We start from the raw sequence: 60,685 nt of genomic DNA, 5'->3' as shown, positions 1-60,685 counted from the left end.
AAACCGAGCACTGAAGGTGTTCCTTGGTAAAGATTGCCACTCCCCCAACTTTGGAAGATCTGTTCTCCCAAAAAGGCTATAAACAGAAAGGTTAACATCAGTATTCAAAACACTCTTTTTTAACCACATCTCAGTAATGACCAACACATCTGGATTGGAGCTGTGAACCCACACTTTCAATTGATCCATTTTAGATAATAAGCTTCTAGTGTTAACGTGCAGAAAACCCAGGCTGTTACGAGAGCAGAAATCAGATGATGAAGATATCAGAGCACAAGTCAGAATTGGGGCTAGCAACTGTAGATGTCATCAACAGTAATACAATCAAGGCACGGCATAGGACAGGGAGAGCTCTGCAGTGCTGATTTATGACATCTTTAAGACAATTTTTTTAAATATATAATGACTTGTAAGTTCAGAGTCATTCGCCCCTACAGTGCCTGTGTGCTGGGAAAAAAAAGTTACCAGACAGGGGGAGACAACATGGCAGACGGGGAACAGATCACCAGGTGGAATCCAAGCAGCAGTGCAGCAGGCAACGGGAGTAGGTGTCACACCCGCTTGGGAGAAGCTTTTATTTCTCTTATTTTTATTTTCAAGGCCTCTGGTTTGGGTGGGGTAGCCTTTCGAAGCCTTTGAGACATTTGATTGGCTCAAAGGCTCAGACACATCTCGCTTCACACGTCACTGATAATTGAAGTTTCTCTTTGTCCTAGCAAGCTTGGTAGCTTTCAGTCCTTATAAAGTAAAATATATAATTAAATGTATTTGTCTTCTTGGCTTTTGAAAGTAAAAATAGCTTCAGAGAGAATTACTCACTGAGTTCCAGGTTGGATGGTATTTTCAGGGTTTCTGTTTGTTTCCCAGAGCATTTGCTGTATAGTTTGGTAATAATAATCCTTTGGTGTAGGAAGCATTCCAGGTAATTCTGTCCAAAATCAGGTTGTAGGGTTGGAGTTTTGATTTGGAGTGAAGGTTATGTTGTTTAGGGTAGCATCCTGTAACTGTCCCTGCCAACATACTGAAAACGTGGGAGCTCAGCTGCCTATGACCCCTCTCTCTCTCTCTCTCTCTCTCTCTCTCTCTCTCTCTCTTTACATGGTTATTAAAATGTCACGCCTGGGTAAGCCTCCACGAAACACAGCCCATTTTAAGTGTTTCTAAAATTTCCTATGAGAAAAATGAATGGAGGAAAAAATTATTGGAACCATTTCCCTGTTTGACAGCTAGGTTTTATGGGTATTATGACACCTCCACTGTGGGGCTCTATTGGTTCCTTAAAACTTATTTGGGATAGGGGGCAGTATTTTCACGTTCGGATGAAAAGCGTGCCCAAAGTAAACTGCCTGTTTCTCAGGCCCAGAAGCTAGAATATGCATATAATTGGTAGATTTAGATAGAAAACACTCTAAAGTTTGTGAGTATAACAGAATTGATATGACAGGCAAAACCCAGAGGACCCCCCAAAAAAAAACATTCAGCTTACCACTATTTTCAATGGCTAGTACTATAATTATAAGCCCAAGTCCTCCCAAATTGCAGTTCCTAGGGTTTCCACTAGATGTCAACAGTCTTTAGAAAGAGTTTCAGGCTAGTTTTTGGAAAAATGATCCAGAAATGGTCGTTTTTTCTAGGTGGATCCCATTTTGTCTGTAGTGTTTCCAAGCGCGTGGAAGAAAGCGCGTTCTTTCTTATTTATCTCCGGTAATGAACATACTATACTCCTTCTTAAATTGTATAGTTTATTTGCGTATTAGGATACCTATGGTTTGATTATAAACGTTGTTTGACTTGTTTTGTAAAAGTTTATTAGTAACGTTTGGGATTCATTTTGTATGCATTTTGATGGAGGGAAACTGGATGTATTATTGACTGAAGCGTGCCAGCTAAACTGAGTTTTTATGGATATAAAGAAGGACATTATCGAACAAAAGGACCATTTGTGATGTAACTGGGACCTTTTGGAGTGCATACAGAAGAAGATCATCAAAGGTCAGGCATATTTCTGACTTTCATGTCGCACCTGCCTGGTTGAAATGTTTTTCATGTGTTGGTATGCGGGGCGCTGTCCTCAGATAATCGCATGGTTTGCTTTCGCCATAAAGCCTTTTTGAAATCTGACACGGCGGCTGGATTAACAACAAGTTAAGCTTTATTTTGATGTAATTACACTTGTGATTTTATGAAAGTTAAATATTTATAGTCATTTAATTTGAATTTGGTGCTCTGCAATTTCACCGGATGTTGTCGAGGTGTCCCGTTAGTGGCACGCCTTTCCCAAACTTAATGATGCTTGGTCATCTGTGATCATTATCTCTGAGATAGATGAACCAGAAGAGAGAGAGTTTTGATAAACACAATGTCACTTTGAGAGTTATATTACTGTTGTCTGGGCCTGACACACACACACGCACGCACACACGCACGCGCACGCACACACACACACACACACACACAGAGATGTTGCTCTGGAACCACTCACTCGCTATCACAACTGTTTTATTAACATATTAGTCCTGCGTTGGACCTGACAGCATATGTTTTGCTACGATATATACTAGACACCATCTGATGTTCGTCATGTTTAATGAACCAGTAAATTGGAAAATTAATTGTTATGCCCCCTTTTCAAAAGAAAAACACTATATTATTGTAGCTTTTTACTCCTGTAATAAAACATCAAACGTATGCATGTGTACAAAAATGAAGTATTGTTATAGCTAGGCATCGATCTAGTATCTCAGGGAAATGAGCTGATTGCTGTAGCATCTATCCAAGTTCTTTGTGTAAATACAGACATGAAAAATGATGAAGGTTTAGAAACGTGTGATTTTATGAGATTTGACAGATTGATAAATCTAGTCTACGATTCTCGTCAGTTGTTCGGTTTCACAGAGAAAGAGAGTGTTTTGTTTATCATATACTGTCTATAATATATTAAATGCGTATTAATTATTGAGATATGTAAAGTTGACTTTAACAATTGAATAGGAGTTAAACAATTTATTTGAATAGTTGTAAATACATCACATCAACTTTATATCTGAGTATCCCGTGAGATATCTAAATGATGTTGTTAATCTCAGCGGTGCTCCACGGACATAAAGCAAACCAACAAGCTAAAAATGTTTTTTTTGGAGAGTGAGAGAGAGTGAGAGAGAGAGTTGAGGCATAGGTCTGAAGACTGAGGCTGGGATTGTGGCTGGGGCAGAGGTTGGGGCTGAGGATGGGGCTGGGGTGTAGCGTGCAAAGCGCAGGAGAGTAGGTTGTTTTCAGTCCCGGGGGAGCATGCCTAATCTGCCTCCCATATGTGGCGTGGCATGAAGCTGTGGTTTAGTAATGGCCACCCAGAGAAGAGACAGGAGGGCCTGCCTGTATACATTCAGTACATCCAGAGACCAACCTAACCGCAGACTGATTAACCACTAAGACCTTCCTGTTAGATTTATGAAAATGATCACTAAGAAGAGGAGAGGAACGCTTGACTGGGATTGGCTATTAGGTCTCTATGGTCTCATACCTACTATCTGTCCTGACTGGGACTCTCTGATAGGTCCACTGTGATGGTCCTCGTCATGTGATTATTACACCATTATATATATTTAGATACTGTGGTAGGCTCTTATATCAGTACTGTGATTGATAGGTATATATTGTGGGTATTGATATATTTGACAGTCTTCTGTAGTATTTAGATATTTGTCCTGTGATTGTTGGGTTTATAGGTGCAGTATGTCCTCTGTGATTGTTGGGTTTATAGGTACAGTATGTCCTCTGTGATTGGTGGGTTTATAGGTGCAGTATGTCCTCTGTGATTGTTGGGTTTATAGGTACAGTATGTCCTCTGTGATTGGTGGGTTTATAGGTGCAGTATGTCCTCTGTGATTGTTGGGTTTATAGGTGCAGTATGTCCTCTGTGATTGTTGGGTTTATAGGTACAGTATGTCCTCTGTGATTGGTGGGTTTATAGGTGCAGTATGTCCTCTGTGATTGTTGGGTTTATAGGTGCAGTATGTCCTCTGTGATTGTTGGGTTTATAGGTGCAGTATGTCCTCTGTGATTGGTGGGTTTATAGGTGCAGTATGTCCTCTGTGATTGGTGGGTTTATAGGTGCAGTATGTCCTCTTTGATTGGTGGGTTTATAGGTGCAGTATGTCCTCTGTGATTGTTGCTCAAAGGGTATATACAGTCCCTAGGGAAAGTCTACACACCAAAAATCCCTTTTTAGATTTAATTTTAAGGCAGCAAAATCTGAAAACTGTGCAAGGAGTGTGTAGACTTTCACTCAGCACTGTATACTATATACACTGCTCAAAAAATAAAGGGAACACTAAAATAACACATCCTAGATCTGAATGAATGAAATATTCTTATTAAATACTTTTTTCTTTAAATAGTTGAATGTGCTGACAACGAAATCACACAAAAATTATCAATGGTAATGAAATGTATCAACCCATGGAGGTCTGGATTTGGAGTCACACTCAAAATTATAGTGGAAAACCACACTACAGGCTGATCCAACTTTGATGTAATGTCCTTAAAACAAGTCCAAATGAGGCTCAGTAGTGTGTGTGGCCTCCACCTGCCTGTATGACCTCCCTACAACACCTGGGCATGCTCCTGATGAGGTGGCGGATGGTCTCCTGAGGGATCTCCTCCCAGACCTGGACTAAAGCATCCACCAACTCCTGGACAGTCTGTGGTGCAACGTGGCGTTGGTGGATGGAGCGAGACATGATGTCCCAGATGTGCTCAATTGGATTCAGGTCTGGGGAACGGGCGGGCCAGTCCATAGAATCAATGCCTTCCTCTTGCAGGAACTGCTGACACACTCCAGCTACATGAGGTCTAGCATTGTCTTGCATTAGGAGGAACCCAGGGCCAACCGCACCAGCATATGGTCTCACAAGGGGTCTGAGGATCTCATCTCGGTACCTAATGGCAGTCAGGCTACCTCTGGCGAGCACATGGAGGGCTGTGCGGCCCCCCAAAGAAATGCCACCCCACACCATGACTGACCCACCGCCAAACCGGTCATGCTGGAGGATGTTGCAGGCAGCAGAACGTTCTCCACGGCGTCTCCAGACTCTGTCACGTCTGTCACATGTGCTCAGTGTGAACCTGCTTTCATCTGTGAAGAGCACAGGGCGCCAGTGGTGAATTTGCCAATCTTGGTGTTCTCTGGCAAATGCCAAACGTCCTGCACGGTGTTGGGCTGTAAGCACAACCCCCACCTGTGGACGTCGGGCCCTCATACCACCCTCATGGAGTCTGTTTCTGACCGTTTGAGCAGACACATGCACATTTGTGGCCTGCTGGAGGTCATTTTGCAGGGCTCTGGCAGTGCTCCTCCTGCTCCTCCTTGCACAAAGGCGGAGGTAGCGGTCCTGCTGCTGGGTTGTTGCCCTCCTACGGCCTCCTCCACGTCTCCTGATGTACTGGCCAGTCTCCTGGTACCGCCTCCATGCTCTGGACACTAGGCTGACAGACACAGCAAACCTTCTTGCCACAGCTCGCATTGATGTGCCATCCTGGATGAGCTGCACTGCCTGAGCCACTTGTGTGGTTGTAGACTCCGTCTCATGCTACCACTAGAGTGATAGCACCGCCAGCATTCAAAAGTGACCAAAACATCAGCCAGGAAGCATAGGAACTGAGAAGTGTTCTGTGGTCACCACCTGCAGAACCACTCCTTTATTGGGGGTGTCTTGCTAATTGCCTATAATTTCCACCTGTTGTCTATTCCATTTGCACAACAGCATGTGAAATTTATTGTCAATCAGTGTTGCTTCCTAAGTGGAAAGTTTGATTTCACAGAAGTGTGATTGACTTGGAGTTACATTTTGTTGTTTAAGTGTTCCCTTTATTTTTTAGAGCAGTGTATATATATCTGCCCTCTGTCTCCTATAGGTATCCTGGAGGTCCGTACGGTGTCCGAGGGAGGAGTGTTAGCTATCAAAGGAGTGAAGAGTCAGTACTATATCTCCATGAACAGGACTGGCCTGCTGCAAGGCAAGGTAATTAACTAAACTACCTTCTCTCTGCTGGACAGGGTTGGAATGCACTGTACTGTACAGTGCCTTGTGTTTTAGGTTATTGTCCTGCTGAAAGATTAATTAATCTCCCAGTGTCTGGTGGAAATCAGACCGAATCAGGTTTTCTTTTATGATTTTGCCCGTTCTTAGCTCCATTCCATTTATTTTTTATCTTGAAAAACTCCCCAGCCCTTAACAATTACAAGCATACCCATAACATGATGCATATATAAATAGAAGAAACATAAGCAAGTAAAAAAAAAAAAAAATGTTTATAACCCTCCTCACGCCTAATATCGTCCCATTTTGTGTCCTTATTTATTTACAGAAAATCTACAATGAGAACTGCAACTTCAAGGAGATTTTCCTAGAAAACTACTTCAACGCTTACTCGTCTGTTAAGTCGAGTAGAGACGGCAAGGAGATGTTCATTGCTCTGTCTCAAAAGGGCAGACCGCTGAGAGGGAAGAAGACCAGGAGGGAACACATCGCCTCCCACTTCATTCCCATGAAATGCAGAGAGGAGGAGAGGACTGGCGTCTGAGAGAAGGAGACTGAAAAAGGAAGAGGTGACTGGAGCCTGAGAGGAAGAGAGGACTGAAAGAGGAGAGGAGGAGAGGACTGAAAGAGGAGAGGAGGAGAGGACTGAAAAAGGAGAGGAGAGGACTGAAAGAGGAAAGGACTGAAAAAGGAGAGGAGAGGACTGAAAGAGGAGAGGAGAGGACTGAAAGAGGAGAGGAGAGGACTGAAAGAGGAGAGGAGAGGACTGAAAGAAGAGAGGAGAGGACTGAAAGAGGAGAGGAGAGGACTGAAAGAGGAGAGGAGAGGTCTGAAAGAGGAGAGGACTGAAAGAGGAGAGGAGAGGACTGAAAGAGGAGAGGACTGAAAGAGGATAGGAGAGGTCTGAAAGAGGAGAGGAGAGGACTGAAAGAAGAGAGGAGAGGACTGAAAGAGGAGAGGAGAGGACTGAAAGAGGAGAGGAGAGGACTAGAAGAAGAGAGGAGAGGACTGACAAAGGAGAGGAGAGTTCTGAAAGTGGAGGAGAGGTCTGAAAGAGGAGAGGACTGAAAGAAGAGAGGACTGAAAGAGCAGAGGAGAATAGGACTGAAAGAGGAGGAGAAGACTGAAAGAGGAGAGGAGAATAGAACTGAAAGAGGAGGAGAGCAGGAGAGGACTGAAAGAGGAGAGGAGAGGACTGAAAGAAGAGAGGACTGAAAGAGGAGAGGAGAATAGGACTAAAAGAGGAGAAGACTGAAAGAGGAGAGGACTGAAAGAAGAGAGGACTGAAAGAGGAGAGGAGAATAGAGCTGAAAGAGGAGGAGAGCAGGAGAGGACTGAAAGAGGAGAAGGGAGGATTGGCCTGAGAGCTGAGAGGACTGAGAGAGCAGAAAAGACAGAACAGAAAGGACTGAAGCTGTGACGTCTGGATAAAGAGACCCATGTTGGGATTCTTGGACGTTGTGACGGCTGAGCTGCAGATCTTTGTTGTATAATTTAATATAATCTACCACTTCAGTCACGTCATACTGGCTGTGAAACACAGAGAAAATACAACTACTCATCATGATCAACAACGCCACTCTCCTGGGCGGTACAATGTAAATAAGTTCTGTAGTTACTTATCCTTTCATGTGCCAAGGTTTTTAGTGTAAAACTGATGCACGGTCCTCCTCAGTAGTGCAAATGTTAAAGGTCCAATGCAGCTGTTCTGAGTAACAATTAAGTACCTTACTGTGATTGATTTCAATAAAAATTGTGAAAAAGAAACAACACTTGCTTCTTAGCAAAGTGCAAGTTTCTCAAGCAAGAATTTAGCTAGGACAGTATGTGAGTGGTCTGAGTGGGGAGGGGAAAACTGAAAACTAGCTGTTTGGCAGAGAGATTTGAAACCCCTCTTTCTTATTGGTGATGTCAACAGGCAGGCCAAAACTCCATCCCACCAAAACAGGCTGAAATGTCATGCAGTTTTCTCAAACAGCTCTTACACTAAAAGGGAATTATCATCATTTTCACAATTTCACAGTATTATTCCAACCTCACTATGTGGAAATATATATAAAACAACAGGTAGTGGTCAATAATACTAACAATATCCTTGATTTGGATGAAGTCAAGCACTCTGTTTCAGCATGCATACTGGTTGTTCTGGGATAAATGCAATACAGGGAAAGGAATAAGAAAAGGGATGTTTGAGAACATTTATAATAAAACTGTTCCTACTGACTGAATTCTCCAGGCAATATCAAAATGTAATGTCAAACAAAGCAAGCTGATCAGTCACTTACTTTACTCAAGAAAAGTATTATTATTAATAATGGTTGTACTATTATACTAGTTTGACTTCCCTTATTATAATGGCTAATAGTGTAATGAATATAGGAGAAGTAATAAAATACAGTTGGTATTTACCTGGGATTTGCAAAAACAAACAGCTGGTTATAATTTGTATTATTATGGGTGGTTCGAGCCCTGAATGCTGATTGTCTGAGAAACGTGGTATATCACCGGTATGACAAAACATGTCTTTTTACTGCTCTAATTTCATTGGTTACCAGATCATAATAGCAATAAGGCACCTCAGGGGTTTATGGTATATGGCCAATATACCACGGTGTTGCTTCATGCATAACAGCCCTTAGCCGTGGTCATATACCACACCCCCTCGGGACTTATTGCTTCATTATAGACTACTTAATCAATCAAGAAAATTGTAAACGGTGTGATATCAAATGGCACCTATTGTAGTGCTCCATGTTTAATTTCATCCCAAACATTCTAAGAGCTAGTTACTGAGTAATAATTATATGTTTCCATGTTGTCTAAGAGCTATTTACTGAGTAATGAAAATTTGTTTCCATGTTATGTTTAAGAGCTAGTAACTGAGTAATAATTATATGTTTCCATGTTGTTTAAGAGCTAGTAACTGAGTAATGATAATTTGTTTCCATGTAATGTAAGTAAATTGTAGGTAGAAAGCAGACGGTAAAATAAAGTGTAACTAAATGTAGTACAATAAGCAGACAGTTCCATATACATATTAACAGGTATGAACTGTGAGCAGAGAACAACCAAAGCAAAAACTCAGTTGGCTTGACGTTGGATCAATGTAAAGACAGACAGCAAGCTGGACTTGTCTTTTCACTGTACAAGTGTTCAAAGCATACTATATATATACACATACATACACAATATATACAGTATATTGATAAATATATATGTACGAACTAAAATACATATGTAATTACATGTGACAGCTGCTCATTGACTCCCAATTCATTTACTAAGGTTTGATAATGACTGTGTACCAAATGGCACTGTATTTCCTACATATATAAAATAATGCACTTTGTGGGATAAATAAAGTATTTTTTATGTAATAAAAAGTAGTGCACTATTTAGGGAATAGGGTGCCATGTGGGACGCAGTTTTAACAATGCACGAGTGTAACGCTGATGATGCTGATGAAGTTAGCAAGGATATCTGGATTAAAGTACAGAGAGACCAGAACACACAGCGTGTTAAATGTGTATGTATTACCGTATGCCTTGATCTTCCTCCACTATAATGAATGATTATATCAATTGTTAGCGTTGATCTCTGTTATGCACCTGACGTGTTAAATGGGTTTTTTTTAAACTTTGACATGAGGGTTGTATCCCAACTATTAGCACCCTATTCTATATATAGTGCACTACTTTTGACTGGAGCTTATGGACCCTGGTTAAAAGTAGTGCACTACTCAGACAATAGGGTGCCATTTGGGATGTATACAGGCTTTTTTTTCTGTTGAGACATTCCATGTTCTGCCAGATACCATAATGCTTTACTACGGTATTGTTGGTCTCACTAAGGAACTGAAGTTAACTGCAGCAACATACCAGAGGCTTCCTTTAACCACTTCATTCCTTTAATCTCTTCTGTTTTGGGATGTTCCTGAAGCACATCACATATACCGTGTTCGTCATCTCACGACCTACAGAAAGACCTTTTAAATAACGTTTTAACAACCTTTTAAAGACGTTCACTCTGTCTGCACAGTTACAACTAAACTGCAAAATCTCCATACTGGCCTATAACTTTTGTGTTATTATCCATTGTTGTAAGTTATTATTTGTGTTATTTATATAAAAACCAAAGATGAGTTATTATGGGGTGTTTGGAGTGTAAATTATTTATTTTTTAAGATATGTTTTTCTGCAGCATCTTTGGGGACATAAACCATGCTCTCATTCTGCCACACCCATAATCCTCGCTGGCCAGGAGTGTGAGCAGAGGATTCGGTTTGAACCAGAAAAACAACAACCTATCACCTGCCAACAACACATTTGAGGAACAGCAAAATACAAGACATTCAGAGAATAACTGAACGTCAAAATACAAGACATTCAGAGAATAATTGAACGTCAAAATACAAGACATTCAGAGAATAACTGAACGTCAAAATACAAGACATTCAGAGAATAACTGAACGTCAAAATACAAGACATTCTAGGAATAACTGAACGTCAAAATACAAGACATTCAGAGAATAACTGAACGTCAAAATACAAGACATTCAGAGAATAACTGAACAGCAAAATACAAGACATTCAGAGAATAACTGAACGGCAAAATACAAGACATTCAGAGAAAAACTGAACGGCAAAATACAAGACATTCAGAGAAAAACTGAACGGCAAAATACAAGACATTCAGAGAATAACTGAACGGCAAAATACAAGACATTCAGAGAATAACTGAACGGCAAAATACAAGACATTCAGAGAATAACTGAACCGCAAAATACAAGACATTCAGAGAATAACTGAACGTCAAAATACAAGACATTCTAGGAATAACTGAACGGCAAAATACAAGACATTCTAGGAATAACTGAGCAGCAAAATACAAGACATTCTAGGAATAACTGAACGTCAAAATACAAGACATTCTAGGAATAACTGAACGGCAAAATACAAGATATTCTAGGAATAACTGAGCAGCAAAATACAAGACATTCTAGGAATAACTGAATGGCAAAATACAAGACATTCTAGGAATAACTGAACGGCAAAATACAAGACATTCTAGGAATAACTTGTCAGGAATATCAAAAGGATCGGCTGTGCTGATGTCATATGGATAATAAACCAGCATATATCTGACAACTGAAGTGTTTTTGATTTTAAACACAGACACTGATATACAGAATGGCATAGGGTTCCACCATCATACTATGTTCTATAACCGCGATGCTAATGACCCTGTTAAAATCTGGAATATGGTTCTCGGTAAAGATGGAACAGATCATGACGAGAGGTGGGGAGTGTGTTTATGTACCTCCATTGAAATTGATTTGCAAAATTGGATCAAAATTGGTGTCATACTGCCTCAGATGTGATGGTAGGAAGATGATTTTAAAATTGAGCATTAATCAATGCCTCATGTACCATAACAATGTTTAAAACCTTATATCATATATCATATAACAACAGCATACAGTATTATTGGATTGTGGATTTACCTGTTAAACCCTGACAAGAGACAAGTATCATTGCCTGGTGATCCTCTAAGATATTGTAGGATCTTACAGCATCTTCTAGGATCTCGAAAGATATTTTCAGGATGTGAGCTTGGCTGGGATCTCAAAAACATATTCAGAGATGGTGAGTCAAGCCCCCTACAGATCAATATATCATTCTAACAACATCTTCCTTTAGTCTCTTAATACTGACGACCTAAAAATAACAACCTGCAGTTTATCACAGTTTAAAGGTCTGCTGCAGGCCAGGGTCCTTCAGACTGCAGACATTAATAAAACACTCTGTCTCACTGTGTTGGAGTTCTCTCCAGAGATGTTAACCAGACTAGTTCCCATCTTATATGACTAAAGGACTAGATAATCAAATCTGCTGTCCTTTGTCCCAACCATATTAAATACACACTGGGAAGATACATATGGGAAAAGTTTAATTTAGATAAGGGTCCAGCAGGGAGATGCATGAGACACATGAATGACGTGATCCCTTGTCTGATAAGGTCAGGATAACAGTCCTGGATACATCTCTTCATTTGATGCAGCAGTGGATAAAAATATGTCAACAGACGGAACATGTTATAGTAACTCATAAATGTATATTGTATTGAGTGAAATCTGAGAGCTTTCAGATTGAGGGGAGTGTATTGGCAGGCGCCCACACACACACACACACACACACACACACACACACACACACACACACACACACACACACACACACACACACAGGCAGATAGATGAGAGCTTTACCTTCTGTTGGGGTTAACATCTGGCTCTGAGCAGTTCTGACAGATAAAGAGTCAAGTTGAGAGAGCAAACCCCAGAATAAGGTTGACCCAAACAAAGTCTGAGCAAGGTGAAGGCTTCTGCCAAGTCACGCAAAGTTAGTCTTAGCAGATCATCTGTAACATGTTCAAAATGTAAACACATTTCTAACTCAAGGCTGTGGATTCCCAACAGGCTGTGGAGGAGACTGCAGCCAACAGGAGCTAACTGGGTTGTAGAGGAGAGAGCTGGGTCTGCTAAGAACATAGAGGAAAGAGCTGGCTAGGCCTGCTAGGAGCATAGAGGAGAGAGCTGGCTAGGCCTGCTAGGAGCATAGAGGAGAGAGCTGGCTAGGCCTGCTAGGAGCATAGAGGAGAGAGCTGGCTAGGCCTGCTAGGAACATAGAGGAGAGAGCTGGCTAGGCCTGCTAGGAACATAGAGGAGAGGGCTGGCTAGGCCTGCTAGGAGCATAGAGGAAAGAGGAGAGAGCTGGCTAGGCCTGCTAGGAACATAGAGGAAAGAGGAGAGAGCTGGCTAGGCCTGCTAGGAACATAGAGGAGAGAGCTGGCTAGGCCTGCTAGGAGCATAGAGGAGAGAGGAGAGAGCTGGCTAGGCCTGCTAGGAGCATAGAGGAAAGAGGAGAGAGCTGGCTAGGCCTGCTAGGAGCATAGAGGAAAGAGGAGAGAGCTGGCTAGGCCTGCTAGGAACATAGAGAAAAGAGGAGAGAGCTGGCTAGGCCTGCTAGGAGCATAGAGGAAAGAGGAGAGAGCTGGCTAGGCCTGCTAGGAGCATAGAGGAAAGAGGAGAGAGCTGGCTAGGCCTGCTAGGAACATAGAGGAAAGAGGAGAGAGCTGGCTAGGCCTGCTAGAAGCATAGAGGAAAGAGGAGAGAGCTGGCTAGGCCTGCTAGGAGCATAGAGGAGAGAGCTGGCCAGGCCTGCTAGGAGCATAGAGGAAAGAGGAGAGAGCTGGCTAGGCCTGCTAGGAGCATAGAGGAGAGAGCTGGCTAGGCCTGCTAGGAGCATAGAGGAAAGAGGAGAGAGCTGGCTAGGCCTGCTAGGAGCATAGAGGAGAGAGCTGGCTAGGCCTGCTAGGAACATAGAGGAAAGAGGAGAGAGCTGGCTAGGCCTGCTAGGAGCATAGAGGAGAGAGCTGGCTAGGCCTGCTAGGAGCATAGAGGAAAGAGGAGAGAGCTGGCTAGGCCTGCTAGGAGCATAGAGGAGAGAGCTGGCTAGGCCTGCTAGGAGCATAGAGGAAAGAGGAAAGAGCTGGCTAGGCCTGCTAGGAACATAGAGGAGAGAGCTGGCTAGGCCTGCTAGGAACATAGAGGAGAGAGCTGGCTAGGCCTGATAGGAACATAGAGGAGAGAGGAGAGAGCTGGCTAGGCCTGCTAGGAACATAGAGGAAAGAGGAGAGAGCTGGCTAGGCCTGCTAGGAACATAGAGGAGAGAGCTGGCTAGGCCTGCTAGGAGCATAGAGGAGAGAGCTGGCTAGGCCTGCTAGGAGCATAGAGGAGAGAGGAGAGAGCTGGCTAGGCCTGCTAGGAGCATAGAGGAAAGAGGAGAGAGCAGGCTAGGCCTGCTAGGAGCATAGAGGAAAGAGGAGAGAGCTGGCTAGGCCTGCTAGGAACATAGAGGAAAGAGGAGAGAGCTGGCTAGGCCTGCTAGGAGCATAGAGGAAAGAGGAGAGAGCTGGCTAGGCCTGCTAGGAGCATAGAGGAAAGAGGAGAGAGCTGGCTAGGCCTGCTAGGAACATAGAGGAAAGAGGAGAGAGCTGGCTAGGCCTGCTAGAAGCATAGAGGAAAGAGGAGAGAGCTGGCTAGGCCTGCTAGGAGCATAGAGGAGAGAGCTGGCCAGGCCTGCTAGGAGCATAGAGGAAAGAGGAGAGAGCTGGCTAGGCCTGCTAGGAGCATAGAGGAGAGAGCTGGCTAGGCCTGCTAGGAGCATAGAGGAAAGAGGAGAGAGCTGGCTAGGCCTGCTAGGAGCATAGAGGAGAGAGCTGGCTAGGCCTGCTAGGAACATAGAGGAAAGAGGAGAGAGCTGGCTAGGCCTGCTAGGAGCATAGAGGAGAGAGCTGGCTAGGCCTGCTAGGAGCATAGAGGAGAGAGCTGGCTAGGCCTGCTAGGAACATAGAGGAAAGAGGAGAGAGCTGGCTAGGCCTGCTAGGAACATAGAGGAGAGAGCTGGCTAGGCCTGCTAGGAGCATAGAGGAAAGAGGAGAGAGCTGGCTAGGCCTGCTAGGAACATAGAGGAGAGAGCTGGCTAGGCCTGATAGGAACATAGAGGAGAGAGGAGAGAGCTGGCTAGGCCTGATAGGAACATAGAGGAAAGAGGAGAGAGCTGGCTAGGCCTGCTAGGAACATAAAGGAAAGAGCTGGCTAGGCCTGCTAGGAGCATAGAGGAAAGAGGAGAGAGCTGGCTAGGCCTGATAGGAGCATAGAGGAAAGAGGAGAGAGCTGGCTAGGCCTGCTAGGAACATAGAGGAGAGAGCTGGCTAGGCCTGCTAGGAGCATAGAGGAAAGAGGAGAGAGCTGGCTAGGCCTGCTAGGAACATAGAGGAGAGAGCTGGCTAGGCCTGCTAGGAGCATAGAGGAAAGAGGAGAGAGCTGGCTAGGCCTGATAGGAGCATAGAGGAAAGAGGAGAGAGCTGGCTAGGCCTGCTAGGAGCATAGAGGAAAGAGGAGAGAGCTGGCTAGGCCTGATAGGAACATAGAGGAGAGAGGAGAGAGCTGGCTAGGTCTGATAGGAACATAGAGGAAAGAGGAGAGAGCTGGCTAGGCCTGCTAGGAACATAGAGGAAAGAGGAGAGAGCTGGCTAGGCCTGCTAGGAACATAGAGGAGAGAGCTGGCTAGGCCTGCTAGGAGCATAGAGGAGAGAGCTGGCTAGGCCTGCTAGGAGCATAGAGGAAAGAGGAGAGAGCTGGCTAGGCCTGCTAGGAACATAGAGGAGAGAGCCGGCTAGGCCTGCTACGAGCATAGAGGAAAGAGGAGAGAGCTGGCTAGGCCTGATAGGAACATAGAGGAGAGAGGAGAGAGCTGGCTAGGCCTGATAGGAACATAGAGGAAAGAGGAGAGAGCTGGCTAGGCCTGCTAGGAGCATAGAGGAGAGAGCTGGCTAGGCCTGCTAGGAGCATAGAGGAAAGAGGAGAGAGCTGGCTAGGCCTGCTAGGAACATAGAGGAAAGAGGAGAGAGCTGGCTAGGCCTGCTAGGAACATAGAGGAGAGAGCTGGCTAGGCCCGCTAGGAACATAGAGGAGAGAGCTGGCTAGGCCTGCTAGGAGCATAGAGGAAAGAGGAGAGAGCTGGCTAGGCCTGCTAGGAGCATAGAGGAAAGAGGAGAGAGCTGGCTAGGCCTGCTAGGAGCATAGAGGAGAGAGCTGGCTAGGCCTGCTAGGAACATAGAGGAAAGAGGAGAGAGCTGGCTAGGCCTGATAGGAACATAGAGGAAAGAGGAGAGAGCTGGCTAGGCCTGCTAGGAACATAGAGGAGAGAGCTGGCTAGGCCTGCTAGGAGCATAGAGGAAAGAGGAGAGAGCTGGCTAGGCCTGCTAGGAACATAGAGGAGAGAGCTGGCTAGGCCTGCTAGGAACATAGAGGAGAGAGCTGGCTAGGCCTGCTAGGAGCATAGAGGAAAGAGGAGAGAGCTGGCTAGGCCTGCTAGGAGCATAGAGGAAAGAGGAGAGAGCTGGCTAGGCCTGCTAGGAGCATAGAGGAAAGAGGAGAGAGCTGGCTAGGCCTGCTAGGAACATAGAGGAAAGAGGAGAGAGCTGGCTAGGCCTGCTAGGAGCATAGAGGAAAGAGGAGAGAGCTGGCTAGGCCTGCTAGGAGCATAGAGGAGAGAACTGGCTAGGCCTGCTATGAACATAGAGGAAAGAGGAGAGAGCTGGCTAGGCCTGCTAGGAACATAGAGGAAAGAGGAGAGAGCTGGCTAGGCCTGCTAGGAGCATAGAGGAAAGAGGAGAGAGCTGGCTAGGCCTGCTAGGAACATAGAGGAGAGAGCTGGCTAGGCCTGATAGGAACATAGAGGAGAGAGGAGAGAGCTGGCTAGGCCTGATAGGAACATAGAGGAAAGAGGAGAGAGCTGGCTAGGCCTGCTAGGAACATAGAGGAAAGAGCTGGCTAGGCCTGCTAGGAGCATAGAGGAAAGAGGAGAGAGCTGGCTAGGCCTGATAGGAGCATAGAGGAAAGAGGAGAGAGCTGGCTAGGCCTGCTAGGAACATAGAGGAGAGAGCTGGCTAGGCCTGCTAGGAGCATAGAGGAAAGAGGAGAGAGCTGGCTAGGCCTGCAAGGAACATAGAGGAGAGAGCTGGCTAGGCCTGCTAGGAGCATAGAGGAAAGAGGAGAGAGCTGGCTAGGCCTGATAGGAGCATAGAGGAAAGAGGAGAGAGCTGGCTAGGCCTGCTAGGAGCATAGAGGAAAGAGGAGAGAGCTGGCTAGGCCTGATAGGAACATAGAGGAGAGAGGAGAGAGCTGGCTAGGCCTGATAGGAACATAGAGGAAAGAGGAGAGAGCTGGCTAGGCCTGCTAGGAACATAGAGGAAAGAGGAGAGAGCTGGCTAGGCCTGCTAGGAACATAGAGGAGAGAGCTGGCTAGGCCTGCTAGGAGCATAGAGGAGAGAGCTGGCTAGGCCTGCTAGGAGCATAGAGGAGAGAGGAGAGAGCTGGCTAGGCCTGCTAGGAGCATAGAGGAAAGAGGAGAGAGCTGGCTATGCCTGCTAGGAGCATAGAGGAAAGAGGAGAGAGCTGGCTAGGCCTGCTAGGAACATAGAGGAAAGAGGAGAGAGCTGGCTAGGCCTGCTAGGAGCATAGAGGAAAGAGGAGAGAGCTGGCTAGGCCTGCTAGGAGCATAGAGGAAAGAGGAGAGAGCTGGCTAGGCCTGCTAGGAACATAGAGGAAAGAGGAGAGAGCTGGCTAGGCCTGCTAGAAGCATAGAGGAAAGAGGAGAGAGCTGGCTAGGCCTGCTAGGAGCATAGAGGAGAGAGCTGGCTAGGCCTGCTAGGAGTATAGAGGAAAGAGGAGAGAGCTGGCTAGGCCTGCTAGGAACATAGAGGAGAGAGCTGGCTAGGCCTGCTAGGAACATAGAGGAGAGAGCTGGCTAGGCCTGCTAGGAGTATAGAGGAAAGAGGAGAGAGCTGGCTAGGCCTGCTAGGAACATAGAGGAGAGAGCTGGCTAGGCCTGCTAGGAGCATAGTGGAAAGAGGAGAGAGCTGGCTAGGCCTGCTAGGAACATAGAGGAGAGAGGAGAGAGCTGGCTAGGCCTGCTAGGAGCATAGAGGAAAGAGGAGAGAGCTGGCTAGGCCTGATAGGAACATAGAGGAGAGAGGAGAGAGCTGGCTAGGCCTGATAGGAATATAGAGGAAAGAGGAGAGAGCTGGCTAGGCCTGCTAGGAACATAGAGGAAAGAGGAGAGAGCTGGCTAGGCCTGCTAGGAACATAGAGGAGAGAGCTGGCTAGGCCTGCTAGGAGCATAGAGGAAAGAGGAGAGAGCTGGCTAGGCCTGCTAGGAGCATAGAGGACAGAGGAGAGAGCTGGCTAGGCCTGCTAGGAGCATAGAGGAGAGAGCTGGCTAGGCCTGCTAGGAGCATAGAGGAAAGAGGAGAGAGCTGGCTAGGCCTGATAGGAACATAGAGGAAAGAGGAGAGAGCTGGCTAGGCCTGCTAGGAGCATAGAGGAAAGAGGAGAGAGCTGGCTAGGCCTGCTATGAACATAGAGGAGAGAGCCGGCTAGGCCTGCTAGGAGCATAGAGGAAAGAGGAGAGAGCTGGCTAGGCCTGATAGGAACATAGAGGAGAGAGGAGAGAGCTGGCTAGGCCTGATAGGAACATAGAGGAAAGAGGAGAGAGCTGGCTAGGCCTGCTAGGAACATAGAGGAAAGAGGAGAGAGCTGGCTAGGCCTGCTAGGAGCATAGAGGAGAGAGCTGGCTAGGCCTGCTAGGAGCATAGAGGAAAGAGGAGAGAGCTGGCTAGGCCTGCTAGGAACATAGAGGAAAGAGGAGAGAGCTGGCTAGGCCTGCTAGGAACATAGAGGAGAGAGCTGGCTAGGCCCGCTAGGAACATAGAGGAGAGAGCTGGCTAGGCCTGCTAGGAGCATAGAGGAAAGAGGAGAGAGCTGGCTAGGCCTGCTAGGAGCATAGAGGAAAGAGGAGAGAGCTGGCTAGGCCTGCTAGGAGCATAGAGGAGAGAGCTGGCTAGGCCTGCTAGGAACATAGAGGAAAGAGGAGAGAGCTGGCTAGGCCTGATAGGAACATAGAGGAAAGAGGAGAGAGCTGGCTAGGCCTGCTAGGAACATAGAGGAGAGAGCTGGCTAGGCCTGCTAGGAGCATAGAGGAAAGGGGAGAGAGCTGGCTAGGCCTGCTAGGAACATAGAGGAGAGAGCTGGCTAGGCCTGCTAGGAACATAGAGGAGAGAGCTGGCTAGGCCTGCTAGGAGCATAGAGGAAAGAGGAGAGAGCTGGCTAGGCCTGCTAGGAGCATAGAGGAAAGAGGAGAGAGCTGGCTAGGCCTGCTAGGAGCATAGAGGAAAGAGGAGAGAGCTGGCTAGGCCTGCTAGGAGCATAGAGGAAAGAGGAGAGAGCTGGCTAGGCCTGATAGGAACATAGAGGAGAGAGGAGAGAGCTGGCTAGGCCTGATAGGAACATAGAGGAAAGAGGAGAGAGCTGGCTAGGCCTGCTAGGAACATAGAGGAAAGAGGAGAGAGCTGGCTAGGCCTGCTAGGAGCATAGAGGAGAGAGCTGGCTAGGCCTGCTAGGAGCATAGAGGAAAGAGGAGAGAGCTGGCTAGGCCTGCTAGGAACATAGAGGAAAGAGGAGAGAGCTGGCTAGGCCTGCTAGGAACATAGAGGAGAGAGCTGGCTAGGCCCGCTAGGAACATAGAGGAGAGAGCTGGCTAGGCCTGCTAGGAGCATAGAGGAAAGAGGAGAGAGCTGGCTAGGCCTGCTAGGAGCATAGAGGAAAGAGGAGAGAGCTGGCTAGGCCTGCTAGGAGCATAGAGGAGAGAGCTGGCTAGGCCTGCTAGGAACATAGAGGAAAGAGGAGAGAGCTGGCTAGGCCTGATAGGAACATAGAGGAAAGAGGAGAGAGCTGGCTAGGCCTGCTAGGAACATAGAGGAGAGAGCTGGCTAGGCCTGCTAGGAGCATAGAGGAAAGGGGAGAGAGCTGGCTAGGCCTGCTAGGAACATAGAGGAGAGAGCTGGCTAGGCCTGCTAGGAACATAGAGGAGAGAGCTGGCTAGGCCTGCTAGGAGCATAGAGGAAAGAGGAGAGAGCTGGCTAGGCCTGCTAGGAGCATAGAGGAAAGAGGAGAGAGCTGGCTAGGCCTGCTAGGAGCATAGAGGAAAGAGGAGAGAGCTGGCTAGGCCTGCTAGGAACATAGAGGAAAGAGGAGAGAGCTGGCTAGGCCTGCTAGGAGCATAGAGGAAAGAGGAGAGAGCTGGCTAGGCCTGCTAGGAGCATAGAGGAGAGAACTGGCTAGGCCTGCTATGAACATAGAGGAGAGAGGAAAGAGCTGGCTAGGCCTGCTAGGAACATAGAGGAAAGAGCTGGCTAGGCCTGCTAGGAACATAGAGGAAAGAGGAGAGAGCTGGCTAGGCCTGCTAGGAGCATAGAGGAGAGAGCTGGCTAGGCCTGCTAGGAGCATAGAGGAAAGAGGAGAGAGCTGGCTAGGCCTGCTAGGAACATAGAGGAAAGAGGAGAGAGCTGGCTAGGCCTGCTAGGAACATAGAGGAGAGAGCTGGCTAGGCCCGCTAGGAACATAGAGGAGAGAGCTGGCTAGGCCTGCTAGGAGCATAGAGGAAAGAGGAGAGAGCTGGCTAGGCCTGCTAGGAGCATAGAGGAAAGAGGAGAGAGCTGGCTAGGCCTGCTAGGAGCATAGAGGAGAGAGCTGGCTAGGCCTGCTAGGAACATAGAGGAAAGAGGAGAGAGCTGGCTAGGCCTGATAGGAACATAGAGGAAAGAGGAGAGAGCTGGCTAGGCCTGCTAGGAACATAGAGGAGAGAGCTGGCTAGGCCTGCTAGGAGCATAGAGGAAAGGGGAGAGAGCTGGCTAGGCCTGCTAGGAACATAGAGGAGAGAGCTGGCTAGGCCTGCTAGGAACATAGAGGAGAGAGCTGGCTAGGCCTGCTAGGAGCATAGAGGAAAGAGGAGAGAGCTGGCTAGGCCTGCTAGGAGCATAGAGGAAAGAGGAGAGAGCTGGCTAGGCCTGCTAGGAGCATAGAGGAAAGAGGAGAGAGCTGGCTAGGCCTGCTAGGAACATAGAGGAAAGAGGAGAGAGCTGGCTAGGCCTGCTAGGTGCATAGAGGAAAGAGGAGAGAGCTGGCTAGGCCTGCTAGGAGCATAGAGGAGAGAACTGGCTAGGCCTGCTATGAACATAGAGGAGAGAGGAAAGAGCTGGCTAGGCCTGCTAGGAACATAGAGCCAAACTGGCATACAACCGGTGTAGAGCCTAACTAGCATACAACAGGTGTAGAGCCTAACTAGCATATAACCGGTGTAGAGCCTAACTAGCATACAACCGGTGTAGAGCCTAACTAGCATACAACCGGTGTAGAGCCTAACTAGCATACAACCGGTGTAGAGCCTAACTAGCATACAACCGGTGTAGAGCCTAACTAGCATACAACCGGTGTAGAGCCAAACTGGCATACAACCGGTGTAGAGCCTAACTGGCATACAACCGGTGTAGAGCCTAACTAGCATATAACCGGTGTAGAGCCTAACTAGCATACAACCGGTGTAGAGCCTAACTGGCATACAACCGGTGTAGAGCCTAACTGGCATACAACCGGTGTAGAGCCTAACTGGCATACAACCGGTGTAGAGCCTAACTGGCATACAACCGGTGTAGAGCCTAACTGGCATACAACCGGTGTAGAGCCTAACTAGCATGCAACCGGTGTAGAGCCTAACTGGCATACAACCGGTGTAGAGCCTAACTGGCATACAACCGGTGTAGAGCCTAACTGGCATACAACCGGTGTAGAGCCTAACTAGCATACAACCGGTGTAGAGCCTAACTGGCATACATAGGCGGCATACATCTGTCGGGAGTCAAACATGTATCCCAAACATTCCAAGACGATCACCTCTCCTGCCCTTTTGCTTGGCTGTATAAATAGAAACCATACAAATATGAGGGGTAGTCCAGTCTCTTTTATTCCAGTTTGTTGTATATTATGTTTGTCCTGTGGTCTGCAACCAAAAGGCCTAAAGAGCATCACCAAAACAAGATGGAACCTGAGACAGGCAGAACAGTAGCCTGAGTGGTCTCAATACTATATGTATGGTCCACTATTATTCAACAATACTGTGAATGTGGATAATGAAAAGGATAACCCTCAGTCAATCTGAAACAACAGGTCGGGTAGACTTAGCCTAAACCCTCAGTCAATCTGAAACAACAGGTCAGTAAATTTAGCCTAAACCCTCAGTCAATCTGAAACAACAGGTCAGTAAATTTTGCCTAAACCCTCAGTCAATCTGAAACAACAGGTCAGTAGACTTAGCCTAAACCCTCAGTCAATCTGAAACAACAGGTCAGTAGACTTAGCCTAAACCCTCAGTCAATCTGAAACAACAGGTCAGTAGGTTTAGTCTAATCCCAAACGGCACCAAATTCCCCATATAGTGCACTACTTTTGACCAAGGAGAATAGGATGCCATTTGGGATGCAGACCGAGTCAGAGTGGCATGAACGCTGGTGATGAGTGGAATCAGCTACAGTAACATCAGCAACAGCAGTGTTGCACAGCAGCAAACGCTCCACTTGTTAAAGTAATGTGAGGAACGATCTACTACAATCCAGAGACACACTTTAAGCACAGCGGACGGCAGTAGGCCCTGCATGCATTTGTGGCGAAGCAGGAACAAATGAAACATGTGTGCTTAATGCCAACAGCATGTGTGGAGGGAAGGGTAGGGGTGAGAGGGGAAACAAGGGGAGACAAGGGAAAGGCAGGAGGGTGTAGGGGGTTCCAGGGGAGAGGAGGGGGAGGTAGAGGAGGGGGAGACCCAGGGAGGCCCTGGCAGCAGCTGAACTTGATACATTTGAACCTTGTTTCCCCCGGAGAGTCTGGAGTGTTTGGAAGCTTAGCACGGAACCCCCAGAACACCACAACACTTTCAAACAGCACTAACATTACACACTCTCCTGTCTAGTGACAAATCTAAACCACAGAGAGCAATAATCAGTTACAGACACACACACACACACACACACACACACACACACGCACAGTATAAATCCATGTCTGAGAGTTATGAGCGCAAGCTACAAACTAAGATCAACACAATATTGTGAGAATAAAAGTGAATGAATTTCAAATCCTACTTTCTGGTAAGTATTAAGTTCTGTCCCTCCTCTAAAGCTGTCCAGTGCATTGATGGTTTGTTGTGTGCCAACACTCAGCGAGACCACGGCACCTCGGTCAGGATGACTGGACAGTTTAACATCTAACTATCAAGTCATGCCTTTACTACATCACAGCGTTATGTGACAGAATAGATTCAGCCTAAACCCTCAGTCAGTCTGAAACAATAGGTCAGTAGATGTGAATCTGAAACAACAGGTCAGTAGATGTAAACCCTCAGTAAATCTGAAACAACAGGTCAGTAGATGTAAACCCTCAGTCAATCTGAAACAACAGGTCAGTAGATGTGAATCTGAAACAACAGGTCAGTAGATGTAAACCCTCAGTAAATCTGAAACAACAGGTCAGTAGATGTAAACCCTCAGTGAATCTGAAACAACAGGTCAGTAGATGTAAACCCTCAGTAAATCTGAAATAACAGGTCAGTAGATGTGAATCTGAAACAACAGGTCAGTAGATTTAAACCCTAAGTAAATCTGAAACAACAGGTCAGTAGATGTAAATCTGAAACAACAGGTCAGTAGATGTAAATCTGAAACAACAGGTCAGTAGATGTAAACCCTCAGTAAATCTGAAACAACAGGTCAGTAGAAGTATACCCTCAGTAAATCTGAAACAACAGGTCAGTAGATGTAAACCCTCAGTAAATCTGAAACAACAGGTCAGTAGATGTAAACCCTCAGTAAATCTGAAACAACAGGTCAGTAGAAGTATACCCTCAGTAAATCTGAAACAACAGGTCAGTAGACGTAAACCCTCAGTAAATCTGAAACAACAGGTCAGTAGACGTATACCCTCAGTAAATCTGAAACAACAGGTCAGTAGACGTAAACCCTCAGTAAATCTGAAACAATAGGTCAGTAGATGTAAACCCTCAGTAAATCTGAAACAACAGGTCAGTAGATGTAAACCCTCAGTGAATCTGAAACAACAGGTCAGTAGATGTAAACCCTCAGTAAATCTGAAACAACAGGTCAGTAGATGTAAACCCTCAGTAAATCTGAAACAACAGGTCAGTAGACGTAAACCCTCAGTGAATCTGAAACAGGTCAGTAGATGTAAACACTCAGTAAATCTGAAACAACAGGTCAGTAGATGTAAACCCTCAGTGAATCTGAAACAACAGGTCAGTAGATGTAAACCCTCAGTAAATCTGAAACAACAGGTCAATAGATGTAAACCCTCCGTGAATCTGAAACAACAGGTCAGTAGATGTAAATCTGAAATAACAGCTCAGTAGATGTAAACCCTCCGTGAATCTGAAACAACAGGTCAGTAGATGTGAATCTGAAACAACAGGTCAGTAGATGTGAATCTGAAACAACAGGTCAGTAGATGTAAACCCTCCGTGAATCTGAAACAACAGGTCAGTAGATGTAAACCCTCCGTGAATCTGAAACAACAGGTCGGTAGATGTAAATCTGAAACAACAGCTCAGTAGATGTAAACCCTCCGTGAATCTGAAACAACAGGTCAGTAGATGTGAATCTGAAACAACAGGTCAGTAGATGTGAATCTGAAACAACAGGTCAGTAGATGTAAACCCTCCATGAATCTGAAACAACAGGTCAGTAGATGTAAATCTGAAATAACAGCTCAGTAGATGTAAACCCTCAGTAAATCTGAAACAACAGGTCAGTAGATGTAAACCCTCAGTAAATCTGAAACAACAGGTCAGTAGACGTAAACCCTCAGTGAATCTGAAACAACAGGTCAGTAGATGTAAACCCTCAGTGAATCTGAAACAACAGGTCAGTAGATGTAAACCCTCAGTAAATCTGAAACAACAGGTCAGTAGATGTAAACACTCAGTAAATCTGAAACAACAGGTCAGTAGATGTAAACCCTCAGTGAATCTGAAACAACAGGTCAGTAGATGTAAACCCTCAGTAAATCTGAAACAACAGGTCAATAGATGTAAACCCTCCGTGAATCTGAAACAACAGGTCAGTAGATGTAAATCTGAAATAACAGCTCAGTAGATGTAAACCCTCCGTGAATCTGAAACAACAGGTCAGTAGATGTGAATCTGAAACAACAGGTCAGTAGATGTGAATCTGAAACAACAGGTCAGTAGATGTAAACCCTCCGTGAATCTGAAACAACAGGTCAGTAGATGTAAACCCTCCGTGAATCTGAAACAACAGGTCAGTAGATGTAAATCTGAAACAACAGCTCAGTAGATGTAAACCCTCCGTGAATCTGAAACAACAGGTCAGTAGATGTGAATCTGAAACAACAGGTCAGTAGATGTGAATCTGAAACAACAGGTCAGTAGATGTAAACCCTCCGTGAATCTGAAACAACAGGTCAGTAGATGTAAATCTGAAACAACAGGTCAGTAGATCAGGTCTTACCACATGTTGACTCTCCATGGCTATTCCCGGATGTGTCTACAGGATCCAGCCAGCCCAGGTTCCAGCTCTGCCATGACAACAGGGTGGGCTTCACATCTAACAGAGACACATAGGAGACAGACAAACTATTTTTAAACACTAAATGTATGTTGTTCTTATCAAAGGGGCGGCAGGGTAGCCTAGTGGTTAGAGCGTTGGACTAGTAACAGGAAGGTTGCAAGTTCAAATCCCCAAGCTGACAAGGTACAAATCTGTCTACCCTGAACAGGCAGTTAACCCACTGTTCCTAGGCCGTCATTGTAAATAAGAATATGTTCTTAACTGACTTGCCTAGTTAAATAAAAGGTGAAAAAAAAAAAAAGAAGGACAGCCCAAAAACTGTCAGACTCCAGCCACCCAAGACATAGACTGGTGTCTCTGCTACTGAATGGCAAGCAATACCGGTGCTGGTCTGGAACCAACAACACCCTGAACAGCTTCTACCCCCAAGCCATAAGACTGCTAAATAGATAACAACATAGCTGTCTGCGTTCACCCTTTTTGCACTAACTCTTTTGACTCATCACACTGCTGCTACTGTTTATTATCTATCCTGTTGCGTAGTCACTTTACCACTACCTATATGTACATATCTACCTAAATTACATTGTACACAGACTCAGTACGGGTACCCCGTGTATATAGCCAAGTTATCATTACTCACTGTGTATTTATTCCTCTCTGCATTGTTGAGAAGGGCCCGTAAGTAAGCATTTCACTGTTAGTCTACACCTGTTGTTTACCAAGCATGTGACAAATATATTTTGATTTGATCTTTGTTGTTCTTTGTCATTTACAGTTTGTCATTTTGTTGTTTAGAAAGTCTGTAATGCATTTAGATGTTAAACTGCTCTCTAAATACAGCGTGATGTGGTTGCATGCCGTGATCACCAGACCCAAACAATAACACTAACCTGACACCCAGAGGGAGATGAGGTCAGCTAAGTCTGTCTTGAAGTCATGGCCTAGACGTTCCATGGACTCAGGGAACGCTCCGTAGAACGCTGCGTAGACCGCCTGGGCCAGGCAGTCTGCATACACCTGGAACACACACACAGTCTTTACTGTAACTGGTGCACCTGTCTTGTCTTGCACAAACACTGATACTTGTCTTTTCTTCAAGTAAGTTAGAAGCAGTGATTTTGATAATTACAGACAGCAGCTGTTTTTGAAGAAGGTTCTACTTGCAATGACTGTGACAGCTGAATGCTCTGAATGTAAGTCTCTCTAGATAACAGTGTTTGTTAAATATACATACGTACCTTAAAGAGCTTGTCCTTCAGGTCCATCTGAACGGTCATCAGCAGAGAGACAAAGGCTCCAGAGATCCGATCAAACAACTGGCTCTCCTCCTCTACATTAGGCTGGGAGGATATTGACACACAATTCCACACTGTAAGGTACTGCAGGCTACCTAACCTGACAGCATCAACAACTGTCAGAACATATTCTAAAATAAATGTACGCACAGAGCCATACATTTCATCATTTACTCAACTCTATCAGGAACTATTACGTACAATATGTAGATATTTCAATAGTTCTATTGTGCATACGTGTGTAAGACTGCCTCTGCTTAATACTGAGTATATCATAACTTAGTTGTGGAATCTGGCAGAAACCTTCAGATAAGATCATTTTCACTGCACGCATTTCCTCTAAATCACATTCATCTATAAATACTATATTACCAGTGATGGATGTACTGTACAGGCTGGAGTAAAAGACCTCCCCCATCATCTGCCTCATAATAATATATGTATCAAAGTTACATGTCTTGGTTGCATTGTCCGTTGATATAGTGCATCACAAAGGTTGGAGTGAAGTCACCTTAAATCTGTGGAGGAAAAACCACCAGAATGTGTCTTTGAGAACAGCCACGGACAGATCACACAGAAAGAACGGCCTCCAGATCTTCAGGAAGCCTGGCTGCAGTAAAGAATCATACACACACATACTGCAGGATTAATGATGATTAGCCTAACCCCAATGAGACGGAATTGTTCTGTTATGTACACAGCAATTAAACGGTAATTGCAAAGTGGTAATTACATAATAATTGCTCAATAATTATTCTTTAGTATTTTGATAACTCAGTGAAACAGCCACCATGACCTTACTGTCGGTAGGTAGTTCCCAATTGTGTCGGTAAATACCAGCTGACACAGGAGTGTTAAATAAAGCATTACAGATAACTAGCTAATCTCTAATCTACTTTTCAATGAATACCAATCCACCCTGCTGTTAAAGACTGCCACACAGCAGCATAGCTACAGTACATATGTGAGAGATGAATCATGTGTGCTTGGAATGCAGTCGAATCCGACCGCATGCTCCGAGAGCGGGAGAGGGCCACATTCAATACACATGTGCTTGACATGCATGCGAAGTTTGCATGCGATCCCTTTCTCTTTTTCCTAAAAGCTGTGACAGCTCAGGTATCTGTGAGACCTGACATAACATAACAAGTCTGCTCTCCATCACCCGGACCGGCCACATCTGGCTTTCAGCGCAATGGATGGATATTAGTGTTTGTGGTCATAAATAAGAACTAGCCCAGAGCTGGTTTACTCTGCCTTTCATTTGTCTCTCTGTTTCTGTATACTGCACTACTTTTGACCAGAGCCCTATGGGAAACTCTATGGGCCCTGGTTAAAAGTAGTGCACTATATAGGGAATAGGGTACCATTTAGGATGCAGGCTGGGACTGTTAATACTACAGGACTTTAATAGGAGCCTGGCTGCTCCTTAGATTAACGTGATTGGTTGCAGAGCTGCCACAGTATTCCCCTTTGATGAGGGAGAGCAGAACTCTGGTCTGGTACTCTCACACTCTCACACACTCTCTCTCTCACTCACACACACACACACACACAATATTTGAGTTTGCAGGTACGTACATTAAAGCCTTGGGCCTCTGATACTCTGTCCAAATGCTGTAAGGCATCAGGATGTCCTGGGATGTCAGTGTCCTCGACTGCAACAAACCCTGGGTAGTCATAGTCCTGGAGAAACACAACTCATTAGTTTAACTAATTAAACACCAGAGAGATATGTCCCTCATGGTGTAAAGAGCCATAAACAGACAAGACAACAGACTCACCTTGATGTCCAAGCTCCGCGACACTGCCTCACTCTGGAATTAAACAGTCAATGTTGTTGTAAATCAGAATCATCCTATATAAATGATAAAATCTAATACAAATAATTATAACTGCAACTCATTACCTGCTCTTTCATGATTCGATGTGCTCTTTGCACATACATTTTATCTGAGAAAGAAACATTGAGATAATGGCAACGGTATCACCACTTCACAGCAGCCCTATGTTTCAATGACCTGGGCTAGAAATATACAATTTGGCCTGATGGTGAATTTGAGAGCTGTGGGTAGTGTAGCTACTTACATTTATTCATGTCATCAAACACTGACTCCGCATTCTTGTTTTTGCTCTGTTCTTGTGACATTATGGATGCATGTAGTTTTATCTTGGAATATAGCTCCTCTATGCTCTTGGAGAAGGACATGGTGATGTCCACTGGGAATGGCACGTTTACTTTAAAGTAGTCATATATCTGTCTGGGATGACTGTAATGTTTGAAGTGGGATGATATCTCTATATTCTCCTCAAACGCCACGGGCCAGTCAACCTACAGAAAATGTTGAGAGACCGTTTCAGTATCATGATGTAGGCCTATTTGTTATATGTGAGTATTTATGTTGATTATTATCATGTTGTGATCCAACTCAAATACCTACACTACCGGTCAAAAGTTTTAGAACACCAATACTCATTCAAGGGTTTTTCTTCATTTTTTACTATTTTCTACATTTTAGAATATTATTGAAGACATAAAAACTAAGAAATAACACATGGACTCATGTAGTAACCAAAAAGTGTAAAACAAATCAAAATATATTTTATATTTGAGATTCTTCAAATAGCCACCCTTTGCCTTGATGCAGCGTTGCACACTCTTGGCATTCTCTAAAACATCTTCATGAGGTAGTCACCTGGAATGCATTTCTTAAAAGTTCATTTGTGGAATTTCTTTCCTTCTTAATGCGTTTGAGCCAATCAGTTGTGTTGTGACAAAGGTAGGGGTGGTATTCAGAAGATAGCCCTATTTTGGTAATTGACCAAGTCCATATTATGAACTGCAGAAATATGCAAAGAGAAACAACAGACCATCATAACTTTAAGACATGAAGGTCAGTCAATACGGAAAATTTCAAGAACTTTGAAAGTTTCTTCAAGTGCAGTCGCAAAAACCATCAAGTGCTATGATGAAACTGGCTCTCATGAGGACCGCCACAGGAAAGGAAGAACCAGAGTTACCTCTGCTGCAGATGATAAGTTCATTAGTTACCAGCCTCAGAAATTGCAGCCCAAATAAATGCTTCACAGAGTTCAAGTAACAGATATCAACTGTTCAGCTGTGTGAATCAGGCCTTCAGGGTCGAATTGCTGCAAAGAAACCACGACTAAAGGACACCAATAAGAAGAAGAGACTTGCTTGGGCCAAGAAACATGAGCAATGGACATTAAACCAGTGGAAATTTGTCATTTGGTCTGGAGTCCAAATTTGAGATTTTTGGTTCCAACCGCCACGTGAGACGTGATGTGGGTGAACAGATGATCTCCGCATGTGTATTTCCCACCGTAAAGCATGGAGGAGGAGGTGTGATGGTGCTTCGCTGGTATTTAGAATTCAAGGCACACTTAACCAGCATGGCTACCACAGCATTCTGCAGCGATATGCCATCCCATCTGGTTTGGGCTTAGCGGGACTATCATTTGTTTTTCAACAGAACAATGACCCAACACACTTCCAGGCTGTGTAAGGGCCATTTTTACCAAGATGACGAGTGGTGGAGTGCTGCATCAGATGACCTGGCCTACACAATCACCCAACCTCAACCCAAATGAGATGGTTTGGGGTGAGTCGGACCGCAGAGTGAAGGAAAAGCAGCCAACAAGTGCTCAGCATATGTGGGAACTCCTTCAAATAGGGTGGCTATTTGAAGAATCTCAACCATAAAATATATTTTGATTTGTTTAACACTTTTTGGGTTACTACATGATTCCATATGAGTTATTTCATAGTTATGATGTCTTAACTATTATTCTACAATGTAGAAAATAGTAAAAAATTAAGAAAAACCCTTGAATGAGTAGGTGTTGTAAAACTTTTGACCGGTAGTGTACACAATTAGCAAGTGAATTCTTACAGCTTAACACATGGTAGAAAACAAAATTGCCTACACTATGTAATCTTGCCTGGACTGTGCTAGGAACTACTTGTTAACGTTAGCTAACGTCAAATTAACACATTGGCAGCAGTCTCTAATAAATAACCATTGTTTATAAGGCTTTTCTTACCAGTCCCTGATTCCGAACAAACTTTTCAAACGTGCTCAGGATTTCTTCATCGTCCTCTGGGTCTTGTTGTTTAGCCATGTTTTGTCTCTGACTCTCCAAAGATGCTCAGCCCTGAGTGTCAAAATATTACGCATGTGTTCCGTTGCTAGGTAACAGCTGTCATTAACATTAGCGCCGCAAACTTCTTCCGGTTGACACTTCCGGTGTAGAGCGAGTCCATGCTTGCTCCGCTTCAGAGTACATATACAATTGCTCTAAATCAATTGGATCAAGTCTAATTTTAAACAGGTAACGTTAATGAATTGTGAAATGGTATTTATGTCTTCCGCTGTTAGATAAAAACATTCCTTGTATCGCTATATGAACGTGTTTATAGCCTCAAGCTAATTTAGCTAGCTATCATTATCTGCAACAAGATTCTAGCTAACTAAGTTAGCACAATGGGTTAGTTATAAAACTCTTTGCTTACACACTGCAGTGCTGACATTACCGTTCTCCTAGCAACAGGATATTATGCCCAGCATTCCCCCTGCAAAGACATGCTAAACTTTGATAATATTTTTTTAGCACTCTAGTGCAGTACAACTAAATAGTTTTATAACTAAATGAAGGTAGACCACAGCCTGTCGTTTCCAATCGGCACAAATTAGTCATAGTGGGCAGAGCCAAGCACGAGCTAGCCAGATTATATTAGCCCGTTCTAGCAATAATATTCTCCCACTGGGCTTCCTCTTACTGTGGAAACGCCAAGCAGAAGTTTCACATTTATACATCCGGTGAAATATATGTCTCATTGTTCTGTGGTACAACTTTTTTTCACAGCATTGCAACCACCTCTGAATAAATGTATGGATAATTTAAATATTGTATTATTTATACCGCATTTATTTGTATAAATCTACACAGATACTGGTATGTTAAGCTATTGTGTAGGCTATATTTAAATAAATACACTTAACAAAATACAAATAATGTTATTGAAATTATTCAATAGATTCTGCAAAACTTAAATGGGTCTCTTGTGCTGGGCAACGGGTTTAATACAGAGTACTGGTGACTCCTTACTTCAACCACTCCTATCTCTGCAATGCAATACACTGTATGTGGGATACTTATTGGCTTGTAGAGAGAACTTTAGTACCTGTTCATAGCGGGTGGGGGGGGGGCGCCTGTTGATGGCTATATGGGTCCACTAATACAGCACTATTAAAGGCCCACTTTTGTGGAACCCCCCCAAAAAGGTTATATATTTTTTTGCGACACAGCACCCCTACTTCCCGCTGCTATACCTGTCTCAGCTAAACTGGGGTGGGAAATACTCAGTAGGGTCTCTACTAGTTTTGGTGGGGGGCTGTGTCGCACAGCCTGCTGCTGGCTTTACACTCCACCCAATCTGCCTAGTTAAATAAAAAAATCTATAATCCCCAAAGCAATACACATTGGCGTGTAGAGAGAACTTTTTGACCAGTCCCAGCTAAAGTGGGTTGGGAAATACTCAGTAGTCATTGTCATTTGTTTGGAGTGCTCCATGTGAGCAATGAGCATGGGCCTTGTTTCTGTCTTGTTAATGTTGAGGGAACACACGCGCCTGAGCATAGAAGTAGCGTACCTGGCCTGTTGCGCGCAAATGTAAGAAAATGCCCATTTAGGGATGTTCGACCACTAATAAGCTGAGCTTTAGTAATTATTTCCTCGCAGTCAGTCAAAAAATTATTTTTTTATTACTTCCATTGCAAATGATTGCCTAATAGTTCCTCACAGTAGGCCTATTTGAAAACTATTTCCAATCTCCCCCTCGATAATCACCAAGCCTCAGTGGGAAAGAGCAAAATATCATAATCTGATGATCCCATATATCCAGTCATAAAATAAGTTTCCCTTGCGCAAAAATCTCTGAGGAAACTCTGAGGGCCCGGAATAGACTAGTTGATCGTTGCAAGTTCACTAGAGACAGCTTTGGGTCAGATCCAGTTGATTGATTTGATACAATGTTGCGCTTCACTAGTGATAGCTCAAGCCAAGGGAGGCAGACAGACAAGTTGAGTTGAGAGATGAATGTGAAAGAATCCGAATTTATCAGTATATTGTCTACTGTTTTTATTTGTCGGCTTTATGTATTTTAACTTAGTTGATAATGGAAGTTCTAGGCCAACGGCTGCATTGGCCATCTCTGAGCTCCATCCGATCATTTAAGCTATTTAACCGCCAATGATCAGTGTATAAATGTGTCCATATGTCAGAGACTGGTGCTGATTAACATTAAGAATGTTTTGATGAACCACAAGACAATGATTGAGAAACAAAAATGTTATTGTTGAAATTAAACTATTCCATGAAAATGTGCATATGAAGCCTGTCTACCATTGTGAAGTGGTGGGTGATGCACTGATAGCCTGTCTACCATTGTGAAGTGGTGGGTGATGCACTGATAGCCTGTCTACCATTGTGAAGTGGTGGGTGATGCACTGATAGCCTGTCTACCATTGTGAAGTGGTGGGTGATGCACTGATAGCCTGTCTACCATTGTGAAGTGGTGGGTGATGCACTGATAGCCAGCTAATGGAAACCCTGGTAGAGACCCTACTGAGTATTTCCCAGCCCACGTTAGCTGAGACAACTTTTATACCTTTCTACAAGCCAATATGTATCCCATGTACTGTCTATTACAGTATATTGCATTGGGCGTTAGAGGGGACGGAGAACGTCGTGCTGCTGGGTATGTATGACACAGTCCCACTCCAAAACTAACCATACTAACTACTGAGTATTTCCCAGCCCACTTTAGCTGAGATGGGTAGAAAAGTTCTCTATAGACCAATAATCAACATACTTGTGTCAACATTGTATTTTTTTCATTATTGGTATTAATGTATTTAAAACCATATATATTTTTAGAAATTACTCATTGCATTTTCTTGTGAACATTGATTTAAAATTCTATATCTTTTGAATGAGTTATATCCATATTGCAATGTTTTGAAATGCGGGCTTTTGACTTATTTGTTGTGCCTTGCTGTCACGCCCTGGTCAAAGTATTTTGTGTTTTTCTTCATGTATTGGGTCAGGCCAGGGTGTGGCATGGGGTTTTTGTATTATGGTGTGTTTTGTCTGGGAGTTTTGGTGTGTATATATTTGGGATTGTAGCTAGTGGGGTTATCTAGCAAGGTCTATGGCTGTCTGGAGTGATTCTCAATCAGAGGCAGGTGCTTATCGTTGTCTCTGATTGGGAACCATATTTAGGCAGCCATATTCTTTGAGTTTGTCGTGGGTGATTGTCCTTAGTGTCGTTGTTCCTGTCGCATTGTTAGTTGACACAAGTATAGGCTGTTTCGGTTTTCATTACGTTTATTGTTTTGTAGTGTTTAGTGTTTATTCATTGTTACGTTTGTTTGAATAAATATGGATCGCAATCGACACGCTGCAGTTTGGTCCGACTCTCCTTCATCACAACTAGAAAGCCGTAACACTTGCTTAGTAGCGAGCCAACTACCTAGCTAACTGGTATAACTACGTCCCTGGCTGTGCACCTGATTCTCCAGTTTGATGTTTTTTGTTTTCAGCCACCTCCATTCAGTCAGTAGGATGTCCAGTTCGGACGTGCTAGCCAGTCCCAGTGGTGTGGACGTGTCCTCCTCTCCCAAATCACCACTGGCTGAAACCCAGCAACCTGACAAGGACTCCAAACCAGTAACCAAACAGAACCCTGTCCCTGCCTCCCCTCCCCTCCATGGTCTGAAGCTGGCTCCCCACAGGGAGCTGGAGCAGGCACAGCAGAGGGGCAGGCTGAAGTGTTCTAGCTGCGGAGGCTCCCGGATGTTCTTCTGCTACACCTGCTGCTCTTTAGTGGGCGTCAGCCAGCAGGAAATCCCCTCTGTCAAGGTCAGGGAAAGATCTGGAGCTCTGTTCTCCTTATTGGCCTTATTAAACATAACACACACAGGCTTGTAGTGGCCAGTCTGATTGGTTTTATTAAAGCACACAGGCTTGTAGAGGCCAGTCTGATTGGTTTTATTGAAGCACACAGGCTTGTAGAGGCCAGTCTGATTGGTTTTATTGAAGCACACAGGCTTGTAGTGGCCAGTCTGATTGGTTTTATTGAAGCACACAGGCTTGTAGTGGCCAGTCTGATTGGTTTTATTAAAGCACACAGGCTTGTAGTGGCCAGTCTGATTGGTTTTATTAAAGCACACAGGCTTGTAGTGGCCAGTCTGATTGGTTTTATTAAAGCACACAGGCTTGTAGAGGCCAGTCTGATTGGTTTTATTAAAGCACACAGGCTTGTAGTGGCCAGTCTGATTGGTTTTATTAAAGCACACAGGCTTGTAGAGGCCAGTCTGATTGTTTTATTAAAGCACACAGGCTTGTAGTGGCCAGTCTGATGGTTTTATTAAAGCACACAGGCTTGTAGAGGCCAGTCTGATGGTTTTATTAAAGCACACAGGCTTGTAGAGGCCAGTCTGATTGGTTTTATTAAAGCACACAGGCTTGTAGAGGCCAGTCTGATTGGTTTTATTAAAGCACACAGGCTTGTAGTGGCCAGTCTGATTGGTTTTATTAAAGCACACAGGCTTGTAGTGGCCAGTCTGATTGGTTTTATTAAAGCACACAGGCTTGTAGTGGCCAGTCTGATTGGTTTTATTAAAGCACACAGGCTTGTAGAGGCCAGTCTGATTGGTTTTATTAAAGCACACAGGCTTGTAGTGGCCAGTCTGATTGGTTTTATTAAAGCACACAGGCTTGTAGAGGCCAGTCTGATTGTTTTATTAAAGCACACAGGCTTGTAGTGGCCAGTCTGATGGTTTTATTAAAGCACACAGGCTTGTAGAGGCCAGTCTGATGGTTTTATTAAAGCACACAGGCTTGTAGAGGCCAGTCTGATTGGTTTTATTAAAGCACACAGGCTTGTAGAGGCCAGTCTGATTGGTTTTATTAAAGCACACAGGCTTGTAGAGGCCAGTCTGATTGGTTTTATTAAAGCACACAGGCTTGTAGTGGCCAGTCTGATTGGTTTTATTAAAGCACACAGGCTTGTAGAGGCCAGTCTGATTGGTTTTATTAAAGCACACAGGCTTGTAGAGGCCAGTCTGATTGGTTTTATTAAAGCACACAGGCTTGTAGAGGCCAGTCTGATTGGTTTTATTAAAGCACACAGGCTTGTAGAGGCCAGTCTGATGGTTTTATTAAAGCACACAGGCTTGTAGAGGCCAGTCTGATTGGTTTTATTAAAGCACACAGGCTTGTAGAGGCCAGTCTGATTGGTTTTATTAAAGCACACAGGCTTGTAGTGGCCAGTCTGATTGGTTTATTAAAGCACACAGGCTTGTAGAGGCCAGTCTGATGGTTTTATTAAAGCACACAGGCTTGTAGAGGCCAGTCTGATGGTTTTATTAAAGCACACAGGCTTGTAGAGGCCAGTCTGATGGTTTTATTAAAGCACACAGGCTTGTAGAGGCCAGTCTGATGGTTTTATTAAAGCACACAGGCTTGTAGAGGCCAGTCTGATTGGTTTTATTAAAGCACACAGGCTTGTAGAGGCCAGCCTGATTTGTTTTATTAAAGCACACAGGCTTGTAGAGGCCAGTCTGATGGTTTTATTAAAGCACACAGGCTTGTAGAGGCCAGTCTGATTGGTTTTATTAAAGCACACAGGCTTGTAGAGGCCAGTCTGATTGGTTTATTAAAGCACTAGCCTGCAGACATGGGCTGTCAGAGATAGTGGTTCTACTTACGGTGCCTCACACATTAAATTGAAGTGTACTTCGGTTCTGGTGCAGATGCAGGCTTTTGTTACAGCCCAGCATGAAAGAACACACCTGATTCAACTAATTTAATTAATCAAGCTTATGGTGTAGGTATAGATACAAGTTTGAGACAATTCACAGTACCTGTGTTGACTGTTTGTATTGGTAATACCTGACCTGTGATGGATGAACATGGTTGGTCACACTGTAAACTTCCACAAACTTGTATTTGCAGCTCCCTATAAAGATTGACATCATCAAGCATCCCAGTGAGGTTGATGGGAAGAGCACAGCCATACACGCCAAGATCCTCGCCCCCGATGATGTCACCATCTACACCTACCCCTGCATACCTGAGTATGAAGATGACACAGACAAAGTTAGTCAGCTTTTCCTCATCTTCATATGAACAAATATTCAGAGAACAATGTGAGCCTGATTAACTAATAAACAGTTTGTTTACCACATCATATACATAAAAATGTGTCATTCTAACGTAATCTGATTAGATAATATTAATACCATTTGTATTATGTTGACTTGAAATGACTGTGACAAGTATTGGGTGTGTGTGCATGCATGTTTAGGTAGTGCTGGTGTTCCCTGGTCCTGGATCAGTCTCAGTGGAGGAGATGACATGGAGATTACAGAACCTGGCTGTCATGAAGTCAGCTGCCTCCCCAGATGAGGAACCGTCCCCAAAGAGGCCCAGAGCCGAGGAGACGCCAGGGGCCACACAGCAGGCTGAGGGACACACATCAGGAGCCACACACACAGAAGAGAGGGGAGGGGAAGCAGGGATAGAGGGCCAGACTGAGACACCAGGGGCCTGTCCCCTCCAGAGAGTGGTGTTCATCGACAGCACATGGAACCAGACCACCAGAATCATCACAGATGAGAGACTACAGGGTAATTATGATAGATATAGCATTGAGGTAGCTTAAAGTGCTGTACATTACATAACTACTTTGTTATTACCTAGTTATAGCCTACAACAAGAGCCCAGAGTTTTTCCTGGTCGGTTCACAATGTGAACAGGACAAACTCCTGGCCCTGATAATGACTGATGGACTGTTCTTTTCTCTGTTCCTGCAGCGTTGCTCCGTGTGGAGCTGAAGACCAGGAAGACGTGTTTCTGGCGCCATCAGAAAGGTTCTCCAGACACCTACCTGGCAACCATAGAGGCTGTCTACTACTTCCTCAAGGACTACCAGGAGCTGTGTCTGAGACAGGAGTACACAGGACAGTACGACAACCTGATGTACTTCTACTGTTACCTACACACACTGATCAACAAGGCTAAGACAACCGCTGGGAGACGCTGAGACTGCAGATAGGAGAGAGAGGCCAAAACTACCGCTGAGAGACACACAGACTGCAGATAGGAGAGAGGCCAAAACTACCGCTGGGAGACGCAGAGACTGCAGATAGGAGAGAGGCCAAAACTACCGCTGGGAGACAGAGGCTGCAGATAGGAGAGAGGCCAAAACTACCGCTGGGAGACACAGAGGCTGCAGATAGTAGAGAGAGGCCAAAACTACCGCTGAGAGACACAGAGGCTGCAGATAGGAGAGAGGCCAAAACTACCGCTGGGAGACACAGAGGCTGCAGATAGTAGAGAGAGGCCAAAACTACCGCTGAGAGATGCAGAGACTGCAGATAGGAGAGAGAGGCCAAAACTACCGCTGAGAGATGCAGAGACTGCAGATAGGAGAGAGAGGCCAAAACTACCGCTGGGAGACGCAGAGACTGCAGATAGGAGAGAGAGAGGCCAAAACTACCACTGGGAGACACAGAGACTGGAGATAGGAGAGAGAGGCCAAAACTACCGCTGGGAGACTGCAGATAGGAGAGAGAGGCCAAAACTACCGCTGGGAGACGCAGAGACTGCAGATAGGAGAGAGAGGCCAAAACTACCGCTGGGAGACAGAGACTGGAGATGGGAGAGAGAGGCCAAAACTACAGCTGGGAGACACAGAGACTGGAGATAGGAGAGAGAGGCCAAAACTACCGCTGGGAGACTGCAGATATGAGAGAGAGGCCAAAACTACAGCTGGGAGACACAGAGACTGGAGATAGGAGAGAGAGGCCAAAACTACCGCTGGGAGACTGCAGATAGGAGAGAGAGGCCAAAACTACCGCTGGGAGACGCAGAGACTGCAGATAGGAGAGAGAGGCCAAAACTACCGCTGGGAGACACAGAGACTGGAGAGAGAGGCCAAAACTACCGCTGGGAGACTGCAGATAGGAGAGAGAGGCCAAAACTACAGCTGGGAGACACAGAGACTGGAGATAGGAGAGAGAGGCCAAAACTACCGCTGGGAGACGCAGAGACTGCAGATAGGAGAGAGAACCTACCTACACGCACAATCACCACCAAGGCCTCCAAAAATAGCTGACAAACTGTCTCACTAACCAGTTTTCCATCCAGCCTTTTTATGCGAGTAAAGTACGTCTCTCACCTGCCAGTCAGGTAGCCTTGTCATCTTAGTTTTGCTCTTGCACTTTGAGATTTTTGGGTTTTGGAATTGATCAAAAGATTTGTCACGCTCCCCATAGAGATATAATATAAACGTTGTAACTTTCCAAATGTCGACAAAACAAAATACGCTATACAAGGCAGTGGCGACCCATCATTCAGAGCAGGTGGCTTGTCTGTCTCCCCCTTATGCCGTAGTTTGTACATCTCCATTGTCAGTAGAAACCACATTTAAGCAAGTCAGCCATATCAGCCATGTTTTTTTTTAAGGCAGTAAATGAGGCTGAAAGAAGTGTTTCGCTGCCAGACCAGGCTCAGCTGTTAGCCAGGTGTAGCTGGTTATGGGACTGCTGTTGGGACAGCTTTATGTCGGCCCTAACAGGTTGTGGGCACCGTTATAGTGCTATTAATGTATTGTTTAGTGACTTCTGGCAAGCATCCCACTTTCTTTTTTTGATTACATTGTTTTGCCCCACCAAGATTTACATGCTAAAATCACCACTGAGACAAGGTAGGATCTTTTTGTGTCTAAAATCACCACAGAGACAAGGTAGGATCTTTTTGTGTCTAAAATCACCACTGAGACAAGGTAGGATCTTTTTGTCTAAAATGCAAGACATGGCGGTGGAAATGCGTTTGTGCACTAATATTGAGATAAACATATATTGAAGTAAATTTAAGTCACACAATGACATTTTGTGTGGTCCTCCCACTATGATTTAGGCTACAGATGAAATATGTTAACTTTACAGGGTGGTGAAGGTACAAGGTGATGGGCTTGATGTGCCTTTCCAATAAATATCCGGGGTCTTATTCTGGTGACATGATCGATGCTTTGTTGCCTTTTTGACAAATGAAGAATCTGGCTCTTTGTCCATAATAATGTCATGTAGGCTATAGCTACACTGTATCTGGCTCTATGTCCATAATAATCTCATGTAGGCTATAGCTACACTGTATCTGGCTCTATGTCCATAATAATGTCATGTAGGCTATAGCTACACTGTATCTGGCTCTATGTCCATAATAATGTCATGTAGGCTATAGCTACACTGTATCTGGCTCTATGTCCATAATAATGTCATGTAGGCTATAGCTACACTGTATCTGGCTCTATGTCCATAATAATGTCATGTAGGCTATAGCTACACTGTATCTGGCTCTATGTCCATAATAATGTCATGTAGGCTATAGCTACACTGTATCTGGCTCTATGTCCATAATAATGTCATGTAGGCTATAGCTACACTGTATCTGGCTCTATGTCCATAATAATGTCATGTAGGCTATAGCTACACTGTATCTGGCTCTATGTCCATAATAATGTCATGTAGGCTATAGCTACACTGTATCTGGCTCTATGTCCATAATAATGTCATGTAGGCTATAGCTACACTGTATCTGGCTCTATGTCCATAATAATGTCATGTAGGCTATAGCTACACTGTATCTGGCTCTATGTCCATAATAATGTCATGTAGGCTATAGCTACACTGTATCTGGCTCTATGTCCATAATAATGTCATGTAGGCTATAGCTACACTGTATCTGGCTCTATGTCCATAATAATGTCATGTAGGCTATAGCTACACTGTATCTGGCTCTATGTCCATAATAATGTCATGTAGGCTATAGCTACACTGTATCTGGCTCTATGTCCATAATAATGTCATGTAGGCTATAGCTACACTGTATCTGGCTCTATGTCCATAATAATGTCATGTAGGCTATAGCTACACTGTATCTGGCTCTATGTCCATAATAATGTCATGTAGGCTATAGCTACACTGTATCTGGCTCTATGTCCATAATAATGTCATGTAGGCTATAGCTACACTGTATCTGGCTCTATGTCCATAATAATGTCATGTAGGCTATAGCTACACTGTATCTGGCTCTATGTCCATAATAATGTCATGTAGGCTATAGCTACACTGTATCTGGCTCTATGTCCATAATAATGTCATGTAGGCTATAGCTATACTGTATCTGCAAGCTGTTGGTTGGAACACACATGCCAAGGCCAGAGTGGAACCATTTGCTATATAACGCAACAAAACCATCAGAGTTAAATGTGATGGAACCCCATTTTTTAAAGTTACTTCTATGTGCACTACAGCCTTTTATCCACAACAAGTCAATTTGATAAACATCTCTGGTGGGAAAATGCATTTTGTTTTTATAATATTCTAATGAAACCTAGCTACTGTCTAAAACTCAGATTTATGTGGAGGACAACGTACAGCTCTAATTTGATCCAAATATAACAGATTGAAACTCTTGGTGCTGTCTTTCAGTGATTCAGGTTCACCCATCAGATGTTATGTTCTAAGGAATGGTTGTTACTGTGCAACATGTCATGTTGAATTATGACCAGTATATCACCTGGTCTGTTTCGGTATAAAATGACCAAAGGAAATGTGAGTATATGTGAATACAGAAGTGTAAAGATTTTGTTAAAGGCTGGGGTTGAATTTATTACGCTGGACATCTGTCAATGCGGCTTGTTCTTAATTTGTATGTATGGTGAACGCTGTGCATGTAGGTTCCATTACCTTTAACAGGCTAGATCAACACGCTGCAGGGGTTTGAGCTGCTGGTGTTTACTGGTTGAGAGCCAGTCTACCGTTAGCTACTGGGAGTATGTGGCTTCATCTCCAATTGGTGTTGCTCAGTGCTTTTGTGTGAAATTATACCTGACAAGCTCTTACAAATACAATTGAATAGGGAACTTTAGCCAACAGATCACATTCAAAACAGATTTTTATTTACAAATCAGGGCAGGCAGTGCATGGGTTAATTTAAATGTAATCTAATCGTTGTGTCCACACCTTTGGTTCAACATCACTGCCCAACATCCAATAATCATATGTACTGAGGACCTCTATAATCATCAAGCCACTAAGTGTAAAAATATTCAATGTTGTTTACTAATCTTAACCATACACCTGCATCTGGATTAAAGACTAATAAATACATCTGTAAAGCCGATAGGGAGTGTGTGTGTACTGTCCATCTCTGTTCTAGTAGTAGGCCTCTCTGATCTTGGCCTGTAGTGTGTCACAGGTCTTCTTGGCGTCTCCCAGCAGCATGGATGTGTTGGGCTTGTAGAAGATGGGATTGTCTACTGCAGCATAGCCCACACCCATGGTCCTCTTCATCACAATCACCTACAGTACAGGGAGGGGAACAGGGTTGAGACATGGCTAACGTCACCTTTTATATTCCTCTTCCCACTGGAGACTTGAGTTCCATCCCCACATTCCCCCCTCTGTTTCCAACTGTCTAAATCAGGGGTACGGAAGTACTGTTTGAGAAGGTCAGGGTCACACACATTACCTAGGTGGCAAAGGTCCAGATGGACATTGTCATTTATCGGCATAACAAACCCCCTCCTCACAAGCCAAACAGTTCACACCCCTCTTGTTGGCGAAGAGAGAACTGCAGCTAATTTCCTGCAATTCTACACATTTTGTCATGTCTTATGTGTGTTCATATGAGACCAGGGGTCGAGGTATGACTAACCCTCTTATCATTTTAGTTCAGGACCCACGGCCCGTCTGTTGCATATGACTGGTCTAAATAAAGTGTCAGAAAATGTGTAAAATAACTAGTCGAAGATCTCATCACAATCCCCTACAGAGAAACAGAAGATGGCACACTTCACAATCATCTTATACTCTATACCTGTGAGGGTCCTGGTCAACCAAAGAGTAGGAGGACTCAGCCCTCAACACCAGAGAGCAGAACAAGACAATATTTTGCATCCTTCCTTTGGTAAACCAGTGAGGGCCCTGTACTAATACTCTTCTACTGCCTTCATTCCTACCTGTTTGGACTTCCAGACCTCCAGGACTGGCATGCCAGCAATGATAGAGTTGGGGTCCTCCTGGGCTGCTGAGTTCACTGTGTCGTTAGCACCCACCACCAGCGTCAGGTCAGTCTCTGTGGGGGACACATTAAGTAAAACCAGTACAGAGAACCTGGCGAAACTATGGATGGAACCAGCCAGGCAACGTTACAAACACAAACAAGTGTGAGGGATGCCTGCTGGTCGTTATGATCAAATCAATGAATCCATCAATCTACACTGAACAGAAATATAAAACGCAACAATCTCAAAGATTTTACTGAGTTACAGTTCATAGAAGGAAATCAGTCAATTTAAATAAATAAATTAGGCCCTAATCTATGGACTTCACATGAATGGGCAGGGTCACAGGGCCTATGCCATAAATACTCCTCAGACAATCTGGCAGGTGAAGAAGCCGGATGTGGAGGTCCTGGGCTGGCGTGGCTACACGAGGTCTGCGGTTGTAAGGCTGGTTGGATGTACTGCCAAATTCTCTAAAACGACGTTGGAGGCGGCTTATGGTAAAGATATAAACATAGAATTTTCTGGCAACAGTTCTGTCGGACATTCCTGCGGTCAGCATGCCAATTGTCAGGTGGACGGATTATCTTGGTAAAGGATAAAATGCTCACTAACGGGGATCTAAAGACATTTGTGCACAACATTTTAGAGGCAAAGCTTTGTGTGTATGGAACATTTCAGAGGTCTTTTATTTCAGCTCATGAAAAATGGGACCAACAATTTCATTGTTGCGTTATATTTTTGTTCAGTAAATTGATCAGTGTGAGTGTGTGTGTGTGTGTGTGTGTGTGTGATCAGTGTGTGTGTGTGTGTGATCAGTGTGAGTGTGTGTGAGTGATCAGTGTGAGTGATCAGTGTGTCAGTGTGAGTGATCAGTGTGTTCTGACCTTTGAAGTCCTCATTGATCTCATCCATCTCCAGAACCACATCATATGGAACACCTGCCTCAGCCAGGAGCACGTTTAGCTGGCCTGGCATACGACCTGCCACAGGGTGGATACCAAACCTAGAAACACACACATACACACAGAAAAACACAAGCACACACATTAATGTTGTCTTTATGCAATTCCTCAGTCAGTCAGGGCTTCACATCTTCGCTCTGAATTTGGAGAATAAAGATGTTTTCCACTCTAAAGCTTTTAGGCCCAGATGTGTTTTGTCTGCAAGTGTTCCTGACCAGGAAACTCAAGACGGTCAGTGGGATTGAAAAACTAAATGGAAAGAATGTTATTTTAGAAGTCAGACTAATACAGGAAGATATCGTTATCTCACTGTGACAGGAGGACTGATGGTCCCCAACAAAAATAAACAGAGTGGAGAGAGTGAAAGAGATGATTGAGGAGAGAGAGAGATAATTATATTATTGTGAAGACCTACCTGACAGACTTGCCCTGCTCTACCAGCATCTTCACCATGTCAGCAATGGGGTACTGGGCCTTAGCCGCACACAGACCCCAACCTACACACACACACACACACACACACTATAAGCAGACCAACCTACACAATCACAGTGTCACTGTAGGAAAAGTTTAAATGTTACTGTTAAAAGGTATGACTCAGCGATGTACGAAGTAAACAGCAGTGGTGTAAAGTACTTAAGTAGTTTGTGGGATCTGTACTTTACTATTGATATTTTTGCCAACTTTTACTTCACTACATTCCTAAAGCAAATATGTACTTTTTACTCCATACAGTTTCCCTGACATCCAAAAGTACTTCTTACATTTTGACAGGAAAATGGTCCAATTCACACACTGATCAAAAGACCTTCCCTGGTCATCCCTACTGCCTCTGATCTGGTGGACTCACTGGGAAGTATGGGAGTGTGCCCCTGGCTCTCCGTCAATACAAATAAATGGTGCCGTCTGCTTTGCTTAATATAAGCAATTAGAAATGGTTTATACTTTTACTTGATAGTTAAGTTAATTTTAGAAATTCCATTTACTTTTGACACTTAAGTATATTTAAAACCAAATACTTTTAGACTTTTACTCAAGTAGTATTTTACTGGGTGACTCACTTTTACTTGAGTCATTTTCTATTAAGGTATCTTTTCTTTACTCAAGTATGACAATTGAGTACTTTTTCCACCACTGCTAAACAGAATATTGGGCCGATTTCCATAACAACTAAGAGTGTTGAAGCGCGAGGTTGAACCTCTGCTGTTTTGGTTCCGACCATGTTGTAGCAGCAAGGAGCGCACATACATACACACCCTGCATTGTCTTGCTTCATGCTCATCTTAATATCTGCGGTGCTGCTCGTGGCCACGTCATAACTATACATTTAATGTGTTTGATGGTTCAGGTTGATGTGACCTTCTCCAAGACATGAAATGATAGAGGTAACTAATGACCAGGTAAATGATAGAGGTAACTAATGACCAGGTAAATGATAGAGGTAACTAATGACCAGGTAACTAATGACCAGGTAACTAATGACCAGGTAAATGATAGAGGTAACTAATGACCAGGTAAATGATAGAGGTAACTAATGACCAGATAAATGATAGAGGTAACTAATGACCAGATAAATGATAGAGGTAACTAATGACCAGATAAATGATAGAGGTAACTAATGACCAGATAAATGATAGAGGTAACTAATGACCAGATAAATGATAGAGGTAACTAATGACCAGATAACTAATGACCAGATAAATGATAGAGGTAACTAATGACCAGGTAAATGATAGAGGTAACTAATGACCAGATAAATGATAGAGGTAACTAATGACCAGATAAATGATAGAGGTAACTAATGACCAGATAAATGATAGAGGTAACTAATGACCAGATAAATGATAGAGGTAACTAATGACCAGATAACTAATGACCAGATAAATGACAGAGGTAACTAATGACCAGATAAATGATAGAGGTAACTAATGACCAGGTAAATGATAGAGGTAACTAATGACCAGATAACTAATGACCAGATAAATGATAGAGGTAACTAATGACCAGATAAATGATAGAGGTAACTAATGACCAGATAACTAATGACCAGATACATGATAGAGGTAACTAATGACCAGGTAACTAATGACCAGATAATTAATGACCAGATAAATGATAGAGGTAACTAATGACCAGATAACTAATGACCAGATAAATGATAGAGGTAACTAATGACCAGATAACTAATGACCAGATACATGATAGAGGTAACTAATGACCAGGTAACTAATGACCAGATAATTAATGACCAGATAAATGATAGAGGTAACTAATGACCAGATACATGATAGAGGTAACTAATGACCAGGTAACTAATGACCAGATAATTAATGACCAGATAAATGATAGATGAGATCTCTCCCCCTTTTCCCCTCCTCTCTCCCAATACCCTTCCTTTATCTCTCCCCTCTCCCAAGACCCTTCCTTTATCTCTCCCCTCTCCCAATACCCTTCCTTTATCTCTCCCCTCTCCCAATACCCTTCCTTTATCTCTCCCCCTTTTCCCCTCCCCTCTCCCAATACCCTTCCTTTATCTCTCCCCTCTCCCAATACCCTTCCTTTATCTCTCCCCTCTCCCAATACCCTTCCTTTATCTCTCCCCCTTTTCCCCTCCTCTCTCCCAAAACCCTTCCTTTATCTCTCCCCCTTTTCCCCTCCCCCAATACCCTTCCTTTATCTCTCCCCCTTTTCACCTCCTGTTACCCCATTTCACCCTCTATTCTCACTCCCCCCCCCCCCCCCCCCTCTCTTCCATCTCTCCCCTCTGCTCTCCCTTCTGTCTTAAATCATAGGATTTCTACAGTCTGGGGGTGGTGCGTGCGAGGAAACCCCTTTCCCCTGCCTGTAAGTGTTATGGGGTTGTGTGTGTGTTATGGGGCGGGGGGGTGAAGAAGAGGGCATGCGTGCGAGAGGAACCCCCGCTCCCATGTATCTGTCTAACGCCTGCTTGTGTAACTGTCCTGAGGTATCAGCACACTGGATAGAGGTGTGTTCTGATACTGGATAGAGTTGAGAGGTCAGTGCTGTATGTTGATTACAACTAATCAACTATATTTGGAACAAATCTCCCTGACCTCTAACCCCTGGGCCACTGTAGTCTTCTATATTACCAGATACCTCTGAGGTCTGCCTGCCTGCCTGCCTGCCTGCCTGGCGAACAAGCTAGCTCCGCTTCACAGGGACATAGACAAACCGCACCCTCTACTGGACATTCCCTGTCCCTGTGTCAGGCTCCAGTACAGATGTTATGCCAGGGTTCATTACTAAATGACCTGGTAGCAGATTTCAGTCTGGGAGGAGAGCAGAACACACAAACAGATATATAGATACACGACTCTGCACAGAACCCTCCTACAGTGATGAACACAGGTGTGTTCCATAAGACTACCTCTGAACCCTACCCAGAACTTGCGTGTTGTGCGAACGCATGATTGCATTTGTGCTGTGTGCTGTGTGCGAGAGAGAGAGAGTGTGTGTACCTGGGGTGATGATGATGCTGTTGGCCTCCTTGATGAGTTCGATGGACTGGTCCACATTGACCTCTGTGTGGGTGCCTGTGATCTCCATGGGTTTCCCCCCCGCCGTGGAGCTGGTACCGAACCCTCCCAGGATCACGTTGGGCAGGGAACGGTTCATTGCCTGGAAAGAGGGGTGTAACCAGGATTAAAAACAACATTTATATTATATCTCTATGGGGAGCGTGACAAATCTTTTGATGAATTCCAAAACCAAAAAATCTCAAAGTGCAAGAGCAAAACTAAGATGACAAGGCTACCTGACTGGCAGGTGAGTGTCTGAGTGAGAGAGGCTGAGAGAGAGTATGTGTGTGTGTGTGAGTGAGTGAATGCGACTGAGTGTTTAGCAGTACTCACCACACACATGATGTAGGAGAGGATAGCACCAGACGAGCCAATCAGAGCTCCTACAATGGTCATGAGGTTGTTGTCCAATAGGAATCCCTCGGCACACAGTGCCCAACCAGAGTAGGAATTGAGCACAGTGATGACCACGGGCATGTCAGCGCCCCCGATGGCCATCGTCAGGGTTACACCCTACAGGAACACAATCACGGTCAGGACACGCTTCAGTCACTAGTAGGGTTGCAAAAGGTTTTCCAGAAATACCAGTTGGAGGATTCCTGGATTTCCTGTTAATTCCCCACTAATTCCAGTAATCTTCCAACCTCGATTTCTCGAAAAGCTGCGATTCTTTGGAAAGTTACTTGAATCTTGGAACTCTACCCAGCAAACCGGGAACATTCCCAGAACATTAGCTAAGATTCCCATTATGTTCCAGGTAGTGTTTTATCTAACATTAGGATAACATCCCCCCCAAAAAATTCAGAAAACATTTTAAATGTATTATCCTTGGAATGTATTCCTAACATTCACTGAAAGGTTGTGCAAGACACCTGTAACAACCACCACAGAACATTCCCCAAACGCTCTCATTAGGTTTCCAGGTAAGGTAGTAATGCACCAGTAATGTTTTTAGAACACACTGCCGCAACGTAATATAGGATCAATGTTCTGGGAATGTTCTGGCAACATCAGGCAATTTTTTTATACAAACATTGTGTAATCATGAGCCAACTGGCCAGGTTTTGTGTTATGAGAACATTTGCCGCAACCTAGCGAATGTTCTGGGAACTTTTACAAAGCCAATTTTGATTTGCTGGGTAGTCAATAGATAAACCCCTCACAGTGACTTTATGATACTGGGTTATTTCCTCTAGATCAGGGGTAAGCAACTAGATTAAGCCGTGGAACGATTTTTGTTGGAGCTGAAACAAACTACACAAAAAAATGTTAAACACTCAAGCCAGTTCTGGCCAGCGGGCCGCCTGTTGCCTAACCCTGCTGTAGATTGTGGTTGTCGTTGTAGCCTTTATCAAGGTCAGTCCCACCAACATTGTTGAGTGTCAAAGTTTTTCTTATTCTGATTAGAGCTGAATAACACTATTGGTCATTGGTGTTCTTCACCATGTCTGTATAAAACATTACATCTTTAGCCATGTTCTCACCATGACGGTGGAGAGGCCAGACACTCCAACCAGACAGCCCATGCCAGTAGCGTAGTCAGCACTGAGCATGAAGGGAATCATACCACCGACAGACGCCGTCATCAGACCGGCGTTCATCATGTGACGCCCCGGCAACATCAGCGGGGCGGAGTTCAGAACACCTGAAAGGAGGGAATAGAGAACAATGTTCACAAAACTGCACCCGGAACTCAAAACTCTGAACTCACAATGTATCATTCTGAACAGAGAGGAGGGGAACGGGGCAGGGAATCCTGGAAGGAGAGATGGTGCAGGGTTGTATTGATACATCACATTGATTAGAGTGATGGGTGGAGGTCAGGTGGAGCGTTGTAATATATTGATAACAGACCACAGATCTGGCAGGAACTCCTGCCTTCGGTCGGTCTCTCATTACCAGTGATCAGAGGGAATAGAGAACTGATGGTTTCTAAACACAATAGCGAGACAACCGTTTCTCACGTGGGCTAGAAAAATAACTCCCCTCCATAGAAAAGCAGCCCCCCCACACACTTAAAGAGAAGATTAACCCATTTTGAAAGTTCCATTGTTTTTGTGTATCTCTGAGTGATGTTCTATCGATTTCCTGGGTCATTTAATGTTTTCATGTGTATTGGAGTTACTGGTGTTCAAGCAGGCAGAAATCCATCCGGTTTGACGTAGCACTGTGATAAAGTCTCTCTCACTACCCTGGAAGATAATAGGAATACGACTTTTAGATGGTGAAAACATCTATCATACATGTCAGATTTCAATACTGGCTGATGTCATAACACGGGAGGATGTCTTCTCTCAAATGACTCAATGATCATATTTTTTGCGATATTCCTACCTTCGAGAAATTTAGAATTTAACAGAGGGTTTAGCACATTTCTCCTATTTGTCTGCCTCTTCAGTCCAGGGTGCATTGCATGGTGCCGTTGCGAATGTCAAACTCCACTCTGATGCACATCGATCTGCAGGTTGAACAGGTGAGATTGTAGACTCCTTAAATTGATAGTGCAGTTTGTTTTGGCAATTTTACAGCTAACTAGCTACTTCATATACTGATATTGTCTTTGGTATTATTGTGTGTAGTTAAGTTTGCTAGCTAGCCAGCCAGCCCATAGAGAGCATTGCATTGTGGATTTGATCGTGGACTTGAGCTGCAACATATTTCCACAGATTTGTACGTTTCTACCTTATTATAAACACCAAAATGAAACATCTGATCACAAAAAATATTGCTCTCACATGTGTTACTTAACACTATACATTGTAGTGGTTTTGGGTGGATTTTTCCTTTAACAACTGTTACCTTACCAACATAGAACTCCTACAAGCCTCCCGGCCCTTCCACTCTTTCAGGCATGCAATAATCAGCCACTCTCACACACACACACAAAATCCTGGCCTGGATTTCCCATGGGATCTTGGGCTTTGGCTAGATCAAAGGAGGCAATCAGTACCACAGGACAGAGAGCTCAGAGAGAGAGAGTGTGTGTGTGTGTCTGTCTGCGTTCCTGCATCCACGTGTGTTAATGGCGGTCTACAGTACCTTGCAGCTTGCCATAGGCCACCAGTGACCCGCTGAAGGTGACCCCTCCGATGTATGTGCCGAGGTAGGCCACAGTCTTCACCATGTTGGCTGCAGGGTGTACGTCCAAGTGAGGGTACTCGATCATGTACTCTGCCACACAGGTCAGCACTGCAGCCAGACCCACCAGGCTGTGGAAGGCAGCTACCAGCTGGGGGAGATCGGTGATCTCAATACGCTTGGCAATGGTCAGACCTGGGGAAGCAGAGTAGCAGAGGGTCAGAAACACGCAGTAGGGCACAGGGGGAAAACAGACACACCGTCACATTAGAGACCTTCAGTTCTATACAGGTACCGATGGCTGTAGGTCCTAGCAGTTGATTTGGAACAACAACAAAACAGCCCTGAATCTCTGAAGGCCAAATGTACAAGACATTTTCTATGGAAGTATTTTCTCCAGGTCTCACAGTGCTTCACATAGAGTTGTACTAACTCCTGGTGCTACAACATACTGTATTTGCTGGGAAGGCAACCATCTGGACTGAATTACTTTTGTATTCATATTGGGCATTAACATCAGAAGTAACAGAATAGTCTGGAGGCACGCTCTAAACAGTGTTGTCTAAAACCCTAATATAATAACAACTAGTTCTCTAAAGGATAATATTACTAATATCAGACTGCATAAACACACATGCCCTGTGTGTGTGTGTGAGACAGCTGCCAGGGCCTAAGAGAATAATAACATCATATCAGTATAACACACCACTACTAAAGTAAACACACACCTAAAGTACTGACACCATGAAGATATCAGAACATGTATATCTGTCAATCTAGATCGCATGATGGATGGTCCATCAGGTTCAATAATTCACTCATTTTTCAAAGACTTCAGAAATAATATGCAAAATCAATAACATGTACAAACCTTAATCATGGTTTTATACACGTTTAAACACATGTGGAATGGTGTATGAGATCAGATATCTGCCTGAATCCTCATCACCAATGGCAGAAGGAAAAGCTCAGAGGTAGAAACATGGCATCTTGCTGGGAAAGCTGACTTGGGCCCGTTTCCCGGACACGGATTAAGCCTGGTCTTGGAGGAAGGGCCTACTTACCCAGGGTCTTCTGGTGGCCATGGGCTTTTTAAGTTTCCATTTCAATCATAAAGTCTTTTTAGATGTTTAAACACACTTTCAATACATGTTGATTAGATTTGAGATGGTGTGTATCTGTATATGGCTGTGTGGTGTGGCAGGTCCACCTACCCAGGGTTCCTCCGGTGGCCATGGCGGCACTCATCTGTGCCAGCAGCTCAGGAGAGGGCTTCAGGGAGCCGAGGGTGGCAGCGATGCCCCCTGCTACCCCCATCATGCCCAGGGCATTACCCAGACGACTGGTGCCCTGTGAAGACAGCCCTGCCAATGCTCCCACACAGCACATACCAGACCCCAGGTACATCATCTGGAACACACAGTGATACACAACATAAAACACCTACACAACACAGTTGGCTTCCTAACCCCAGGTAGTTACATCATTTGTAGAACAGCACTTCAACAACAACAACAGCACATCAGTGTCACCTGCTCGATGTGGTAGCCAGCAGCCACAGAGGCCCCGTAACCTCCTATGAAGACTCCTATTGGTAGACCGTACAGGTAGTTGTACTCTGGAGGGTCTGTAGGACGTTTAAACATGTCCAGCATCCTCTGGGTGATCATGAACCCACCTGGGAGGACAGAGACAGTGAGTGAGTGCACGCATGTGTGCGTGCGTGTGCGCATGTGTGTGTCATGTGTGTGTGTGTGCCAGACCTGCAATGTTGATGGAGGAGACGAAGGCTGCAGCCAGAGCCAGGCCCTCGGGGAAGGAGGAGGGGTGGAGACCTCCCCCCATCAGGACCAGACCACCCACAGCAGTCAGACCTGCCACGGGGAGAGAAGACAACATGTTCACACACACCTTGTTCAATGTCCAGGTGCTTGAAGGAGTAAAGAAATTGAATAATGTAACAGTTTCTGCAGGGGTTTCTTAGAGGGAGAAAATAAGCGGAGGGCTTTGTTACACTACAGACACACCCAGTATGGAGAACAGGGTGACCATTACCTGCTGACACACCAGGGTCCTATTCACTAGACACCAAACAGCTGAAAACGGACCCACACGAGGAGGGACGGACAAAATAAGTGCTTGTTTTTCATTGCAAAGCGTTTTAATACATTTTACTACGGTGTACACAAATAAATAGGACCCAGCAGTGACACTATTTGAGCCCTGACCTCTGACCTGAGATGGCATTGGTGACGGACATGAGGGGTGAGTGGAGGGCGGGGGTGACGCCCCACACCGTGTGGTATCCCACGATGCCGGCCAGGCCGAAAGTAGTGACCATCTGGGTGAAGGCTGAGTTGGGCGCCGCCAAGCCCAGAGCCAGACATGTAGAGAGACCTGGGGACAGGAGAGGACAGCAGAGAGGGAGGGAGTTAGGGTGTGTGTGTGTGTGCGCATGTGTGTAAGTGTGTGGGGTGTGAGTGTCTGACCTGCAGTGTAGACACCAGCGTTGGTCAAGGTCTTCTGGAAAGGTGAGACCACAGCTGCCTTCTCTGCCGCTAGCTCTGCTACACTTTTCTGTTTGACAGGAGCGGCCGGGGGTTGTGTCTTAGGTTGGGGGGATGGGAACAGGCTCTTGCCTTCCTGGAGATGTGACAAACACAACGTGAGAAACACACAATCTGAAAAATACACAAGATGAAAAATACATGTTGTTAGATATCCACATGACAAATACACACATTGAGAAACACGTGAGCAATTGAGGAATATTCTAAATGGAAGGTTATTGTTAGAAATGGAGGGATCCTGTCATGATTTAATTGGAAACCTTGCTTTTTAAAAAGTGAGTTTCTACGGCACGCAAGGTTGAAAATAAGAGACTGACCAATCACGTACAAGTTGAGGTTCTTAACTAGAAGACAGGATTTTTCATATCACCTAAGGGACCTGAGTAACAACCACGGGATATAACGATGGAACATAGCTAGCGAGAAAAATCACATTTAAATAGCATGAATAATTCCTTGTTTAATACGTGGTAAGGTGACACACCTCGTGCTTCCTCTGCCTCTCTAGTCTGCCGTAAACACTGTCAAAATGTCAAAACTTTCAAATCAAGACATTCCTGGAAAAGTGCATTTAAAAAAAGATATTTCATAACTAGCATTCCTGTTTCTCACGTAAACTGTGCTATGTGCAGCCAGCTGGATTCCAGCTCTGAGAGAATATAGCAGGGTGGCTTATGGGTCATGGTGACGCGTCACTCAGAAATAACAGCATGCATCCCAAATGGCACCCTATTTCCTATATAGGGAGCAACTTTTGACCAGGGCCCATAGGATGCCATTTGGGAGGCAGAGAAAGTCTGAGCATGAAGGGACGTGGACTCTTCAACTCATTCAACAGAGAATATCTGCCAAACTTTGATTTTGGAGTGAAATATCACATTTAAAACTCCCTGCTTTCTTCAGTCTCAGTGTGACTGATTCACCTACTTTGGAGCCACTTTACTTATCGTGTCCATTGAAACAAAACCAAATCCAACCTTCTTTCACGGGAGAAGACAGCATTTGCACCCACAATTTGACAGGGGAAAAAAATACTACCAACCTCAAGAGACATCTGAAAGAGAGTCCTCACAATATATAGAGGTAATAACAGATTATTAATGCTAGTTAAGTAGTAACTAACTATGACAGAACTTTGATTGCAATACGCTACAGTATGTCAAAGGCTGTGATTTATCATCTGCTGCAGAGTAATGTGTTCTGACAATCTGGCTGTTGGGAAAAGAATCTACAATAGAATTTTATGCAGAAAAATATGTTGGTAGGACAAGGCTGTGTGTGTTTGTGCACATGGAAGTCAGTGATTTATGTTTACTAAAGGTTAATGAGATAATGGAAATGGGACGACTAAAATGGGACTAAATCGAAAGGGCATTTAGTTGACTAAAATGGCCCACTGTTTTATTCATTTTGACAATAATTAATAATAATAATAATAAATCATTATTCAAATGACAAAAATGGGACTTAATGATATGTGTCAAAATGACCAAGACTAGACAAAACAATAAATAAAAGAGTCCCAAAATGGACATATTCTACATAAAGTATCAACAGAGACACTACACACCTGCATGACCATGGTTCCTCTGATGACGTGGTCCAGTGTCCCGTGATCAAACTCTTCTTTGGGCTCAAAGTGGAAGTAGTCTTTGTCTGGGCTGATGGTGATAAGCACAATTAAAATCATACATTAATATATCACATTTATATACTGAACCACCTTTATCAAACTCCAATCCTTTTAGACTTGGCCAGGAACAACTCAGGGTCTGTGGGGCTATAACATAGGACAGGTGTTTTTCCTGGTCAGGTAACGTGATCGGTCCTAGGGAAAACTACTGTCCCTGTCCCTGTCTAGTAGTATTATAAAGTGTCCATCTATCCATCCAAAAACCTGTCCACCCACCCGTCCCTTTACCTGATGGCCTTGAGCAGTTTGAGCACGTTGTTGGAGTACAGGGTGCTGGCCTGGGTGGGCATACGGCTGGGCAGGTCCGTGAAGCCGATGTGTGTCACACCCTGAGGAGAAACACACACAGCTCTCAGTTACACACACACAAACTCCAACTATACACACTCTAGGGACAGTATTATTCTTCCAGAACTGAGCTGGTCTCCCCACCTTGTGTACGTGCAGCTCTCCAGGCTTGGTGGTCTCAATGTTTCCTCCAGCCTCAGCAGCCAGATCCACCACCACAGAGCCATCCTTCATAGACTCCACCATCTCTGTCTTGATCAGGATGGGAGCTCGCTTCCCTACAGACAGAGGGCGTGGTCACGGATCATTATAGAAAGGGAAATTATTAGGATAGAAAGAGTGGAATGATATTCATGGTGAGAGAAAGGAGGGAGACGTAGGAGAGAAACAAAGAGAGGAGAACAAGCAGACAGAGTATGTATGAATGAATCAATGAATGAGATACTGAATGAATGAGAGCATGAATGAATGAGATACCGAATGAATGAATGTTCACCTGGGATGAGAGCAGTACTGATGAGGATGTCCACGTCTTTACATTGCTTGGCAAACAACTCCATCTCAGCTGCAATGAACTCTGGGGACATCTCCTTGGCGTAACCTCCAACACCATCCCCGGACTCCTTAATGTGCACCTCCAAAGGCTCCGCCCCGAACGACTTAAACTGTTCCAGAGCTGCTGGTCTGAGGGTGGATACAGAACATCACCATCATCAATACTGTAGCTGGTATCGAAGACTAACTACAACTCATCTGGTACTGCAACTCACCTGGTGTCAAAGCCTCTGACGATAGCTCCCATAGACTTGGCGGCTCCAGCTGCAGCCAAACCAGCCACTCCACCTCCGATGACCAGGACCTGGAAGGGTTAACAAGATGGCGGTCAGAGATACAGCGACGTTACATTGATCCCACAGACTCTGCAGTCCAGGTGACAGGTTAGTCAAAACACTATAATATAGTTCATGCTCTGACATGTCACAGTTGTTCAGTTTTGACAGGTACATTCACATTGATCTAGTTGATATAACTGCTATAGAAGGACTTACCTTGGCTGGGGGGACTTTCCCTGCTGCTGTGATCTGGCCGGTGAAGAATCTGCCAAAGTGGTTAGCAGCCAGAACAACAGCCTTGTACCTGCAGGACACACACAGTTCTATGAACACATTGAACCAGTTTCAGAGCTGGAGGCTAAGACATATGCGTTACTGTGTGTGTACGTATGCATGTGTGCATGCGTGGGTGTCTGCATGTCTGGGTCTCTGTGCATGTCTCCCCTTACCCTGCAATGTTAGCCATGGAGCTGAGTGCGTCGTAGCCCTGTGCGATGGTGACTCGCGGGACCTGATCCATGGCCAGCACGGTGGTCTGACTCTGGGCCAGCTTCTCCATGAGATCAGGATTCTGGGCTGGGTAGATGAAGCTCACCAGGGTGGATTTAGGCTTCAGCAGCTCTGACTCATGTTTGCCAGTAGCCTCGTTCAACACTGGAGCTCTCACCTGGAGAGAAAGTTCAAGAGAGAAGATGGGTCAGAGGTCACCAGGGGCCAAAAATGTCTAAGAGATTGAAATGTTTATTTTGTTTCCTCTACTAGCTCAAACAACCAGCAACAACGATTTACTCAGACTTTACCAGTGTTATCCCATACCTAATACTTTGGAACGGCAAAACTCATTCCTCACTCAATTTGTTATGTAAAACTCCCATTGACATACTATAAGTGTGAAGTATGGTTTACAATAAAGTTACATTTCAACATGTGTATATCTGAAGTTAGGATCTGGCCCTCAATAGTTCAGTACACATTTAGTTTCCTAACAGCACGTGCAAGGGGATCTGCCTGAGCTAGGAGCTGTGTGGGATAACTAATCTTGATCTCATGAGTAGTTCATGGAATGTAGATCCATGATTCTGCACAGAGCCTTGATCAGGCCGATCCTCTCAGATGTAACCCTGCAGCCCTGGGTTCAAGTTAACTCCCTGCCCAGCATTGACCACACTGAGTTTGAGTTCCATAGCCCAGTACTGACCTTGAGGACCAGGTCAGATCCGAAGGCCCCGTTAGTGTCTGTGATGGAGGCTCCAGCGTTTATGTACATTTGGTCAGAGAACTTAGCGTGGTCTCCTGCTCCAGACTCCACCTGGACGTTGAAGCCCTGTTTGACGAGCAGCTCCACCCCCGCAGGGGACACAGCCACACGACGCTCATTCTTAAAGATCTCCTTAGGAACTCCTACCACCAGGTCCTTATACAGCCGTCCTGCATCAACACACACAACCTCCTTTTAACACTTGAGGACAACCACATAAGATACAACACACCTCGGGGAAAAACAATGGGTGTGATTTACACACACTGAATCAGTGCGCACACACAAACACACCTGTACAGATACAGGAGTGGAAGACATGAGTATAGCATTACAATTAACAGCATGAAGAGTAACCCAATTATGAGTTCAGAAAACAATGCTGTTTGCCGTTATCAAGACAAGGTGAGAATCTGGGAGAGACTGACAGGTTCAGGGTAAAAGAGGCTGCAGATGAGACTGTGGAAGAGGCAGGGAAGGGAGTAAGGAAGAATGGAAGTGAGGCAGGGACTAAGGCAAGCTGTAGTGTACTAGGCCGTAGTGACTACTACCGTAGTGTGTGTAAGTTAGACTAAAAGACAGTGTAGTTCTGCAGCGGAAAGTGAGTTGGGCCGGCGAGGCCGGTGGAGAGTCGGGTTTCACATATCAGTCCTTACACGGTGTGGTGACCTCCCCAGCACAGAAACATTATTAGCAGCTGGTTGGCTGCGAGCCAGTACCCACACCACGACGAGGCCTGCTCTGTCTGTCACACACAGACCCAAACCCTGCTCCGCTAAATGTCCCAGTAACACACAAAACTTCCACAAACACACAACATACACTCCAGCACAGCTACCTCAGTCAGTGACAACACAGGGTAGTGTTTATAAAAAGTAGATCTGCCACGGAACAGCAGAATACACATTTCACCTTTAACTGACCTCTCTTACATGTTCTCTTTGCAGGTTAGCAACAGAGAGTGGAGTTAGCCACGGTCATGTTAGCACCCCATAGAAATGTTAGCTAACTTGATTCACAGTCCTATTGTTTCCCATTTCAACAAATTCCCTATCAACCCCTATTCCAAACACAACCGCCACTGCTCTGTGGGAGTTTTTCCACTCCTCCAGCCAGGGGAGAAAATGTCCTTAACTGAACTGCTGTTTAGTTTCCCAATGCCTTTAGTAGGATAGAGAGGAGAAGCTATAAAACAACAAGCAGCCAGGCCTAGACTGCCTACTGTGGCAAAATACAGATAAGACAGTTATCAGAAGACAGTGTTAAGGAGTTTGTGTGTTTGTTAAGGAGTTGTAGTTGTGTCCTACCTTTAGTAGGCTCACAGTTCCAGAGCTGTGGGAAGGTCCTGAAGGCCCGTCGGCCAGGTGTGTGGTGGCGAACACCTTGCTGGAGCAAGGTGACAGTGGAGCCGCAGCAGGAGACACAGCGCAGCAGAGAGGACATGACTAGTGCTGCTGAGGGACAGGCCTGTAGCTGTACCTCTGGTCAACAACACCTAGAGACACAAACAGTTGTGTGTGTGTTGCAGGTGAGGACGTCTTCTAACACTACGTCTGCTTGCTGCTTCCTCAGCCAGCCTTGCTTATCTTAACTGCCCCCGGAAAGTCCTGAACACACACACACACACTTTCTCTTCAGCTGCTGGGCCTAGCGACGGCAGTGTGACATTTCAGCTGTGCAGGACAGGACGCAGGGCTGTATACACACTACACAAAGCTACGCGAGATCTGGAAATATGACAGTGTGGTTGTGACAACAACACTCCTGACTGCTGGGTGAGAGCATAGGACGGGGGGGGGGGGGGGGTGGGGGGTTGGGTAGGAGTAGGGACAGGGACAGGGACAGAAAGAGTAGGGCTGGGGTAGAGGCTGGAGACAGGCAGTAGATCTACATGCAGAAACTGGGGCAGAGAGAAAGAGGGATTATATCCACATGCCATGTTGTGGGTTAGCAGAGCACAAAGGCAGCAGCAACTCAAACGACACACACAGCCTCTCTCTAATTCATTAATTCATACCCTCACTCCCTCACTCTCTGCTGCTGTTGGACCATTGGAGTACAACTCAGACAGGGTGGAAAACTGGGACACAAGTCTCTATTACAACAACCTGTAGCTGAACATTTTGTCCGTGCATGACTGTTGCTTCCATATATGACATGACTGTTGCTTCCATATATGACATGACTGTTGCTTCCATATATCACATGACTGTTGCTTCCATATATCACATGACTGTTGCTTCCATTCATTCCTGCAGGAATAAACAGAAAAATAAGAGAAAAGTGTTTATTATTAGGGTAGCTACAAAAATATTTCTCACTAACCTTCTGGTAGTTTTCGTCTCAGCCGGAAATTAATTCCCGTTTGATCAGTTATAAAATACAGTAGTGCAATTTGGTTGGTCGGAACGACCTTCACTTTTTCATTTGTCGGGCGCACGGAACGAAGTTTCGGTATCGCAGGTTTATTGGCGCGTTCAGATGAAAGTCGGAACTAGGAAACTCGAACATGTCCGACTTGCTAATTGGTTGAGCGCGGCACGTGTACAACTTACAGCCAGTTAGCAAGTCAGACATTTCCGAGTTTCCTAGTTCTGACTATAACGTTAACAATGCATATATAATTGACTACAGAGACTATGCGAATTATTCCTCATCATATCTTCTCTACTTTTGGTGGCCTTAACTTCATGTTGTTTTGCAATTATAATATTGACAAAGTTCCAGTGAAACGTTCTGCTTTTCATCGGCAGGTTTTCTTGTCATGGTCCTTAATTTATAACACAATTTTTCTCCACAACAGATATTATATATGGAAAAATCGGGATATATTGTATAAAAATACCTCTCTGTTTTTTAGAATATTGGTTCCGAAATAATATCCTATTGGTGAGCCAATGGTAAATGCAGAGGGTCTTTACTCAGTTATAAAGAATTCTTATCACTTTACAAGGTCCCTTGTAACACCTAAAGATTTTGCAATTGTTTTAGATGCCATTCCCTCAGGTGTTGCTATGTTATTCAGGAACATGTCAAGACCTGACCCTCAAAGCCTACCTTCTATTGCCCTGTTGACTCATCAGTAGGAAAGATTTGTTTCTCTTTTGGTCCATTCACCAACAGAGCGATATGATCCTTGTTTTCAGCAGGAGTGTGTATCTATACCTATGTCATGCCTTATTGGAATGGATTTATTGATAAATCTGTTGGAAAAATTTGGATGTTGCCACACACCATACCTACTTGTTAAAAAAATTAAGGAAGTTTCCTTTAAAATTATTCATAATATATCCTGCCAACCACTATATGAAGAAGTTTAAGGAAAACATCAAACTCAAATTGCTCCTCTTTTGTAATGACACCCAGAAACAGTTTGTTCATCTTTGTTTGGCATTGTATGCATGTAAGAAAACTTTGGCAAGACAATCAGTAGGTTTATATTGAACACATTTATGAAGATTTTACACTATTGTGGAGAGATGTACTGTTTGGATTCTTACATACAATAGAAATAAGCGGAATCATTTTTATGTATTAATTTCATTATTCTTTGGGCCAAATTTCATATACACAAATGTAAATTTACAAACAGAAACCACATTTTCGTACCCTACAAAAAATAAATTGAACTGTATTTAAGACGGTTAAATGCTCTACTAACAAAAAAGCTGTTAGAATTCTAAGTATATGCATGTCCCTTAAGGTCCTTGTGTAATTGTAATGTGATATTGTACCCCCTAGCTCGATTGTCTATTGTTTGTAATCTATGTATGCTGTGTTCCCTCATGTGCTTATGTATTGATTTGTTATTAATAAAACATTATATATTTTTTTAACTATGCGAATCTCTCATAACCACATTAATACCACTACAGGCTGACATTCATCGAGATTTGGTGACATTAATGGA

General features: G+C 44.5%; 4 protein-coding genes across 5 annotated transcripts; 2 read left to right on the top strand and 2 right to left on the bottom strand.

Moving 5' to 3' along the window:
* Nucleotides 1-5,913: 5,913 nt before the first annotated feature.
* LOC109881713 (fibroblast growth factor 7-like) lies at nucleotides 5,914-6,648 on the top strand (the record flags this gene model as incomplete). Its single annotated transcript, XM_031818473.1, has 2 exons — nucleotides 5,914-6,020; nucleotides 6,367-6,648. Coding segments are annotated over 2 exons (323 nt in total), but the record flags the coding sequence as incomplete, so codon positions are not given.
* Nucleotides 6,649-25,023: 18,375 nt separating this feature from the next.
* Nucleotides 25,024-30,626, bottom strand: LOC109881712 (protein FAM227B). Its single transcript, XM_031818477.1, has 9 exons — nucleotides 30,458-30,626; nucleotides 28,481-28,724; nucleotides 28,302-28,345; nucleotides 28,177-28,209; nucleotides 27,974-28,078; nucleotides 26,904-27,002; nucleotides 26,336-26,437; nucleotides 25,988-26,114; nucleotides 25,024-25,130 (listed from the first exon to the last, which is right to left on the bottom strand). The coding sequence occupies exons 1-9, from the start codon at nucleotides 30,533-30,535 to the stop codon at nucleotides 25,024-25,026; spliced, it is 939 nt and encodes a 312-aa protein (XP_031674337.1). The 5' UTR covers nucleotides 30,536-30,626.
* Nucleotide 30,627: 1 nt separating this feature from the next.
* LOC116366296 (DTW domain-containing protein 1) lies at nucleotides 30,628-41,668 on the top strand. The gene is made up of 5 exons (XM_031818476.1): nucleotides 30,628-30,745; nucleotides 34,018-34,336; nucleotides 36,434-36,577; nucleotides 36,786-37,107; nucleotides 37,294-41,668. The coding sequence occupies exons 2-5, from the start codon at nucleotides 34,040-34,042 to the stop codon at nucleotides 37,521-37,523; spliced, it is 993 nt and encodes a 330-aa protein (XP_031674336.1). The 5' UTR covers nucleotides 30,628-30,745; nucleotides 34,018-34,039; the 3' UTR covers nucleotides 37,524-41,668.
* LOC109881718 (NAD(P) transhydrogenase, mitochondrial) lies at nucleotides 41,423-59,260 on the bottom strand. 2 transcript variants are annotated; one of them, XM_031818475.1, is made up of 23 exons: nucleotides 59,101-59,260; nucleotides 58,083-58,270; nucleotides 56,716-56,945; nucleotides 55,967-56,184; nucleotides 55,734-55,821; nucleotides 55,455-55,543; nucleotides 55,181-55,368; nucleotides 54,829-54,962; nucleotides 54,625-54,725; nucleotides 54,274-54,364; nucleotides 52,623-52,776; nucleotides 52,369-52,530; nucleotides 51,897-52,007; nucleotides 51,666-51,811; nucleotides 51,348-51,543; nucleotides 50,095-50,328; nucleotides 48,540-48,700; nucleotides 47,389-47,568; nucleotides 46,996-47,155; nucleotides 43,932-44,013; nucleotides 43,439-43,557; nucleotides 42,507-42,622; nucleotides 41,428-41,847 (listed from the first exon to the last, which is right to left on the bottom strand). In XM_031818475.1, exons 2-23 carry the CDS (start codon nucleotides 58,216-58,218, stop codon nucleotides 41,701-41,703), a joined length of 3,243 nt encoding a protein of 1,080 aa, XP_031674335.1. In that variant the 5' UTR covers nucleotides 58,219-58,270; nucleotides 59,101-59,260; the 3' UTR covers nucleotides 41,428-41,700. The 2 variants fall into 2 exon arrangements, with proteins under 2 accessions (XP_031674334.1, XP_031674335.1); XM_031818474.1 differs by lacking the exon at nucleotides 59,101-59,260 and having other exon boundaries at nucleotides 41,423-41,847; nucleotides 58,083-58,433.
* Nucleotides 59,261-60,685: the final 1,425 nt, after the last annotated feature.

The sequence above is a fragment of the Oncorhynchus kisutch genome, unplaced genomic scaffold, assembly GCF_002021735.2.
Source record: "Oncorhynchus kisutch isolate 150728-3 unplaced genomic scaffold, Okis_V2 scaffold1422, whole genome shotgun sequence".
Classification (NCBI taxonomy): Eukaryota; Metazoa; Chordata; class Actinopteri; order Salmoniformes; family Salmonidae; genus Oncorhynchus; species Oncorhynchus kisutch.
The sequence above is the reverse complement of the archived record's forward strand: the minus strand, read 5'-3'. Positions and strand labels throughout refer to the sequence as shown.

Coding starts and splice junctions, on each gene's coding strand:
- LOC109881712 (XM_031818477.1), bottom strand. CDS start 30,535: ATGGCTAAACAACAAGACCCAGAGGACGATGAAGAAATCCTGAGCACG. Junction 28,210..28,301: donor ATCGAATCATGAAAGAGCAG/GTAATGAGTTGC, acceptor GTTTAATTCCAG/AGTGAGGCAGTGTCGCGGAG. Junction 26,115..26,335: donor TGAAGGACAAGCTCTTTAAG/GTACGTATGTAT, acceptor TGTGTGTTCCAG/GTGTATGCAGACTGCCTGGC.
- LOC116366296 (XM_031818476.1), top strand. CDS start 34,040: ATGTCCAGTTCGGACGTGCTAGCCAGTCCCAGTGGTGTGGACGTGTCC. Junction 34,337..36,433: donor AGGAAATCCCCTCTGTCAAG/GTCAGGGAAAGA, acceptor TTGTATTTGCAG/CTCCCTATAAAGATTGACAT. Junction 36,578..36,785: donor ATGAAGATGACACAGACAAA/GTTAGTCAGCTT, acceptor ATGCATGTTTAG/GTAGTGCTGGTGTTCCCTGG.
- LOC109881718 (XM_031818475.1), bottom strand. CDS start 58,218: ATGTCCTCTCTGCTGCGCTGTGTCTCCTGCTGCGGCTCCACTGTCACC. Junction 55,544..55,733: donor GGAAAGTCCCCCCAGCCAAG/GTAAGTCCTTCT, acceptor TAACCCTTCCAG/GTCCTGGTCATCGGAGGTGG. Junction 50,329..51,347: donor GGCCACCGGAGGAACCCTGG/GTAGGTGGACCT, acceptor CTGCTTCCCCAG/GTCTGACCATTGCCAAGCGT.